Source organism: Anolis carolinensis, chromosome 3 (assembly GCF_035594765.1).
Source record: "Anolis carolinensis isolate JA03-04 chromosome 3, rAnoCar3.1.pri, whole genome shotgun sequence".
In the NCBI taxonomy this organism is placed as follows: domain Eukaryota; kingdom Metazoa; phylum Chordata; class Lepidosauria; order Squamata; family Dactyloidae; genus Anolis; species Anolis carolinensis.
Window position 1 is genome coordinate 86,414,702 of NC_085843.1, and position 72,089 is coordinate 86,486,790.

The window sequence follows — 72,089 nt, forward strand, 5'->3', positions numbered from 1 at the left end:
AATTCCAGACATGAAACAATCAGGGCCAGCTAACACCTCCCAACAAAGGATCCCCCCAGGCAGGAAGCAGCCAGGCTTTGAAGATGCAAGGCAATTCAAAGCTAATCAAGGTGGCCAATTGCAACATCCACACTTGCCTTAAGCAGACAAGAGTACTTTCTCCCACCCTGGACCTTATTCCACGGATATACAAACCCCCCTTGCCTAGTTTTCCAGGAAGGCAGACCCAACATGAGCCAGGAGGCCGGGCCCAGAGCGAGCCAAGAGGCCGGGCCCAGTGAGGGCCGGGAGTGTGGGCCCAGAGCGGGCTGGGAGGCCGGGCCCAGCGCGGGCAGGAGGTAGGGGTCCAGCGCCGGCCGGAGGTCGCTCACTCCCTCGCATGGTGACGTAAGGCACACTGTGTGCCTTACATCATCGTGCGAGTGAGCGACCCCCTGCGCATGCGCGGAAGGGTCCCATTGGCTGTTTTGGGCTATGGGACCCTTCCGCTCATGCACACAGTGCCGATCGCCCATTTCGCCGGAGGCTGCTCAACGCAGGCGCAGATCGGCCGGCAATCTGCGCCTGTATTGAGCTCAGGCTGCTCAACGCAGGCGCAGATCGGCCGGCGATCTGCGCCTGCGTTGAGCAGCCTCCGGCGAAATGGGCGATCTGCGCTGTGCAGTTTGGGGCGGAGCTTCGATCGCTCGCGGCACGGCAGCATCGGTGGTGCTACGGGGGCGCTGTTGACGCCTCAACAGCGCCCCTATCGGGCGTGTGCCCGAAGCGGCCCCTTCAGCAGCCTCTACGTTCAACCGGCCCTGGTCATGGGCCACATGCATCTCCAATGCCTGCTTTTGAAATGGGCTCAGGGAAAAATATTTAGTTCTTGTGTCTCTCTGGAGGCCAGGCAGCTTAAATCTTTACCCAAACTTGTTGCTGTTCTTAAGTGACTCCAGTAATACAAAATTCAGAAATGCACATTCTCAGTGTTGCACTTTTCCATTTTGAGTTTTTGAAAAGTGCATTGTCTTACAGTTTGTAGTATACATTTACAAAAAATATGCTGTGGCTTTCTTTTATTCATTGTGAAACAGGCCTCTCTTGTTGAAACAGATCTCACCAACTGCTATTTCCTTATCTATCAGTTCATAAAGTAAGGTGAGCCCCCGGTGGCGCAGTGGCTTAAACCCTTATGCTGACAGGGCTGCTGACTTGAAGCTTGAGTTGCTGACTTGAAGGTTGCCGGTTTGAATCTGGGGAGAGCGCGGATGAGTTCCCTCTGTCAACTTCAGCTCCATGCAGGAACATGAGAGATGCCTCCCACAGGATGGTAAAAACATCAAACATCTGGGCGTCCCCTAGGCAATGTCCTTGTAAATGGCCAATTCTCTCACAGCAGAAGCGACTTACAGTTTCTCAACAAAAAAAAAAAGTTACGGTGTCCTCTCTTTTCCCATGATGTTCCATGAGATTCTGGGGATGGGCTTTGCCAAAAACGTTCATAAAATCACATATACAATTTCTGTACACATTTAAAGAAGTCCAAAACACTGGTGAATCAGGACTGAAAAACAATGCTGGTGCCTTCTCAGGAAGATTTGTTTCCTCTGTTGAAATCTTTCAACTTCAAGAAGGCTTTTTATCCATTGAGCTGGGACAGAAATTTGATCAATGGATCTGTAATTTCCTGGAGCTACTCCAAACTAAAGAGACAAATAGTTTTTTTTCCTAATGTTTTTAAAAGCTTTCTCATGGTTATGATTTCTTTGAAGACAGTATGTAGAAATTGGACCCACAGAGAAAGAAAATATTTCCTTTTGAAGCACGGGACAAAATTCTAAGAAATCTGAAATAAAAGTCAAAAAACCTATATTGATTTATCCGAAAAGCCCTCCCACTCTCCTATTGAGCAGCAATAGTCATCTTTTCCTCTTGTCTATATTCTGTAGACATGTCCTGTAATCTGCAGTGTGTAAGCAGAACTGACAGACAGATGTGAATCTTCTTCAAGATACTCAGTTTTTTATTGATGTTGCACCCTCAAAACTGAAGCCTTTTGTTCATTTCACTCTTATCTTCCCTGTTTCTCAGCTGACATATCCCTCCCAATCCTGTTGTGAATTATGCATGCCCATTGGTGTTATATTTCAGAAGGACACGGCAAAGCCACTTTTGAGAATTCCTTGCTAAAGAAAACCCATGAACTTCATGGGGTCACCATAAATAAACAGGCACATATGGACACACATTTACATTATCCCCCTTTATGTCTATACATGCATGTTTGAAAGCGAATATCAGTATCTCCTTTTCCTTCTATTCCTGAAGAATTTCCAAGGTCTTCACAAGACACACTGGTGGCGTAGGAGGCGGGGCCAGACTTAGCTCCATGCTGTGCGCCCTGGCCCCGCCGCCCTGACCCCGCCTCTTGCGCTGCGTGGGACGCAGGGCCAGAGCGAGGCAGGAAAGTCCTTCCAGGCCACGGTGAAGGCCTGGAAAGATTCCCACCACAGCCTGACTGGGCCAGGCCGGCCGTGTCACGGCGCACGGTGTGGGAGGCAGGGCCAGACCTGGCCCCACCTCCTGCGCGGCGCTCCCTGGCCCCGCCTCCCACGTCGCGCGGCCACACCCCCGCATCACGCGGCTCACGCCTCTCGTGAGTAGATCAATAGGTACCGCTCCGGCGGGAAGGTAACGGCGCTCCATGCAGTCATGCCGGCCACATGACCTTGGAGGTGTCTACGGACAATGTCAGGGGAAACTTTTAACTAACCTATGTTTGAAACGTATTTATGTGATTGTATTTTATTGGGTATTGCTGGGCTTAGTTCCCATGTGAGCCATCCCGAGTCCTTTCAGAGAGATGGGGTGGAATAAAAGATGATGATGATGATGATGATGATGATGATGATGATGATTATTATTATTATTATTATTATTATTATTATTATTCCATTCAGATATACAGCAAGCACACATTGGAATCTTCCTCACCCACTAGTAACCTTTCACAAATTTCTCTTGGAATGTTTCAAAATGTTTCTCCACCACACCCTAGGATTCCAGGAATAATTATCATAATCTCCTCACAATACCCTGGAAAACCCCAGGACACAAATGGTTTTCTTATGAAGAGACACAGAGGCTCCCCACCCTCATATGATTTAATCTAAGTTTCCTTGTCCACAGGATCCATCCAGACCCCCTCTGTGAAATCTCTATTTTAGCTAACCGAGCTTTGAACACCTTTTGTTTATCAGTCAACACTTCTTTGTCTGAGCTGTCCCTGGAACATCAAGACCCATCAAACACCCATAAAACTGCATTTTTCCTAGACAGACCCAAATGCACCCTGATCCTGGGAAGGACTCACAGACAGATGCAAGACTTCAAATCTACGATGGAGTTCATTATATTCCCTGCCTCACCTCTGATTGACTCAGAGGGAGAAGCAGACTTCTCCCATTGCCTCTTCCATTGAGACTGCAGACCCTAGCCTCCAAGACCTATGAACAACCAGTGTGGCAATTTCCAGTTCTTCTTTATTGTTCTGCCTTTCTGTCAGATGTACTGTAAATAAACTCATGTGTTCATGGTTGTGCCATGTCAGTCCTTTGGAGTGGGTCTTCACTGACATTCTCTCTGGTAATTGAGAATAAAGTCTCTGATTTTGCCCTCACTTTGTCTGTGTTTTATCTGGTCCTCTGAAAGCTTGGCACTCCGGGCCCTGAACCCACAGTTTTAGCAGAGCTAAAATCACATAACACCAGCCTGGGTCAGGCAGGCTGCTGCGGAGGCCTTCCAGGCCGCAACAAAGCCTTTGCTGCGGCCTGGAGAGACTCCCGCCGCAGCCTGGCTGGCCCAGGCCAGCTGGGCCAGGGTGCGTGGTGCGGGAGGCGGGGCCAGACTTGGCCCCACCTCCCGTGCCGCGCACCCTGGCCCCGCCTCCTGCTCCACCTGTGCCGCGAGAGGCGTGGCCGTGCGACGCGGGGTCGTGGCCACGCGACGCGGGAGGCGGTGCCAGGCCTAGCCACGCCTCCTGCGTTGCGTGGCCACACCTCCCGCGTCGCGGGGGGGGGGGGCGGCGGAATTTTTTTTCCTGCATATCTTTTAAAATTACCTCGGGCCGGTTCTGAATATATTCAAAGTTCTTATAATTCTTTGGTATTTAGAATATTGTTTCTCGAACAAATCTATAAATTTTCACTGAATCATAGTAACATAAAATCATAGAGTTGAAAGAGGCTTCCTGGGCTAACCAACCCTCTATGTCAGTGGTTCTCAACCTGGGGTCCCCAGATGTTTTTGGCCTTCAACTCCCAAAAATCCAAACAGCTGGTAAACTGGCTAGGAGTTGTAAGCCTAAAACATCTGAGGACCCCAGGTTGAGAACCACCGCTTTACGTCCATCATGGGCAAACTTAGGCCCTCCAGGTGTTTTGGACTTCAACCAGTAGGCTGTTAGGAATTGTGGGAGTTGAAGTCCAAACACCCAGAGAGCCCAAGTTTGCCCATGCCTGCTCTACATGATACAAAATTCCAGTTAAAACAGCAGGTAGCTATCCAGCATATTTTTGAAGAAATTCTGAGAAGACATCACCACCTCTCTAAGCAATTGACTCCATTGCAGAACTCCTCTTCCTATCAAGAAGTTCTTCTAACGTTCAGTTGAAATCTATTCTTCTGTAACATTAAACCATTAGACCTGGTCTTATGTTCTGGGACAACAGAAAACAGGCCTGATCTCCTCTCCATGGCCACCCTTGAGATATTTAAAGTGTGCAATCAGGTCTGTTAGGGAAATCTCCAACATAAGAGTATTTTAAAATACAAAACAGGATACTTAACTGGGCAGTTAGCTCACAGCAAGCAGAAAGTGGCTGTAAAGGAATTCTTGAGATATGGAGGCAAAGATGCAGAGTTCAATCCTTAAAGTTTTGATGGTTTCTTTTAAAAATATAAGAACTACATTTCTTGATATAAAAGATTGGGTTTAAGCTTCTCTCTAATTACATTACTTCTAAGGATCAAACAAAAGGAAAAAACTTCTAAATACAGTAGAGTCTCACTTATCCAACATAAACGGGCCGGCAGAACGTTGGATAAGTGAACATGTTGGATAATAAGGAGGGATTAAGGAAAAGCCTATTAAACATCAAATTAGGTTATGATTTTACAATTTAAGTCACAAAACATCATGTTACACAACAAATTTACAGAAAAAGTAGTAATGCTATGTAGTAATTACTTTATTTACGAATTTAGCACCAAAATATCACTATGTATTGAAAACATTGACTACAAAAATGTGTTGGATAATCCAGAACGTTGGATAAGCGAGTGTTGAATAAGTGAGACTCTACTGTAGTACATTTTCCCAATCATACAGAGTAGAGAGAATTCTGAATGAAAGGGTGGAAGAAAAAGCGTGACTATGAGGTCTTACATCATCAATGAGGATGGGAGGAGAAAGAGAAAAAAAAAAACAGATACATCAACAGACATTCAGGAGCCAGTGTGTGTGTGTGTGTGTGTGTGTGTGTGTGTGTGTGTGTGTGTGTGTGGAGAGGGATTCCCTCAACCTAGTCTAATGCTATCTAGTTGCTTCTCATTGAGGACTGCAGATTTGAGCAGTGGGTGGTTGAATTCCAACAAGGTCAACCCCCAGTCTTCCCTTCACCAAGCTTAGCTTCTTCAACCTCATATGTTTTTACTATAATCTACATAAAGTATTTCATGGCGCAAGTGTTTAGCAGCCGCAGTGGTGCAATGGGTTGAACCAGTGCCAGCTGGACTGCTGACTTGAAGGTTGAGTTGCTGATGTGAAGGTTGCCGGTTTGAATCTGTGAGATGAGGTGAGCTCTCATTTATCAGCTTTAGCTTGTGGGCGCATGAGAGAAGCCACCCAGCAGGATGGTAAAACATCCGGGCGTCCCCTGAGCAATGACTCTTTAGACAGCCAATTCTCTCACACCAGAAACGACTTGCAGTATGTTCTCAAGTTGCTTCTGACATGATTAAAAAAAATTCAAGTGTCTAAAGTAGTCCCACTAAGAAATTTTTTGAAACCACTGGCCTGAAAAATACTGTTCTCTTTAAAAATATATTTTATTCACACACAAAAAACCCCCACAAAATCTACACACAGCAATATAACGGAAGAATATAAACCATCACACAAAATACAAAGACAAAAAAGTAGAAATACATTTCCTAATATAAAAATTCATGATTACTACCACAGTCAATAAACACTGATGACATACAGATCTAAATTACCTAATCCCAAGAGTTTTACATCCTCTGCCTGGTGGTTTTATTTTCTCATTTTTCCACCCCCATTACAAGAAGAAAAGAGGAGCCCCCGGTGGTGCAAGGGGTTAAACCCTTGTGCAGACAGGACTGCTGACCAGAAGGTTGGGTTTCTGTCCTGAAGGTTGCCGGTTCGAATGCGGGGACATGAGAGAAGTCTCCCACAGGATGGTAAAACATCAAACATCTGGGCATCCCCTGGGCCACATCCTTGCAGACGGCCAATTCTCTCATACCAGAAGTGACCTGAAGTTTCTCAAGACGCTCCTGACATGTAAAAAAAGAAAGAAAAACCATTAATATATCCTTTTCCCATAAGATGATACTCTTCTAATTCAAAATGCCCATAATGAAGGTTTGACCCGTCTTTGCTTAAGAAACATAGTAAGTCTTTCTTCAAATTGTTTAGAGATTTCTCCTTGATTAAAAATACTGTGTTCTCTGATAAGCCACTAGGATGGATCACTTTGCTGGTTTTCCATTGGATACCCTTGCCTCCTGAAATGTATTGTCAACAGAAATAAAATACATAGTGGAAATATGACCAAGTGCCTTTTAAACAAAAAAGTTACAGAGCAACCCTAACTTAGATGCCATTGGTTATCAATGGCCAGCCACAATGAACAAATGTCTAGATTCTAACTGGCAGCTAAACCTGAAAGTAAATAAAGGCATAAATCCAATTATTAGTCCCAAATAGTGCAATTTCATTGAAAGAATCAGAATGACATGAATGTTAATGTACCATTCAGTGGTTGAGTCAATGGATCTGCTCTAGTTGGGATTTGCAATTGGATTTAGGCCAAAGAATTTGTTAGTGTTTGTAAGGTGTGTCTCCATGTGAAATATCATTGCAATTGAAAAGTTGACTAAGCAGATAAGGGCACAAAGACAAATGGAAGAATGCGGTTCTTTCAGACTTGGTAATGTTTTACTAGCTTTATTTATTTATTTAATGTATATCCCATCTTCTCCCAACAATGTGATTCAAGACAGCTATGAACAAATTCAGCATTATGAGCTGGAAAGCTGTGGACAACCAATTTCAGAGACTTACAAACAACCTTGAATGATTTTTTACAGATGAACATTGAATAATCTTCTGTGCATTGGAACCTTGTATGATCATTTATTTCTTATTGTGTTTGATCTCCTTTGAGTTGATTTGTTATTCTTATACATATATCAATATTTGTTAAGTAAATGAACGGTTAGAAATCACATTGATGTCAGAAACACACCTCTTTCAAAATAATGATAGGGGAAGAGAAATGTAGAAACCAAATGTTTTGTTTACATTTAGTTAAAACAGTGTTCAGAATGTGTTAAAATACACAAGGTGTGTATAGCTTCCAACAGCAACACAACTGAATTGTAACAACACAAACTGAAACCATTTTGTAGAGTAATTTGAGTTTTCTCATCTAAAGGGATTGATGTTTGTTAAAGGAGTCACCTAAAGATTGCTGTAGAGAAGAATGGTTTGCTGAAGTTATCTGAAACTAAATGTTATATGAAGGATTACCACAGGTATTTCCTATACAGAGAATTTGTAACATTCTCTCAGCTAAACACTGAATTTTCATAAATATGAAAATGGTTTGCTAAGGTTATCTAAAACTAAAAGAAAGTTAAAGTAAAGATTATTACAACTGATACTTCATTTACATGGGTCTTAATATACCCAAAGGCACAAGATACTGTTTGATCTGGGAAATGAATCAGAGTCAGCCCTGGTTAGTACTTTAATGAATACCAAGTGCCGTAGGCTACATTTCAGAGGACTGAAATGACAAAACTACTTGTGAGTAACCCTTACTTAAGAAAGCTCTATGAAATTCATGGGGTTGCCATAAATTGATAGGTGACTTGAAGGCACATTGACATTTTATGTTTACGTAATTGCTATCAAGTCAACATTGACCTATGCCGATCCCATGAATGATAGAGTCATCCTATCCTCAACAGCCCTAGGGATAATAGGGAAACTCCTAAGAAGGCCAGACCTGTCAAGGCCAGTACTGGAAAGAAAAGCAGAGAGGGATAGGATTTATCTCGTCCTTCTCTTTCTTATCCTGTTCCACCCATCCAATCTAGATTAAATCAGACCCCTCCCCCCCAAATTATGAATTATATAAACTGTATAAATATATGAAGACATGGCTCCATTGGAACCTACAGTGAGCACAAGCATCTTGTCTTGCAATAACCTTTCCTAAATTGCTTTGGAATATTGCCCAACACACCGAGGACCCCAGGAAATATTCCCTCCAATTTCCATAATACCCTTACAATGAATTGAGAGATGGGATGGTAGCACACAGTGAACTCATGTCAGAGTTCCTTGGAAGTGGATCATAGCTGAACAGTTTCTGCACCAATCGGGAGCTTGCACAGGAATCTGGAATAGCTCTCAAATGAAGTAAAAATGCTCAGTATTCACAATTGTAGTGTGTCAGTTTTTGGAGTGCTTTCTCCACTGACATTCTCTCTGGCCATTGAGAATAAACCTGACTTTGCCTTCAACCCATCTGTGTCTTATTCGGCCTTCTGGGAAGCTGGACACACCAGGCCCTATTGCGGAAGCTGAAATCATATAACATAGAGACCAGCATACCATCACCCTGTCCCCTCCCCTTCTCCCCTCCCACCTGAATAAGGGAGGATTGCTAACTTCAGCCATCCTGTCAGTCTGATTTCCTCCCATTGACCAAAGATTTGACAGCTATCTAACTCTGACTTCACCTGTGTTATGAAAGTCCCTATCAAAAATATTGTAGAGCTCTAGACCATTTCCCTAACCAATGCAAATGCATTTAACAAAACTAAATAAAATATAAATACTTGAAAAAGTATAGAAAGTATCCCCCAATGAGCAGAGAATCTCACATCTTCAGATATTTAAATGTGCAGTTTTCCACATACATACACAAAATGTAAATGGGTTTAGAAACATGCCCTGATCTTTACATCTTTAATAGAACAGGGCTTACATTTACATTGAATTTAATATAATGTAACACACACACAATCAGCAGAGAATTCCAGGTCTTTGTTATTTGAATATGCAAATATATGCATACTGAATGTGACAAAAAGATGACACTACACTTTTTGGAGGGTGTCAAAGTAACTACCTTCCAACCAACCACCTCAAATCCAATTCAGGATACATTGGAAAAAAAGAGAAAGAAAGAAAGAATTATCTTAGAAATTGTGGAGTAAAACGGGCTTTAAAATAATCAAATTATAGCCTGTAAGCATCTAAAAGTAATGCTTTCACTTCAAAACCACAAGAATCACATATATTGGAGCAGTACTTGGACTGAGGTAAGAAATTGTGTTCTGGAGGAGACATACTATCCTTAGCTAGAGCTGTTTTGGAAGGCATGACGAATTGCATTTGGGTGTCATCAGCATACTGATAATGCTCTGCCCCATGCCTCCAGATGAATGTCAGGGGGGATGACAGTTGACAACCCTGCTGATCAAAAACATGGCACTTCACTTCTATGTGCCCTGGTTTCACTGCATATTTATTTTTCTACCCTTCCCTGAGTCAAAACAGAAATCTGACTCCTTTATGGAGGAAGTCATTTGGCTTGCTCCCTTTATAATCTGCAACAGAACTTGATAAAGTCCATATTGTGGTACTACCTTCATGTCAGAGTGCTTCTGCCAGAATCAGTCTATAGTTTTTCTTCAAACTGCAGACACATCAGGCCTTCCGCTTGTCAGGGAAAAGAAAATCGATAAAATCACAGCAATAAAATTTGATTCTCCATTTGAGAACACTAAACACCACTTTGGAATTTCAAACATGTCCCTGAATATCTATCCAAAGTGTAACTCATAAACTCCTCCATTCGAAGAGAGCAGTGAGTTCACCAGGCAGCCTTTGGAACCTGTTTTACTGACAATGCTTCTACCACGCATTTGGAAAGCTTGATAAAGTTCATTGTTAACATTAGAGGTTTCATCCAGCACCATGTTGGTGGTAAGATTCTGAGACATGTAGTCCAAAAAGTGACTTTCCCAAGCCGTGTATAAACCTCTCATATATACTCATGTCTAAGCTGACCTCATGTATAAATCAAGTGTAAGTTTTGGGGTCAAAATTATGGATTTTTATATGACCCATGTATAAGTCAAGGGTCATTTTGTGGAGTAGAAAAAGCACCAATGTTGTCTCAGGGGGATTAGCAACCCTTGGCTGCTGCTGCCACCACCATTTCATGTTTAGACATCGAAAAAGGCAGGCAACGGCATCACAGTGGACAGAGTAATGGGTGTCAGTACTTCTTTTAGGTTCTCCCAGAAAGGACTACGCTCTCACCTTTTTAAGTACAGGCAGTCCCCAAGTTAAGAACAAGATAGATTCTGTAGGTTTTTCTTAAGTTGAATGTACTTGTAAGTCAGGAGAGGTACATTTTTAAAGTGTAACTCCAGCCCTATATATATGATGCCCCAGTTCAGAAGATTTCACCTTACTTTTTGTCCCTGTGATAATCGGATTTTGAAAAAAATGGCTTGTTGTAAAAACAAGGATTAGTGATAAAGCATCAGTGGAGATACATTTTCTCCATGATAACTCTTTCAGGAGTGAATTTCCCTTTCTAGAGGTAAGCTTCTCTCACTTCCTGTTGTCCCACCCCCGTTCTTAACTATGAGTCATTTGTAAGTCGGATGTTTGTTTTTTAATTAAATTTTCTTCATTTATATAGGAGTATATACCTGGTATGGGCAAACTTTCTAACTTGGAGGTTAGAATGGGGTGGATGGGCTAGGAGGGAGGAGGCTCTCCCCAAGCCCTCTCCCTGCTCTTTCCATCCTCTTCTCTCAGAAAGTGAAGGAAAGACAGGAAACTTTTGGATCCCAAAAGGGTTAGCCTTGATCAGGATGAGATGGTGGATAGGAGAGAAAAAGTGACCCTGTATTGCCGACTCCTGATATAGAATCCTAGAATCCTAGAGCTGGAAGAAACTCCCAAGGGCCATCCAGTCCAACCTCCTGCCATGCAAGAAGGCACAATCAAAGCACTCCCGATAGGCAGCCTCTGTGGAAAAGCCTCCAGAGAAGGTGACTCCACCACACTCCCAGGCAGCCTACGCCACTCTCCAGGAAGTTCTTCCTAATCTTTTCAGTTGAATTCCCTTTTCTGTCATTTGAAACCATTGCTCCTTTGTGCCCTGGTCTCCAGAGCATCAGAAGGTCAGTTTTCCTCCTTCTTCTCAATGGGACACCCTTTAAAATATTGAAATATGGTTCTCACGTTCCCTCTCTAGCTTATCTTCTCCCAGTTAAACATCCCTCAGGAGGAAAGGAGGAAGGAAAAAGAGAAGGAAGGAAGGGAGGAAGAGCAGGATGGATGGATGGATGGATGGATGGATGGATGGATGGATGGATGGGAGGGAGGAAATGGAGGGAGGGAAGGGAGGGAAAAGAGAAGGAAGGAAGGATGGAAACGAGGAAGAGCAGGATGGATGGATGGATGGATGGGAGGAAATGGAGGGAGGGAAGGGAGGGAAAAGAGAAGGAAGGAAAGACCAAAGGGAAGGAAGGAAGGAAGGAAGGAAGGAAGGAAGGAAGGAAGGAAGGAAGGAAGGAAGGAAGGAAGGAGGAAGAAGAAAGAGCGCGAAGGAGGGAGGAAAGAAGAAAGGAAGGAAGAACGAAAGGGTGGAGGGGAGGCAGGGAGAAAGAAGGAGATGAGGGAGGGAGGAAAGGAAAGAGGAAGGAAAGAGGGCCTGAGAAAAGAGCCCAAGGGGCCACATCCGTCCCCCATCCCTGAGTTTGCCTATACCTGGTATATATAGTACCTTTCTCATTGGTGCTGGAACACAGCTAAAAAGCGGATTAAGGGCCACGTTGAAATGTTACGTTTGGCCAAATCTTCAAAACATCAAAGATAATACTCAACTTTGTCAGGGAAACATGCCAGTCTGTGACTTCAAAAATATATAGTATATTTTTAGCAATAGATGGTCGTACCCTTTCCACATATGTTATGAACTGGCAGGATAAAGGTAGCTGTAGTGAATTAAACCTTAAGAACGTGATTAAGATAAATCTTCCACAATTCTACCTTCTGGTCTATATAGTCCATTCTCGGGCACAGGACAGGCACATGTGAGAGGAAGCACTGTTCTACTGGGGGGGGGGGGGGTGACGACAATTACAACAGATATATGGTGAACCAACATAATGAATCCATGAGTAAGAAATTTATAATAGCTTTCTTATGTCAGCATAGTAATGCATCCTGATTTAAGCATATCAGTGTCTCATTGCCTCATTATACAAATTAACCTCCTGCCAGACTGGCAGGCCTACTAATTAGATTTCATTCTTCACCACCATCTTCTCCATGAAGACCTCGTAAAACATTATCATTATCGATCTCCTACAGAGTGAGACACATTGCATAGCCTTCACCCCACTCTGAGAAACAAACCCCTGTCTCCTGGTGAGAAGCATGACATGAAATGCTTCATCTTATAGATTCAAAGCAATGAATAAACCACTCATTAATGTACGAATCCCATGGTTGGCTCATGCCATACGAGTGCATAAGGTGCAGAACAGGACACAGGATATACAGAGCCAGCTCTCATCTCTTATTGCGATCAGCAGTATCATCCAAAAGTGATATCCTGGCACCCTTACAATCCATTATTAAAGAGGCAAAACTCTTTGTCACACTAATGAACAACAAACCTACAATGTGACTTCTAAATAAACACAATCCTTCCCTACGAGGTATCAATTTATTCATGTTTCAAAAGCACTGCTTAGGAGTGTCACACGCTAAAAGGGCATAGTATGAGAGAAAGAACTATAATATTTTAGATGCCATTTATATTTTTATGTAGCAATGATCACTATAGTCAATAAAAATTAGCTAGGAGCTAATTAAAATCAAAGTCAACAACTGCTAAGCAAGATACAATGCAGACTCTACGTCAGACTTGTAGTCTCTCAGGTATTGTTGAACTGTAGCTCCCAGCATTCCTCACAATTGAGGAATGCTGAATAGGAGTTGAAGTCTGAATAACAATGTAAGCTATGCAGGGATTGAGAAGAAAAGATTTTTAGTTGTCATTTCAAGCTGCAGGGCGGTGGATACCAGTGATTTGGAGTGGGATTTTTGGAAAATGGCATTTATAACCTTTTGGAAAACACCTTTTGGAGAAGAGCCAAAAAACCCTTTAGAGTAGAATCTTCTCTTGTGGTATACATACAACCAGATATAAATATGCTAGGCAATAGTTTCAGTTGTTACACTGAATAACCTGTTATCTCTGATCTGTTAGGAAAACAGTGCATAAAAATAGCAGAGCTTTACAAGTGCTTTTCAGTGCCCAATATATATATACTCCCATAAAACAGCTTGTTTTATATCATGCACTCATGAGACAAAAATGAAGTTGGCTTGGATAAAAATAACATATTTGGTGTACTCACAACCTTCATGTGTTTTGTATATACAGGTACAAAACTTATCAGTCCAGTTTCAGATATGTTTGAGATAATTATCTGTGCTATCTGGCCAGGACATCTCTTGCAGTAAAACATCAAGCACATGTGTGACCTGAGGTCTGAAGTAGTCTGTGGTCTGTCTGTTGGCTGTAGTAGTCTATAGTGATAATGTGGTAGGCAGCCCTTTTATAACTTCTCACGAACCATAGAGTAAAGGAAGCTGCATACCAGAAGCAGGATCATAGATAAACATTACTAGAGAAAGCTTGAAGAAGGTTGTCATTTCCAGCAGAGGGGATGGGAGTTCAGACTGGGAGTGAATTATGGGACTGTCATAGTTCACTATCACCATGAGTTCAATGTGCATTAAATGACATTTATCTACCACATGTAGCTCAGAAAAATTACAGCAGAGTCTCACTTATCCAACATAAACGAGCCAGCAGAACATTGGATAAGTGAAAATGTTGGATAATAAGGAAAGATTAAGGAAAAGCCTATTAAACGTCAAATTACGTAGGTGGATGTGAATTTTGTAAATTGTATGTTGCTCATCCTGCTTATGACGAGAACTGCTGGTTGAATTCCTTATTGTGATATATTTTGTTTTTAATTGTTTGTAAATTGTGTAGTTCTTTGGTTTCATTAAAAGGTGATCATTTACAATATGCAATATGAAAAGGACAGAATGCACTGGCATTATATGAATAAAAGTGATTTGGTCATGTTCACATTAATCTCCTGGAGGGTGGCATTTCCCTATTCCCCTTTGGGGGCTCTGGAACTGCAAGGAGTCAGATATGGAGTGATGTGGTATAATAAAGCAGCATTAACTCCCAGTTTTTCTTGAGGTTCAGTCCCACTTTGTAAGCATAGTTTTAATCTCATCTGCTTTCCCATTGCCCTGGGGTATTTGAGTGCTTAGGATATGAATATTCTGATAATGGATAATAGGCTAGATGCTGTGTAGGCCGGATGCTGTGCCTGACGGGAAAAGTCTGTGCCAGCCATGTCTCGCCCCTTCCGGCGGGGGCCCAACATGTGGAGAGGTGCACTGACTGCATTGGATAATACATAATGTTGGATGAACGAAGGCTGGCTAAGCGAGACTCTACTGTACTTCGGCAACTACACTTCCCAGGATCCCCAAGACAGAAAGACGATTATGTATGCTGGCTGATACATTCTGGGAGATGCAGTCCAAAAAGATATTTCCCAGGCTCTGGTTTCAAATTTGTCTGCTCCATTGCCCCAGGACTGCAAAATCAAAGGGGTTGCAAAACCCTTCTTGCTCATGGATGATTTCAGGTAAAGAAATTGATTCGAGAGTTCTGCATACACTAGGGTTACCAAGTGAACTAAAAGACAGGGCTCCTGTATCTTTAACAGTTGTATAGAAGAGGGAACTTCAGCAGGAGTTGCTGAGAAGAAGGGGAAAGCTGAGAAGCAAAATCTGTTGGAATGCTCTCCCCTACGCAACTGTTACAAGCACAAGAGCCCTGTTCTTTATTCCACCTACCAATCCAATACATACTTACGGTACTTGGAAGTCAGTCGTGCTGAATTCAAAGGAGCTTATCGACCTCTGGTAAAGGATCCCTTTGGGGGAGTCTCCTTTGGGGGTATAAATAAATACAACAACAATAATAATATTAATAATAATATTAATATGAAATCCAGTATGTCTATCTTGTTTGCTGTGTCATACAATAAAATAATAATAATAGATCATGCTTTGAAATGGTACTACTGAGAAAATACTGTTCCCAAACTGCATCCATACAAGGAAAACTAAGTAGCCCATATAGGGCCCAGATAGTTGTTCTGACATGGTTACACTTAATTTTATCTGCATTATTGTGACAAATGTGCTTTTCATCTTTACATGGTCTTTCAAAACCAATGTTGTTGCTTCTTCGTGTCATTTCCTGGTTAAAATAGCAAAAATGGGCCAGTCCCAAATCTCTGCAAACTCCTGAGATGATGAAAAAACAAACAGATGTCTGGATTATTTCACTGTCACCTTGACCTATCTGTTTGGGAATTTTCCCCAAAACAGCAGAGTATTTAAAAGTGCAAAAAGAATACCCAGTAGAACATTTAGCTCACAGGAAGCAAAAGCAATATAGTGTGACTGTAAATAATTATTGTGATTAAAAGTTTCAAAAGGTTTATTCAAACGTAAGAATTACATTTCTTGATAGAAATTGATTGGGTCTAAGCTCTCTGTCTAACTCTATGTCTAAGTTCAAACAAAAGAAAAATATCTAAAGACTACATTTTCTCATTTACACACAACTAGAAAGAGACAGACTGAAAAGATCAGAATGAAAGCGAGGGGAATGAATGAATGACCATGAGGTCTTAAAACAAAAGAATATGCATCCTGGAGAAGTTCCATGGATAGAGAATGAGAGAAAACAGACACTGCTGGCATTCAGGATTTTTTTTTTCCATATCAGGAGCGGCTTGAGAAACTGCAAGTCACTTCTGGTGTGAGAGAATTGGCCATCTGCAAGAACGTTGCCCAGGGGATGCCCAGATTTTTGATGTTTTACCATCCTTGTGGGAGGCTTCTCTCATGTCCCTGCATGGAGAGCTGGGGTTGACAAAGGGAGCTCACCCACTCTTCCCGGATTCGAACCACTGACCTGTCGGTCGGCAGTCCTTCCAGCACAAGGGTTTAACCCATTGTGTCACGAGGGGAGGGGGATTCCCTCAGCCTAGCTTAATTCTATCCATATACTTTTCATTGAGGACTACAGACTTGAGCCATGTGGGGTTAGATTCCAACACTACCCTCCCCTCTTTTTGCTACAAGAAGCGGGCTACATACCCTTGATTGAAACCTCAAGATGTTGGGGGACAAGGAATTTGTTAGTTTATAATCTTCTATGGCTAAATCCTCATCCTTACTCTTATTTTCAACCATGACTGTATGCACAAGAGCAAGTGGAAGAAACAGCTGGATCAAATTTAATGCTAAGTAATAAGTAATATTTATTTAGCCTAATTTATCACAGATCAGCTTCTGGATATTGAAGACCTAAGTTTTTCTCTTCTATGAAAAGCTAAAGGAACTGAGAAAAAAGAGGAGAAAAAAAGACAAAAAAGCAGCACAAATTAGGTTCAAAAGGACAGAAAAAGAGTGTAAATGATGAGTTAGGTATCATTGTAGCCACTTTCACTAAGTATTTTACAGTTTTCTACTAGTTTTGGGTGCCACTCCATGACCAGTACACAATCAAGGTCAGAATCTTAATTTCAGTTCCCATCTGTACTTCAGCTGAGTGTACCACCAGCAAGCAAGAGTCCAAAAGTGGCAGGCTAAAACCCGGAACCTCAAGCCATGGCTGATACCGAATGAGAAACTCCCTCCTGGGTACACAGAAGACTGGACGACTTGAAAGGTGCTGAACATACTCTGGCATAAATGAGTCCATGACATGAGTGTGTGGAGAAGAGCAAACTACAGACCACCTATTACAATGCAGTCTGAGCCCTGTCACATGCACAACGGAAGACCTTCTTGCACCAGAGGCATTCCAGATGGCCAAAGGACATTTAGTAGAATGCCAAGTTTTTATCTTAATTTGTGTTTTTAAATACATTACAACTATACCCTCAGTTGGCTTCTAATACAATAAATAAATAAACCATCAGGCAAATCCAAACAGAGCTAAAACGACAATGTTTATGCCAGATGTTCCTCAGTTTATATTTGTAAATCGCAGAATGCAAGCAAACATCTGTTTCCACTACTGTGATATCCAGCCATTAGCAGCACCTTTTTGTTAGCACTTTAAAGGTGGTTTTTGTTGCTGTCAATCCAATTGTAGCCCTTTCCTTGGAAGTATGCTTCAGCTTTGCTTCTTTTGTTCACCTCCCTTATTGGTAATGTTCTCCCTCATTCCTCAAGTCCCACCTCTCCTCATTCTTTTGGCCATGTTGTCAACCAGACCAGGCCATATTTTTTGCTGACATTTGGTACCTGGAGCTCTGTATCATAGAGCAACCACAGTGAAGCTGCTGTTTGGAAACAGCAGCTTCACTTGCCCTCTCCCCTCAATCTGCTAGAAGGGATGTTTTCTGACAGCAGAAAGGAAGTAGTTCCATTAAGACAATGGGGCTTATGACTGAGTAGATATGTATTGGATTTCACTGCATAAAACTTCAAAAGGCAAGGAGAAATTGAAAAAAAATTCTCCATCTTTGCCCCCTCTTTACGAGTGAGGAAGGACACTACTAGCCTCTCACATCAACCAACCCTGTTTACCAAGTCTGGAATGAGGAAGGTTGCTGCATGGTGGGTTTGCAGAGGGAACCATGTCAGCAGGTGTGGTTTCTGGAGAGTAGGAGAAGGAAGCACCTCTGGCCACTTTCACCCCCAGGCCTGACCCAAGTATACCTCCCATAACGTCACACACTTTATAAGTGAAGAAAAGAGTTAGTTCCTTTGAAGTAAGTGGAGCTTACTTCTGAGAAGACACACAGTGGATTGTACTGTATAAAATCTGAAAAGGCTAGGTGTAATTGAAAAATAAGCATTTCTCCTCCTCCTACGGATGTTTTTCCCCTTTCTGCTAAACTGTCCTTTTAGATTGCCCTCACTCCCCGGTATGGTTCAGGTTATTTAAAGAACTGTGCTCTCCCATATGAGATCTTCTGGGAAAGGCCTGATTCTCTGTGTTGTCGACCGCGTTTTAGGGGATCGGGGCCCTTGAGGAGAGACCCGATCCGGTCCTGAGAGAACGGACCTTGGCGGAGCCAATAGGAAAATATGAGCCGCAATACAACCTGAAGCCGAAATGAAGACGGTCCGCCAAAGTTGAAGGAAAATCCGCCAAGGAGTCTTTATTGAGCAATTCAGCTGAAGAGGACTCTAGTAGCGATCATTCGGTCTACTAGGGTACCATACAATCAAAATAAAGCCATATTTATACAAAATTTCAGTCTGACAGCCCTTTGAATTTCCCGCCCCGCTCCCCCGCCCATCTGATCGTTGATAGGCTAGAAGGTTGAACGAGGCGGGCTTTCATTTCCCGCCTTGCTCCGTTGGCCCAATAGGAAGCTGCCTTTTGTCTCTACGCGGGCCAATCAGGAAAGAGAAGGCGGGAGTTATTGAAACAATGAGGTGACAGGGCAGGAACTATCAGATTAAGTCCTGCTAGACCGATTTTTAAAAGGTGCTTAATTTATTAATGGCAGCAATCAAGGGTGTCCGGGTTTCTGTCACGTATACAGATTTTTAGATATGCCTTGGGGTGTCAGAGGTGGAAGCAAAGATGGGTGGTGATGAGCCATATTGACAGGCTCTGCAGGGCGCCTTCCTGAGGTGTCCTGGTTTTTCCTTTGGATGAGATATGACAATGTTTGCCTTGGGGCGAATCACCTTTAGGTCAACACTCCGAATTCGGCAACTCAAGCCCTTTATTGTCCATGCAATTTGAATTTGATTGGGTTTAGCGGGGGCAGATTATCCTTTTGTTTTTGGGAAGGGAAGCCTGGGTCATAGGAAATGGGATAAGTTCTGGGGTTCAGGTTGAGTTCAAAATATTTCCTATTTGATTTCATGACCTGACAATTATATGAAATAAAATGAAAAATAAAATAAAGTTGGAATATAAACCATGCTGGGAAAAATACATAATTTCCGGGGATCCCAAAGAGTACAAATACATATAGGCAGATAGATAGATTTCATGGAAATAAGGGAGAATCCATAAAAGTGAGTTACATTGCATAAAGGGGAATCATGAATGATATAAACAATTGAAAATATTTGATAAGAACGAAGTTAATAACATCTGGAGAACCCAGCATGGAAATTCATAAAAGTGGAGTTTTAGCAGCATGATTTTACAATTCATGAAGTCAGCCCAACAATTAGAAATTCATATAACAGTGATTCATGAGGGTGTCCAGGTACATAGAATATGAAAATTCACGGATACATTGGGAAAAGAGTTCATCTGTGGTGGAAGGAATTCATAGAAATAGCATGGGGAAGAGGTACATGTGAGTTGCAGTCTTTGGAAGTATAGGATTTCATAAGTTCAGGGGTAGGTTTGGGGAAGAGTGTTCTTCTCATTCATAAAACTATGAAGGTGTGAATGAAACGTGGAGGGCGCCCGTCCAGGCACCCTCCTGGCAGCTGTAGAGAGGGTGAAGGTCCTTGGAGAACTATGTCTCCCCAGCGGGAGAGCGATCCCCCATCCACAGTTCACAGAAAAGGACCAGTGATCTCTTAAAACCATCCCGCGGGTCGCGGGGAGAGGAAAGTCCGGGATAAGGCTGGAAAAGAGCAGTCTGGCTTGAAAAGAGCAGTCGGTTCCGTTTGACAGTCAGCTGATGAGGTGCCGAGAACTGGACCGATTTTGGTTCCGCTGGTGGTCCTTGGGTCAGGAGCCTTAGGAAGGGTTAGATCTAAAAGAAGAGCGTGCTAGGGGTAATTTTGATAAAGATATGAGCCAATTTGTATCGTCCGCCGTATTAACCTATGGCGGGGGAGCCTCAGCCAGAGTTTAAAGGTCGGACGGGTTAGAGAGAGAGAGGGGGGGGGGGATTGCGTGCAAAAGAAGGAGTCAGGGAAAGACACAAAATAACCAGATAGAGAGTGTTATTGTTAAAAATGAATGCTACTTTTATTGGGGGGATTTGTTACATAGTTCAGGGAAGGGGAAAGTGAAGAAAAAAAGATCTTTTAATAATAGTCTGCTGCGGTCCCGCTCTGTTCCTTTGGTGATGGATCTGCGGAACTCTCCGCTGCGGGTTCAAATCAATTTGAAAGCTGGCGCTACGGACATCATATCCCCACTCGGGAGGGCGGGGCGAAATGGGAGGGGCCCATTTCTCCCCTGCCCTACCGCATAAGCATTGTAACCTCTCAGTGGCAGCATGGCCATCTGTTGAGAGGGGTTCGAATTGTTCTTTTTGCGACAAATTTGGAACAGAGCGGGTAAATGCGACCAGCAGCAGCTTATTATTAGAAGAAAGAGGATTACAGTTAGAAAGATGAGAAATCCTTTCCTCAACCAGTCTAAAGAAGGGAGCCAGTCGGTCAGAAAACTAAGATCGAAGCCAACCGTCTCTCTAATTCCCGATGCTAAATCATTCAAGCCCTCAATGGTTTTATGAATTATAGGAGTCTGGTCTGTCAAATTAAAGCAGCACATGTGCTTTACGCTCTCGCAGCCATAGTGGTTCTTCAATAAAAGGAAATCAATAGCTGCCCTGTTATCCAACACAGCTTCACACAGCTCATGCATTTCTTTGGCCACTGAAGCCAAGGCTTGAGAGGTATAGTTGATGTTTTTGACCAGAGCGCAGGCCAGATGTTTTATGGCCCTATAATTCATGGCTGAGGCCACTCCAGGAGTGAACAATGCAGCTTCCAAAAATTGAGGAATGCCCTTAAGTACCACCGAGGGGTCGCAATTTGGATCCAAGTTTTGAATGGATCTGGCCTTCCGACTCAAAGTGTGTGCCAGTTCCAAGTCGTTTTTTGAAGGCATAAAAAGAGACAGCCTACCCAATGCACAATTCCCCATGGAGGTATTGGCTGGTAGATAACCATAGGCTGTCTGTCCACACAGAAAAAACCATCCTGGAGGCAGGACCAAATGGGCATTCAAATGAGACAGTTTTTCTATATGGGTGCAATTTAGAGAGTTGTCAATGGGAAATTGGTGGCACTCACCGGTGCAGGTGGGTATTTGAAAACAATTTTTTGCTTGTGGAACATGAGCAAGGCGAATTGCAGCCATGCTGGGTAACTTGTCCTTGGAAACTCTTCCCCAGTTTGGGAGATCTCTGTAGGACATATCCTTAGGGATGTCTTGGAACATGGTATAATTTCTAAAAATTTTCAGGGGTTCTGGAATGCCAATTAAACAAGTGGAAAACAGGTCTGTGGCGGAAACCCCGCTGGACAGGCAAAAGTCTGAGACATTTAAGGCTTTAGAAGCTAACTGTTGCCAGAAGTTTACTTTTGAAGAGAGCCATTCATACAAAACCGGGCTAGAATTGACAGGGGAGGTTAGAGAAAAAATGAGAATTAGGGTTAGCATTTTTAGGGTTAGCACGCTGGACAGCTCCCTGCGGTGAAAGATAGGGAAGAAATAGAGAGGAAAATATAGAGGGAAAATTAGAACTCACAGCTCCTGACGTGGTACTAAGGACAGCTCCCAGCGGTACCGCAGAGCCGGCTTTCCGTGTGGGTGTTGAAATGAGAGATCTGATCAGCTGGCAGGTGAACTTGACAGCTGTCAAGACGAGCTGTCAAATGTTTGTAAGTCCAAAAGGGGTGTTCCTGTGGTGCTAGAGGGATGGGATTTGGAGGGGTCCTTGGAGGAGGTCTTGTGCTTTCGTCTCTGGCGTTTGGTCTTTCTCCGAGCCTCAGGAGGGTGTGGGTCAGGACAGTTTGCGGGCGGCAGGTCCTGAGGAGGTGTTTTCCGGAACAACACCCTCAGGTCGTCTCCCAGCTCAGCAGTCCACAGGTCTTTGTCTTCCTCACCGCTGGTGGGGGCTGGTTCTGGTTCAGGAGCACTCTTGAGCCTGGTGTGATGGATCCTGGCACGGATTCCAGGAACCTTGCAAGCGGTGTAGGAGGTCAGGAGGACTTCGAGGAGGTCGGGATGCCATCTTCACCAGGCGCCTCCTAGTGACCACAACCAGGTCCAGCACTTCCACCTGGGAGGAAGTCCAAGGGGTAGAGAATGCCTCAAGACAGCAAAGAAAAGAGATCACGTGTCCCATCCCCACTCCCCTCCCCCCAAGACCCTATGTGTGGAGGGTTAATTTTGTAAAGAAGAAAAAAAGGGGAAAAAATGGAAATAGATCATTCATACCTTTTGGGACGTTTTCAATACTGAAGGTTCCTTTGGCACCCTCGCAGCCATGTTAGGGCTCCTCACTCGCGCCTGACCCAGTGACCAACAGCGAGGGTCCTGTTTGTGGCTCCATGGGGACGCACCTTTAGCATTTGCCGCCTCTTCTCAGGTGAGGGGGGGGGTCGCCCTTACCTGCCAGCCTTCTCCTGGTCTCGTGGGGGCGCCCTTTCCTCCCTGCAGTTGAAGGGGGATGTTCTTCTGCTCAGGGTCAGCCTTACGACCCCTGCCAGGGATCGGAGCCAGCTTGTGGGTGGGGGCCTCATCACCGTGATGGCACCCCACTGGTTGCTCTTGCCTCATCTGAGCTGGGTTTCTCAGAGTCCCTTTACAGCCACAGGAGCGGATGATGGTCCTGTTAGTCCAGGTCGGAGTGGGGTGCTTTCCATGTGGGGTGCCAGGGTTCCCATTCTACATTTTCCAACGGTCCCTTTTATGCTGAGAGAGTGTTAGTAAAACCCCTAACCCATTGTATACACAGTCATTCAAGAAGAGAGCAAACAAGAGAGAGAGAGACAGGAACAGAAAGGATAGATCAAGGAAGAAAACCATGAAAAAGAGGAACCAAACTTGGTTCCCAACATTTAAAAGACAGACAAAACTCCAAAATCAGGGCAACAAACAAAGAATACTACTCAGAGAACAGGGGAGCCCCAGGCAGGACTCAGCCAGTTCCTGAAGATGGAAGGTTTTCCAAAGATACACAATAACCCCCAGAGAGGGAGAGGCTGAGAGAGAGAGTGGAAGGTTGGGGAGTGGAGGGGTTGGGAGGAGGAGAGAGAAGGGATGGTTGGGGGGGGGGGGGGCTGAGAGAGAATAGAAGGCTGGAGAGTGGAGCGGGGATGAGGCTGAGAGAGAGTAGAAGGTTGGGGAGTGGAGGGGTTGGGAGGAGGAGAGAGAAGGGATGGTTGGGGGGGGCTGAGAGAGAATAGAAGGCTGGAGAGTGGAGGGGGGATGAGGCTGAGAGAGAGTAGAAGGTTGGGGAGTGGAGGGGTTGGGAGGAGGAGAGAGAAGGGATGGTTGGGGGGGCTGAGAGAGAATAGAAGACTGGAGAGTGGAGGGGGGATGAGGCTGAGAGAGAGTAGAAGGTTGGGGAGTGGAGGGGTTGGGAGGAGGAGAGAGAAGGGATGGTTGGGGGGGCTGAGAGAGAATAGAAGGCTGGAGAGTGGAGGGGGGATGAGGCTGAGAGAGAGTAGAAGGTTGGGGAGTGGAGGGGTTGGGAGGAGGAGAGAGAAGGGATGGTTGGGGGGGCTGAGAGAGAATAGAAGGCTGGAGAGTGGAGGGGGGATGAGGCTGAGAGAGAGTAGAAGGTTGGGGAGTGGAGGGGGGATGAGGCAGAGAGAGAGAAATTCAAAAAGGGAAGGGGTTTTGCAGGGTTGCCCAAAGGGATTGGGTGAAAAAAAAAGAGAAAAAGGGAAAGGAGTCTTTGGGGACACAGGATCCTTTAGTTTGAGCTAATTTCAAGATGTGACCTGACGATTTTGAAAGAATACCAGATCAAAGGTCCCACTTGCAAATTGTAACCAACAAAAATGCAAATTGACAGTCCAAAAATTTATGTTCCTCTGGGGTCTTTGGGGAGTTTCTGGAGCTATAGGTAATGTTTTGAAAACAAACAGAAAAGAAGAGGGAAAAAGGGGATTGAACTGTGACTCAAAAATTCAGAAGCAGATTGCTTTTAAAAGGAGGGAGAGAGGGGAAAATAATTCTTTGGAAAACTATTGACCCAATATTCAGGCTTCAGATAAAACAGAGGATGGCAATGGATGTTTTATGGTCTCTGAACAGTCAGTTCCCCCTTTTCCACCATTCCCCCCTCCTTCCCCTGATGGTCCTCATCTCCCCACGGCCCCTCCTTTCCCCCTGTTCCTCTTGACAAAAGGACGAGCAAGAGGAAGAGAGAGAGATTAAGGGAGGGGGGCCAAAAGGGGGGAGGAGTTTTGGGGTGGAATGGGAGAAGGCTTAGAGGGATTTGGTTGGGGGGGGGAAGGATTTCGAGAAGAATGGCTGAGAGAGTGTGACTTGAGAAGAGGAACAGTGTTTTAGATCAGGTGTGTTTCGGGGTGAGAGGGGAGGGGGCTGGGAGCCCTCCTCCACGTTAGACTGGGCTGAACTCTCTGGAGGGAGGGGAATTTCTTGGGGGGGGGGGGATCCCTGAAGTAAGGGTTCCCTTGGAAGGCCAATTTGGGAGTCCTGGATCAGTGTAGGACTCAGGGTGAGGAGAAAAAGTAGGGATAGGGATGGGGCAGAGGGCCTGGGCTGATGGGGTGGGGGAGAAGGCAAGCAAATGTGTCCAGAAAATCCTCTGGAGGAGGGGGTAAGGGGAAAGGGTCTAGAGAGGAATCTTTGGGGGGGTTGTTTTTGGAGCCCAAATCTCTGCATGGGAAGACGTGGACCCCCTCCCCCCTCCAATTCTCTCCCTGGCTTAGGGCCATGAACATCGCGGCATAAGCAAGCTGGGACCACCTGCCCTCCCCATGGCAATGGCTCTGGAGTCTCAAGATGAGACTCTCATCCACACTGCCATGTGGGGGGGGGGGGGGCAAGCTGTTCCCCCTTCAAGGGCCACAAGGGGCCACTTATGCACGCTGAGTTGGCCCAACCTGGCCTGCACCATGTTTTTCGATGCAAACCCACCCCAATTGGCCAGGATCTTACCCAATGGAGAATCCCTGGGGATGTCTGCTGGGGTGGGACACCCTAGACATGTTGAACAAACACCCATCCTTAGCTCAGCCCCTGCCTACACCGACAGTTAATGGAGTAACGACTCACCCAACCGGTAGGATGCAGCTCGTCCTTTCAATAGTCCCCTCCACAAAGGCTGGATGGCTAGCGTCCGTAGAATCCGTAGGTGACCCGGGAGCACAACCGTTCCCCTACCCTACGATCCTTGAACCTGCAATCTGCAAGCTAGACTGCTTCCACACGCTTTTAGGTGCCAGATGTTCCCACGTTTCACCAGGATTTGTTACCGAGCCCTGATCCGAAGTGCAATACCTCCAGAGCTCCTCCCACCTGGGTCTTAACAACGGAACCGGTTCCTTTTCAGGGCGTCCCCTGTTTCACGTTGGCGCCTTTCCTTCGAGGAGCTAAAAATCTGCTTCCTCCTATCTGGCTCCTTTGTTCAGTACCCTGAATCAGATCTAGAGAGAGAAAGGGACTGCCAGAGAAATTTGGATGTGAAATGAGGTCAAATTGTTGGTCGGAGGGCCCTCCTTGCAGCCGTTTCTCTACCCAACCTGTTCCAGAATATCTGGACCAAGGTCGCCGCTTGGAATTTTAGCCTAAAAATTGATTTTTTGGAACTTCCAAGCAAGTCCCTTCGTGGTTGCCAAATTATGTTGTCGACCGCGTTTTAGGGGATCGGGGCCCTTGAGGAGAGACCCAATCCGGTCCTGAGAGAACGGACCTTGGCGGAGCCAATAGGAAAATATGAGCCGCAATACAACCTGAAGCTGAAATGAAGAAGGTCCGCCAAAGTTGAAGGAAAATCCGCCAAGGAGTCTTTATTGAGCAATTCAGCTGAAGAGGACTCTAGTAGCGATCATTCGGTCTACTAGGGTACCATACAATCAAAATAAAGCCATATTTATACAAAATTTCAGTCTGACAGCCCTTTGAATTTCCCGCCCCGCTCCCCCGCCCATCTGATCGTTGATAGGCTAGAAGGTTGAACGAGGCGGGCTTTCGTTTCCCGCCTTGCTCCGTTGGCCCAATAGGAAGCTGCCTTTTGTCTCTACTCGGGCCAATCAGGAAAGAGAAGGCGGGAGTTATTGAAACAATGAGGTGACAGGGCAGGAACTATCAGATTAAGTCCTGCTAGACCGATTTTTAAAAGGTGCTTAATTTATTAATGGCAGCAATCAAGGGTGTCCGGGTTTCTGTCACGTATACAGATTTTTAGATATGCCTTGGGGTGTCAGAGGTGGAAGCAAAGATGGGTGGTGATGAGCCATATTGACAGGCTCTGCAGGGCGCCTTCCTGAGGTGTCCTGGTTTTTCCTTTGGGTGAGATATGACAATGTTTGCCTTGGGGTGAATCACCTTTAGGTCAACACTCCGAATTCGGCGACTCAAGCCCTTTATTGTCCATGCAATTTGAATTTGATTGGGTTTAGCGGGGGCAGATTATCCTTTTGTTTTTGGGAAGGGAAGCCTGGGTCATAGGAAATGGGATAAGTTCTGGGGTTCAGGTTGAGTTCAAAATATTTCCTATTTGATTTCATGACTTGACAATTATATGAAATAAAATGAAAAATAAAATAAAGTTGGAATATAAACCATGCTGGGAAAAATACATATTTTCCGGGGATCCCAAAGAGTACAAATACATATAGGCAGATAGATAGATTTCATGGAAATAAGGGAGAAACCATAAAAGTGAGTTGCATTGCATAAAGGGGAATCATGAATGATATAAACAATTGAAAATATTTGATAAGAACAAAGTTCATAACATCTGGAGAACCCAGCATGGAAATTCATAAAAGTGGAGTTTTAGCAGCATGATTTTACAATTCATGAAGTCAGCCCAACGATTAGAAATTCATATAACAGTGATTCATGAGGGTGTCCAGGTACATAGAATATGAAAATTCACGGATACATTGGGAAAAGAGTTCATCTGTGGTGGAAGGAATTCATAGAAATAGCATGGGGAAGAGGTACATGTGAGTTGCAGTCTTTGGAAGTATAGGATTTCATAAGTTCAGGGGTAGGTTTGGGGAAGAGTGTTCTTCTCATTCATAAAATTATGAAGGTGTGAATGAAACGTGGAGGGCGCCCGTCCAGGCACCCTCCTGGCAGCTGTAGAGAGGGTGAAGGTCCTTGGAGAACTATGTCTCCCCAGTGGGAGAGCGATCCCCCATCCACAGTTCACAGAAAAGGACCAGTGATCTCTTAAAACCATCCCGCGGGTCGCGGGGAGAGGAAAGTCCGGGATAAGGCTGGAAAAGAGCAGTCTGGCTTGAAAAGAGCAGTCGGTTCCGTTTGACAGTCAGCTGATGAGGTGCCGAGAACTGGACCGATTTTGGTTCCGCTGGTGGTCCTTGGGTCAGGAGCCTTAGGAAGGGTTAGAACTAAAAGAAGAGCGTGCTAGGGGTAATTTTGATAAAGATATGAGCCAATTTGTATCGTCCGCCGTATTAACCTATGGCGGGGGAGCCTCAGCCAGAGTTTAAAGGTCGGATGGGTTAGAGAGAGAGAGGGGGGGGGGATTGCGTGCAAAAGAAGGAGTCAGGGAAAGACACAAAATAACCAGATAGAGAGTGTTACTGTTAAAAATGAATGCTACTTTTATTGGGGGGATTTGTTACATAGTTCAGGGAAGGGGAAAGTGAAGAAAAAAAGATCTTTTAATAATAGTCTGCTGCGGTCCCGCTCTGTTCCTTTGGTGATGGATCTGCGGAACTCTCCGCTGCGGGTTCAAATCAATTTGAAAGCTGGCGCTACGGACATCATCTGTCCCAACACCTCACAGTCACATTTGGTGAGAGAGGGCCTTCTTAGTTATTGTCCTCCCAGCTCTGGAACTAGTTTTTATTTCAGCTGCCCTTGAACTGGTTTTTCAGAAGAAACGTGCCTTGTATAATCTGACGGACTTTATTTGTGGTTGTCATTTTAATACGTTTTAACCAATTTTATTTTATGACGGTTTAGTTTCTGTTTAACTTTTGTATACTTTCCATTTTAACTATGTTTGATTTAACAGTTGCAAAACACCTTCCATCATAAACTAGGCAAAAGGTGGAATAAAAAGGTAGGATATAAATAGTAATAAAACCAACAACAATCAATTCTCAACAACTCCCACTTTAATAAAACCAGAAAAATAGAATGAGGAAAGGGAATTTTCCCCAAAAGTAATATGAATGGCTACCTTGGCTTAATATGAAACAAAAGTGACCTCCATCCACCCTCCCTCACTCAGCTTGGCAAAAGTTGCTGAAGAATTTGCAATTAAGGGGCATATAGAGGTCTTTTTGGATTCACCCAGCAATCTCCTATGTTACTTCTGCTTAAATACAGAGGACAGAACTATTTCTGTACTTTAACTCCCAGAATCCCTCTGCCATCACAACCATGTTCATACTGGTGTGATGGGGTCTAGAAATCACTATACCAAATAGCGAAATAACAAGTTGTCAACTGTTATACACAATAGGGACTTACATTTAAAATACTATATGTAAGAGTGAAGACAAAACTCTGATTATATTAGAATCTCTGCAAAGAAAAAATACTGCATTGTTGGGTATTGTACCATTGTATATCTTTGTTCAACTATTCATTTTTAGATTAAATTGACTCATATGTTTCAGTACTGTATAACACTATTGTGCATAACAGTTGTCAACTTGTTGCTTCGTTATTTGGTATTTGTTATAGATATCTGTGTCTCTTGGATGTCTGGAAATCACTGTCCAAAAATAAAATGGCTCCATATTCTTCAAGTTTAAAAAAAAATCTGAAAATGCAATAGGAAAATTGCAAAACCTGGCAGGCTAATAGCACAGATTTGAATTTAATGTTAACTACGTCTGCCAAACCAGTTTGTCAAATGAGTCACAGCCCTCCTCCCCCGCCCTCCATTATTGGTTCCTATTTATTCTCTAGATGGCGTGAACTGAGCTTATTTTCTATCCATATCAATCCATCCAATCACGTGACACTTCCATTTATTGAGACTTATCTTTGCCATCCATCTATTGGTTTCCTAGCTGTATTCATCTAAGTAATCTCCCCATGCCTGTCTCCTGGACAATATCTTGTCTTTCTGGATTTCTTGAAGCCTTCTTTTTAAAGCACTTGATTTGTATTTAAAACTGACAGCTCCAAATATAGATATGTTTTCATTTCCCTGTACACAGAGGCAGCTTGCTGAGCTGCAAAATTGGGAAGTAAGTAAACACATTCAGGCTGGAATCTTTACTGTATGCAAACCTGCCTGGAAGTAAGCGCCACTTGAAACAATGAAACTTTCTTCAGAGTAGATTCACTTGAGATTGTGCTATTAAAAAGTGAGTTGTCATGGTTTACCTACAAGTTTTCAAACAAAATCTATTGATGCTCTGTAAATAGCACATGAAAGTATCTTTTCAAATGCTACAGTTTATATAGACAACACAGCCGGACTAGATCCCTTCCAGTATGGCTTCCGTGCGGGGCATGGGACTGAGACTGTGTTGGTCTCCATCACAGATCATCTTCGACGCCAGCTTGACCAGGGCGGGTTGGTGCTGCTCGTGTTATTGGATCTCACAGCAGCATTTGACACAGTCCATTACAATCTTTTGACCCACTGCCTTGACATTGTTGGAGTCAGGGGGACAGCTTTAAATTGGCTGGCCTCCTTCCTTCACAACCGTGGACAGCGAGTGGAGAGGGAGGCCTGGTCTCTGAGAGGTCCCCTCTACTTTGTGGGGTTCCTCAGGGGGACATTCTCTCCCCTCTGTTGTTTAACATTTATATGCGACCACTTGCTCAGCTGGTCCGAGATTTCAGGCTTGAGTGCCACCAGTACGCTGATGACACTCAGCTTGTGCTGAAGATGGAAGGCTGACTGGACTCTGTACCCGATAACTTTTATCAATGCCTCGAGGCTGTTACTGGATGGCTACGTGCCAGCAGGTTGAGGGTGAATCCAGCAAAGACGGAGATCCTATGACTGGGTTGACCGGGCAGTGGGGATATCCAGTTGCCTACCCTGGATGGCGAGGCACTACGCCAGTCATCACAGGTAAAGAGTCTGGGAGTCCTTTTGGACCCTCTGTTTACGATGGAGGCCCAGGTCTCCTCCGTTAGCAGAACCGCCTTTTTCCATCTGCGGCAGGCTAGACAGCTGGCCCCCTATCTGTCTAGAGACGACCTAGCCACAGTGATCCAAGCCACAGTCATCTCAAGGCTGGAGTACTGTAACGCCCTCTACATTGGCCTTCCTCTGTCGGTGATCCGGAAGCTCAAGTTAGTACAAAATACAGCGGCTCGGCTTCTTGTGGGAGTCTCGTTGAGATGCCATATAACACCAATCTTACTACAGCTTCACTGGTTACCAATTGAGCACCGGATCGCCTTCAAAGTGATGGTACTCACCTTTAAGGCCTTACATGGTCTGGGGCCAATGTACCTGAGGGACCGCCTCACCCCCTACCAACCCCAGAGATCCCTCCGTTCTGTGGACCAAGATCTATTGGAAGTTCCTAGTTTTAAAATCTTGCGTCTAACAGCAACTAGACGCAGAGCCTTTACAGCAGTGGCACCATCACTTTGGAACACCCTGCCACCTGAAGTTCATGCCTTGCGGGACTTATCAGCCTTCCTCAGGGCATGTAAGATACACCTGTTTCGGCAGGCTTTTGATTTCTGTTATTGCTGTTTTTAAATTGTTTTAAATTTTAGTCTGTTTTTGGAAGCTGCTCCGAGCTCTAGGGGAGTGGTGGCATATACGTTCGAATAATAAATAAATGAATGAATGAATAAATAAATAAATAAATAAAATATAGGTCTGAACTTTAGATCCTTGCTTAGAGCAAAAAAAGCTGGGTGTGACATTGTTCATCATCCAAAGTTTTGCAGAGGCAATCAAGGACACATGTGACCAGACAACATAAGAGTATGGCCAGAATGGACACACAAACACAAGGAGAAGATGCAACAGTTTTTTTCTCCCTTAGCTTACTGGGAAATAGAAGATTCTTTCCTCTCCCCCCACCCCCAATTGAGTGAAAACTAATTTTGCATTTGGAACTCAGTTGCAGCAATAGAAGCTCAAGAAAAGAGGATAAAGAAAGAGAACAGAGAAACTGGGACATTTTAAAAGCAGCAGCAGCAGATACCACAGCAACAGTCACCACCACTACCCAGGAGGACATGTGCTTAACTGTGACTATCCCTGCCAAATCATGGCAGTTGGAATATGGCAGAATGGTAGAGAAAACCTTCTGCCACAAGAATGACTCTCTCTGCCTAATGTAGTAAATTCTGGAGTCTACTCTGTAGGCCTAATCATTTTAACTAAAATCTAGGCTAGTTTCACAACCCCTCTGATATGAGTAAGTGATCCATATGAAAAAAACAGTGTGTCGAAGTCCATTATGTCCTATTTTCATTTGGATCTCACAAAAGCAGTACTTTAAAATGTGTAAGAAATCAACTTTTCAAATAAAAAAAGGATCTTCACTGGAGTTATAGAATTTTTTTGTTGGAGGACAGTATTAGATGAGTATACTGCAAATGGCACCATCTCATTCTCCCTTGGTCTGTCTTCAAAGTCATGATACATCTTCTGTCTTATCACTCCTGGGAAGATACACATTGTGATTGTGACAGGAGTCCTGTGTGCTTTGGCAACTAGTTTCATTTACCATTTTAAAAAATAGAAGAAATTAAGCATCAGATTATCTTGTCAGGAATAAAACAGGAGTATGATTTCTGAAACAGCCTCCAGTCTTAACCATTTACAATCATGTTTGTACATTTGGATATTCTCTGAGTTCCTCTTTAGTTCATGGGTTACATTTGACTGCTTGGTAGATGATCCCCCCCCCCCCCCGCCCTTCATTTTAAAGATACATAAATTTTTATTCTAGTTGGTTATATCTGAAACACCTTATCGTTTTAGCACATACTGTGTGTTTACATTGCAAATGTTATGTTGTTGTATTGTTGTTGCACTGCAAAGCAGATCAGCTACTACTTAACTACCAGAAAACCAAAATCATGGCATTTGCCAAAAGACCCAAGAATTACTCCTGGAGCATAGACGGACATAAAATTGAAAAGATCCCATGTTTCAAATACTTGGGAGTAGTTCTTTGCTCTAGCAGTAACAGAAAAGCCCATGGAGACCACGTAGCTGAGACTGCACAAAGGAGCTCAATTGCTATCCTAAAATACCTCAAGTCAAGAAGAGGCCATTTCATACCTGCAGTTATCTAACTATTTGAAGCCAAACCAGTAGCACAACTCCTGTATGGAGCCTACCTAAGCCCCTTCTCCAATTTTACTCCTCTAGAGCCTGTACAATCAAAATTTCTAAGATTGGCCCTGCAAGTACCAAAATGTGTCTCTAATGCCATCCTCCAATTAGAGACAGGCTTCATGAAAGTGGAGGCCAGGATGTGGGCAGTTATACTCAGGCCCGGTTGAACATAGAGGCGACTGAAGCTGCTGCTTCGGGTGCACGGCGATAGGGGCGCTGTCGAGGCCTCGACAGCACCCCATAGTGCTGCCGGTGCCGCCGCGCTGCTGTTGGCGTAGGGCTCCGATTGCATGCGCCAGCGAGCGATAGAAGCCCCGCGCCAACCTGCACAGCACAATCGTCCCAAATGAGCGATGGCGCTATGTGCATGTGTACAGCACCATCAGTGGTGGTGCTGTACTTCCGTATTTGCCAAGGGTAGAGGCAGCGGCGGGGACCATCACCTCCCTCCTCGGCAAAAGTTGAGGCCTTTGCCAAGGAGGGAGGCGATGGTCCCCGCCGCCGCCGCCTCCCTCCTCAGCGAACATGGAAGTACAGCACCATTGGTCCAAAAAGAAGCCCCACGCCAACCTGCACAGCACAATCGCCCAAAATAGCCGATGGTTCTGTGCGCATGCACACAGCGTTGTGATCGGCACTGTGCGCATGCGCACAGCACTATCAGCCATTGGGCCCGATGGCACTGTGCACATGCGTACAGCACCATCGTACTTCCGCGTTCGCGAGGGGGGAGGCGGCGGCGGGGACCATCGCCTCCTTCCTCAGCGAACGTTGAAGCCTTTGCAAAGAAGGGAGGCGATGGTCCCTGCCGCTGCCGCCTCCCTCCTCGGCGAACGTGGAAGTACATTTTGGACGATGGTGCTGTGCATATGCGTACAGCACCATCAGCGATGGTGCTGTACTTCCACGTTCACCGAGGAGGGAGGCAGCAGCGGCGGTGGGGACTATCGCCTCCCCCCTCAGCGAACGCAGAAGGCCTCATTTGAGGCCTAGCTCTTCTCGCGAGAAGAGTTCTCTGAGGGGGGAGGCACTGCCGGGGACCATCGCCTCCCTCCATGGCAAACGTGGAAGGCCTTGCGAGAAGAGCCTTCGCCTCAAAGGGAGGTGATGGTCCTCCCCGCCGCCGCCGACAACGACGACGAAGGAGGTATGTGCGGTGCCTTGGGGGTGGGGGGGCGCAATTTTGGGAGGGGCGCGGCCACTAGGTTCGCTTACAAGGCTCAACTACTGGCCCAGAATCCCTTTCTCTCTTTGATCTTGCCCCACTAATTATGAAGGAGGGCTTCCAGTTCACATGGAAACAGGCAGTAACAACTACAAGCACATCCCTGGGCTTTTCTCCAGGGTTGCTACTCAGTATGGAATACGATCAAGCCAAAGCACAATATATATCAAACACATAGCATCAATTGGATCTAGCCAGTGCCTCAATCTTCATAGTCAACAAAGCCAGGAGATATTCGCCTCCCCTATGGCATACTTAACAAATCTAGAGATACGCAATCAGCCTTTATCCTGGCACGATGTCATGCTCTTCCATCAGTTGTACTCGAGGGTCAATATCGGAAGATCCCCTACCCAGAAAGACTCTGCCCCTGTCCCTATGGATCTTACTTATGAGTAAGTGCAAGTCATCTCTCTCTCTCTTTTTAAATATAAAAGAAGTGTTTTGTATCTTTTTTTTAAAAAAATGCAACCTACACTGAGAAGGGGGAGACTAGAAATTGGAAATAACCACATATGACCTCTTCACACGGGGGAAATAGCCCCTTTTGCCACTTTTATTTGCGGCTTGGTTGGGGCCTGCTGAGCACCATCAGATGATGCATGGCAGGCCCTGCTGACAGGCACTTCCTCCTCCACTATGGGGAGGAAAGTGTTTTTTGGGTAGCTCCAACAGAGCTACCTACACTTTCTTCCCCCTTTCCCTCATATGATGGGGGAAAGGGTGGCAGGGCAATGCGCATTGCTGCCTTTTCTCCCATCTGATGGGGACAGCATGCAAACACACCATGTCCCATCCCCACCATGTGATGGGAGAAAGAAAGAGGGCACGTGGGGTGTCACAAGGCGCCCCACATACCTTTCCTTTCACCAGCAACTGCCAGTGCAATGGCATGGCCTGCATGGGCCGTGTGAAGAGGTCCTAAAATCAATGAATAAAAAGATACTATTTCTTTTTCCACACTTCTTAGTTATGTACTATCTTCCCTATCTAACTCTGAAATCTTGATATTCTTTGAATAATCTCACATTCTTGTCACATTTTCCTTTAATTTCTCTCATATTTTCTTCCTGCGTGATCTGAAATCTCCAACTGCTCTTCCATCCTGTTTTGCAAGCACTAAAGCAAATAATGAATTGCACTTTTAACGATAGCCAAGTCTTAAATCAATTGATTATCCTTGCCATTTCAGGGAAGCCTTACTAGCTTCCTTCCTGACCTCTAAATCCATGCATATTTGAAGCATCTCCAGTCTTAATAACCTTATGTGCCATATATATTCAATTTTTTTATCTTTTTTCCTTATTATTCTTAGTCTCCTTTAGCTGCATTGCACAATCTTTTCTGGCTTTTTCCGAAGCCTGACATTTTATACTTTTCATATGCCTCTTTTTTATCCTTGTTCACATTCCGTAGTTCCACACTCATCTTCTTTGCCTTCCTTTTAAAAAAGAAACTTGCGTATTTATTGCTCCATAGTGCATATAACTCTCACTGAGATAGAGGATTTGCATGTCAGCCCTTCTCTCTCCTTATCTGACTTCCTTGATGACCTTTCATTCTTTTTCTTTATGCACTTCCACATTATGGTCTACTATGCAGTGTCAAATACAAAAACTGCAGATATAAAGATTGATTTCATGATCATCTCATTTATGAAAAGTCACAAAGCACTTTTCTCACTGGGTCATCTGTTTATTCCTCTATCCCCACCACAGCTTCCACTCACCCCTTCCTTGTCTCTTGCAGACATGCAGAGTGGTTCTGATTTTTGTTTCCTGGAATCCAGGACCTGGCCCCACTTCCCTGGACCTTTGGGTGAGGGAAGGAATCTTGGTATGTAAGCGCTGCCCAAATAAAAATACAGTATGACACCTATATCTGCATGACTGGTATCTACTGTTTTACTTATCCATGTCCAACAAAATATGCTGCCTCCAACACAACTCTAGTCCCTTCAACACAACTCTGTGGTATTCTTGGGTCATAGGTCCTTCATGGCGACTATTCATGGTTTCACATATTCATGTTAAATCAGGGAGCCTATCTCTTGCACATACAGGAGTCATACAATATAATTTTAAATAGATGGGTGTTGGTTCATTAATTCAGGCTGCTTCAGAGTATGCTGTAGATGAGAAGCACCACCTGCTGAAATTCCAGATGCTGTAAGCTATAGTTCAGAGGAAGGAACTGGCAAAACCACTCTGAGTATTCCTTGCCTAAGAAAGTCATAAGAAATTCACAGGGTGACTGATTCTGAATAAGAATCAGCAGCATTAATTACTATTATGTACACTGGAACTCAATTGACAGACCCAGTCTTTTAAAATTGAACACGCCTATCTGTATTTTATAATACGTTTTATGAATGTTTTATGTAAGTTAATTTTTAACTGATTTATAGTGTATTGTACAGGTTCTATATGTGTGTTTTATTGTAAGCCGCCCTGAGTCCCCTGTTGGGTGAGAAGGGCGGGCAGAGCCGGTCCAACAATGAGGCAAATTAAGCGGTCGCTTGGGGCGCAAAACATATGGGGCCGCAGTCGAGACTGCTTTTTCTGTTGATTTATTGTAAAACATAATGTTTTGGTGCTTAATTTGTAAAATCTTAATGTAATTTGATGTTTAATAGGCTTTTCCTTAATCCCTCTTTATTATCCAACATTTTCACTTATCCAACACTTTTATTTTTCAGTGATTGGTTTGGGGGGGGGGCGCCAAAATTCTGTTCGCCTACACTTGAAAAATACCTAGGGCCGGCTCTGAGGGCGGGATATAAATATTATAATAAATAAATAAATAAATAAATAAATAAATAAATTCTTTCCCATGGCAACCCTAACTATAGATTCTCCCATCTTTCCCTTGCCCTGTTAATTTTTTTCTGTCTAAATGATATTGCGGTGAATGATGTCATCAAGCTTCATTTTTGTGTATGACCTCATAACATGAGGAAATTTTAGCATCTTAAGACACTTCTGCCCCAGTTGAGCCACAGAGCCACGTGCTGCCTATCACACGACATAGCCTCACTTCTAGTGGGGCTCCAAGGTTCAACTGGGGCAGCAACATCCTATGATACTGTACCACCAACACGGGAGTATCCCTGTGTTCCTTTAGGAACAATGAAGCTGCCGCAGGGGAAAGCTATACAGCAACACTTCCCCATGTGTGATGGCAAAGCATCGGTTGCTGGTAAAGCAGAGTGCAGGGCAGCAGGGCACCGCTGCCCCCTGATTCACCATGGAGGCTGGCAAATCAATCTGAAGAACCTCATCATTGTGATGAGGTCCTTAGACACTCTCCTAAGGTTTCAGGTGTGGGCTGTGAAATCTCAGGGTTTGGGTCCTCTTTAACTGACACCCTAACCAACATCCATTTACCCACTTGATGGCACACACACACACTCACTTTTGCACATTCTCACACAATCAGACTCTCTTCTGTGTGCTTCATCGTACAACCTTTGCTTCTGCTCTATTTGCTATTTTTCTATTCCAATTGCCTATGATTAACAAGATGTCCAGCTTTGGGATGTGGTGAAGTTCCTCATGGATTCATTCAGAATCATTCAGTTTCTTCTTCTTCTGCCTCTATAGTTGGAGCATAAATATAAATTTTGTTTGTATTGATGGGTTTTCTCTGATATCTTATTGATTTTATTCTGTCGGGCTTTGCATTATATCCTTTAGCTGTTTTTGCTACAACTCTCGTCACTATTAAACCTACCACATTTCTTCTCAGTCTCATTTCATATGCAATTATTTGAGTCAGAATGTTCCTATCCACTATCACTCACTCGCTCATACATTACTTTCTTGTTTTACTAGGCCTGGTTTCCCCTGATTCATTCTTCTCATGTTGCATATTGCTATAATGTGTTGTTCAGCTTTACACTTTCCTTTAACTTCTGAGCATATCAGCAGCTAAACGTCTTTTCAGCTTTTTAGCTTGCTGAGTGCCTCCCAACCTGGAAATTTAATCTTCTGCCACTACCTCTTGTTTTATTTGGGTCACGTTGAAACTCATTCAAAATGGCTTTGCCATGCTCTTAAATTAAATGCATTGCTTTGTAATCCTCAAAGGAGTGTTGCATATCTGTCACATGCTCCTTTCAGCAATTTCCCTCCTCTGAGGTCTGTGGAACTGCATAGGTTTAAAACTGGTATTTTGCAGCAGACAATCAAAACCATTGCCTGATTGTCACACTGCTCCCACTGATATTAAGCAAAGCTCCAAAGGAGAGTCCTGTGTAGAATATAAAAGCAAGAATCTACCACAAGCATCTGAAGGCCGGAGCCTGCCTTTTAATTTAAATAATCAGAATTCGAGCCCATGTGTAATTCTTGTGAAGTCTCTTATCTCAATTACTTCTAAACGTTCCATTGCCTCCTGCACAAAACGGCAATTACTCTTCTTCCTCCTGTCTGATCTCTTCTAAAGAGTCTCTGTCCCTTGGCATTTACCAAATTGGTTTGTGTCCCTTCTGACTTTGCTCAGTGTTATTGTGCTTTTAATATTGGATGAATTACAAAAAAATATTGCAAGAAAGATCATGATGCAAGTGTATTTTCTTTTCGTCAGCTTCCTTGTGGTGGGGTGGAGAGCTTCCCTTGCCTCATTCGGACACATTCATGTCTTTTTTTAATATATAATAGTTTTTATTGTGCTTTTATCTATAATTACAGTGAAAGCAAGGAAAACAATTGTGTGTAGACAGTGGGGTGAAAGTAGAGACCAGAGACCAAAAAGCAAAAGAAGATAAAACCAGGAGAGGAAAGATAAATAAATAATAAACTTTAAAAAAATAGGAAAAAAATTGGATGACTTCCCATTGACCTCTTGAGGGTTTCAAAATCTTGTAGTCTGTTTTCATCTCTGGTGTTAACAGTCTTGTAGTTTTGGTGTATATCACATATCAAATAAGTCTATTGTTAAATTATATCCTTCTTTCTGAATGAAGTCTCTGAAGCCCAGCCAGTCTGTTTTTTCTTTGACTTCTCTTAGTCTTTGAGTTAACGTATCCATTTGTATTATATCAAACAATTTTAAAATCCAATCGTTGATGGATGGTACCTCCTTTTGCTTCCATATTCTAGCTACAACTAGTCTTGCTGCGGTTCCAATAAAAAATAGTAATTTGTCTTGATTCTTGTTTGTTTATACATTTGATATTCCTAATAGATAAGTCTCTGGTGATAGAGGGAACTTGAGTCCTAGTATTGATTGTGACGCCTTGTGGACATTTTTCCAGTATTCTTTGATTTTCTTACATTTCCACCATTGATGTAAGAAGGTTCCTACTTCTTTGTTACATTATTCGTATTGTGTTTGTTAAAATTTGCTAGTCTGACAGGGGTGAGGTACCATCTAAAAAACATCTTATACCAGTTTTCTCGAATTTCTGTGGCTATGGTGTATTTTATTTTTTTATTCCAGATTTCTTCCCACTGGTTTATGTTTATGCTGTGGCCTATATCTTGGGCCCACTTTACCTGACAGTGTTTAATTTGTTCTTCCTCAGTTGACCATTCTAATAAAATCTGGTATAATATCCTAATATTTTTTTTCCTTTTTGCATTATAGTTTCCCAAGGGCCTTGATTTTGTGAAAATCCCTTTTCTGTATCCTCTTTATAGCACTGTTTTATTTGATAGTATTGAAACCATGTTATTTTTGAAATTGTTTTTTAAGTTCATCATGGGACACATTCATGTCTTCAATAATATAAAATACTAGCCACCCATCTACCCTACACATTGGTTTGTATGTTTTCCTCATTTGTTTTTAATAGTATATTTATTATTAAATATATACATATTGTATATACAATAGCATATAACCAAAATAGGGGGGAAACAAAACAAAAGCAAAAGAGAGTATGTGTGTGTGTGTGTGTGTGTATACTAGCTGTACACAACCACCTATTGCTGTGACCTAGTTCAATTCAATGGGAAAGAAAAGATAGAGAAAGAGCAGGTTTCAGATATATGTGATTTCACAATACTTGTGGGTAGCCAATATTTGTGATTATTCCTTTGTCTGTGTAGATATGGAGACTGTGTGGTTTGGCGACTCTGGAACACGGAACATATTACTGTCCATGTGATAAGCAATCCATGTCCTGATGTAAACCACAGAATTCTAAAGATTGCCACTGAGTGTAAACATAGATAGATAAATGGATGGATGGATATAGATCTCTTTCTTTCTCTGCTCTCCCATTGGGGTGAATGACAAGGGGCATGACTTGCTTGTTGGCCATGCCCCCATGTTATTTTCCTGCTGGGAGAGGGCAAAGGCCCCTCCCGGAGAGCAACTTTACTGCCTCCTCCCCCTTATTACTGAAAATCTGGCTACCAGTATTCAAAAACTCTAAAATTAGGACAGTAAATAAAAACACCACTCAGAAAACAGAGGAATCCCAGACATGAAACAATCAGGGCCAGCAAACACCTCCAAACAAAGGATTCACACAAGCAGGAAGAAGCCAGGCTTTGAAGCTGCAAGGCTATTCAATGGTAATCAAAGTGGTCAATTGCAACATTCAAACGCCTCATGCAGAAAAGAGTTCTTTCTCCCACCCTGGACCTTCCACAGATATATAAAGAAAAGCCTCCCACAGGATGGTAAAACATCCGGGTGTACCCTGAACAACATCCTTGCAGACAGCCAATTCTCTCGTACCACAAGCGAGTTGTACTTTCTCAAGTCACTCCTGACATGAAAAAACACACAAAAAATATAACTATAATATAATAATGTAATGTGCTGCAGAATGTCCCGCAACAACATTCATTGCAGCTTAATAAACCTTTTTCAATGTTTTTATGATAGAACACCAGGAAATAATGACTTGATAAACCTAGGAGCAAAAATCATAGTATTACATAGTGTAATATATTATAATAATATTTAATAATAATGTAATACAGTTATAATAATATAATTATATTGTAATACAGTTATAATATGAGATTATAATATAATAATATAAGTATAATAATAACATATTATAATAATGTAATACAATTATAATAATATAATAAGTAGTGGTATCTCTCGGTCACCTTGCTGGGGCCCACAAAAAGGATTTTCACTCTCAATATCCCTCCTTTCCGTGGCTAGGCCACAGAGCCTCAGGTTCTCATAACTCGCCAAGCCAAACTGAGTGGCGAGGAAGCAGGCCTAGCCATCCCTTGTGGCCCTGCCCATGCCGGTTGCTAAAAGGGGCAGACTGCTTGGCCATTACTAGTGTTGTTGCTAAGGAGAGGTGCCGTCTGCTATGGCAGTTGAGAGGATGAGGATGAGACTGCCGCAGCTAAGGGGAGGAGCCGTCTGCTATGGCAGAAGCTACAGAAGGAGACTGTTTGGCCATTGCTAAGGAGCATGGTTATACCTGTCTCACATGTGACAGGTTTGTGATAGTAGGTATGTGAATACCTTAAAACACTCTTCAAATTGAATGCTACATTGTGTCCAAATTTTGTAGCAATCGGTTTAGTAGTTTGGGAGATATGAGGTCCCCACAAATGGAGATATATATATAATTTATTTTCTAAGGGAATATTAGTGGAAATTCTCAGCATTAGGACTGAAGAATAGTAGGAATAAATTATATGTAGAAGTTCATGTAAGATACATAGAAGACATGGGATAATTAAATAACTAACACTAGGCAAAAATCATTTATCTCTCTCCCTTTTTGTTTCTTATATGTTGTTTTATATTACATAATGTTCAATAAGGATATTTTAAAAACAAATAATATTACGACCAGACCATTATTGGTATAAATGAGAAAATAATTTGTGCTGCATTTTTACAAAGATGGGAATGCTAAAACACGAGCCATTTATTTAGTTGCCACTTGTTGTGTGCATTCAAGTTGTTTACAACTTATGGAGACCCAAAGGTGCCCTATTTGCATGGGAAGATTTGTTCAAGTGATGTCAAGTGGGTTGCTATTGGATTCCTCTTGCTGAAAGAGTATTTACCATAAAAATATGAATACATTTTGAATTACTCATTTACTTCTTTATTTATAGCATTTCTTCTTCACTTTGTAGTCTGAAAGAATTGAAAACCATTCTCATGTCATTAATTTTTTTAAAAAAGAAAAATATGAAGAAAGGCTGTGCTTATAGGCTTACAATCTAATGATTTAACAAAAAAGGAAAAAGAGAAGGTGGGGAGAAAGCTAATCCAGGTACCTGTTCTTAATGTTCAACACTTGTTTTATAAACAGTTCAGGAAAAAGGAGAAGCTTGACTGGAGAGGTTGAACTCACTTGGGGTGATCTTTCAGCAGGAGTGATGTGCTTGGGTTGCTGTGAGTTTTCTGGGCTGTATGGCCATGTTCCAGAAGCATTAGTTCCTGATGTTTTGCCCACATCTATGGTAGGCATCCTCAGAGGTTGTGAGGTCTGTTGGAAACTAGGCACGTGAGGTTTGTATATCTGTGGAAGGTCCAGGGTGGGAGAAAAAACTCTTGTCTGTTGGAGGCCAGCGTGAGTGTTGTAATGAATCACCTTGATTAGCATTAATGGCCTTGCAAGCTGCATTCCTGCCTTGGAGATGCCTGCCATAGATGTGGGCAAAGCGTCAGGAGAGAATGCTTCTGGAACATGGCCATACAGCCCAGAAAATGCACAAAAACCCAGTGATTCCGGCTATGAAAATCTTCAACAAAAAATCCTTGGAGTTGTTTCACAAAGGCCCTTTTCATGCATCTGACTAAAATCCCACATTACCTGCTTTGAACTGGGATATATGCCAGTGTGGACTCAGATAATCCAGTTCAAACCAGGTATTGTGAGTTATCCTGCCTTGATATCCTGCATTATAGAGCTGTGTGGAACGGCCCAAATTCTTTATCCTTCTCTCCCAAAGGATGCTGGAATGTGTCCAGAGAAGGGCCACATCTATGGCAGGCATCCTCAGAGGTTGTGAGGTCTGTTGGAAACTAGGCAAGTGGGGTTTGTATATCTATGGAATGTCAAGGTTGGGAGAAAGAACTCTTGTCTGTTGGAGGACAGTGTCAATGTTGCAGTTGATCACCTTGATTAGCATTGAATGGCCTTGCAGCTTCACAGCTTGTCTGCTTCCTGCCTGGGGGAATCCTTTGTTGAGAGGTGTTAGCTGGTCCTGACTGATTCATGTGTGGAATTATGAATGCTGTTCTTTATTTACTTTCCTTGATAAACCAACCTGGACACAGCATATTATTTGAGAACACAGAAATGCTGGACCGCTGTAACAACCACCATGTCAGACTACATAAAGAAGCCACTGAAATCCACAAGCACGTGGACAACTTCAACAGAAAGGAGGAAACCATGAAAATGAACAAAATCTGGATACCAGTATTAAAAAACTCAAAAATCAGAACAGTAAATAAGAAGCAACACTCTTAAAACAGAGGAGTTCCAGACATGGGAACCAGGGGCAGCTAACGACTCTGAACAAAGGATGCCCCCAGGCAGGAAGAAGCCAGGAGATGAAGCTATTCAATGCTAATTAAGGTGATTAACTACAACATTCACACTGGCCTCCAACTGACAAAGAGTTCTTCTCTCACCCTGGACTTTCCACAGATATATATATAAACCTTCCTTGCTTAGTTTCTCCATACCTCACAACCTCTGAGGATGGCTGCCATAGATGTGGGTGAAACGTCAGGAGAGAATACTTCTAGAACATGGCCATACAGCCCAGAAAACATACAACAACCCCAATATCAGTTTTCTTTACACAAACAGTAAGTATCTAACTATTAGGGTTTTAAACGGTCAGCATTACATTTCTCTGCTCTTCATGACTACCATAAGTTGAGGAAATATATAAAATAAATAATTGCTATTTAAAGAGAAGTAACATTTTGAATTCCCATCCCTTCAGTGTCCAAAGGAATTGGATAAATGGAAAGATTGTACACTTGACCAGGTCTTGAAATATGCTGACCTTCAATTTCTTTTACTGGGTAGTTGTTTATGCCTGAAATATAATATATCCTCCAAAAGAATACTTCTTCCTATTAATTTGATTTTCTTGTCTGTATCTAACCCATCATCAGCAGAGATTGTATTAATTGGCAAAGAGAAAAGAGTGAGGGGGGGGGGGGGAGAAACAAATAAAATATTGTTCAAAAGATGCTTAATTATATCCAGCTTTCCTCTTACTGTTCCAGAAACCAGATAACATCTCTTTCTGCATTTAAAGGAGCACATACTTTTAAAAAAAATAGTTTCTTTCCAGGGCCTGTTGTTCTACTCCTGGAAAAACTAATTTCAACTTACCTTAAGTTATTAATGGGAAAAATGGGTTCTACTATATGTGAATGGTAACATTTTCCAAAACATCACATTAGAACAGTGGTTCTCAACTTTCTTAATGCTGCAACCCCTTAATACAGTTCCTGTAATTTTGCTACTGTTATGAATTGTAAATATCTGATATGCAGGACGCATTTTCATTCACTGGACTACATTTAGCAGAAATACCCGACACACCCAAATTTTAATACTCGTGGGGTTGGGGAGGGGAATGATTTTGTTATTTGGGAGTTGTAGATGCTTGGATTTATAGTTAACCTAAAATCGAAGAGAATTCTGAACTCCACCAACAATGGAATTGAACCAAATTTGACACACAGACATCCCATGATCAACAGAACACACTGGAAGGGTTTGGTGGACACTGACCTAAGTTTTGGAGTTGTAGTTCGGAGAGCACTGTGGATTCCAAACAGTGATGGATCTGGACCAAACTTGTCAGAAATACTCCGTATGCCCAAATGTGAACATTGGTGGAGTTTGTGGAAAATAGATCTTGACATTTTGGAGTTGTAGTTGCTGGGATTTATAGTTCACCTACAAAGAGCCCCTTGAACCCCACCAACGATTGAATTGGGCCAAACCCGCACGGAACCCCCATGACTAACAGAAAATACTGGAGGGTTTTTTGTTCCTAAGACCATCAGAAATATGTAGTTTCTGATGGTCTTTGCCAATCCCTCGTGACCCCCCCCCCCCCCGCAGCGGTCCCATCCCCCAGGTTGAGAAATACTGCATTAGAAGATCACTGTATACTACCATATCATTTTGAAAGTAGATAACATTGAATCTTTATTTCCATTGATATTATACAAGTACATACAGCAGAGTCTCGCTTATCCAACCTTCACTTATCCAACGTTCTGTATTATCCAATGCAGTTGCCTTTCAGTAGTCAATATTTTTGCAGTCAATGTTTTCAATATATTGTGATGTTTTGGTGCTAAATTCATAAATACAGTAAATACTACATAACATTACTGTATTGAACTGCTTTTTCTGTCAATTTGTTGTAAAACGTGAGGTTTTGGTGCTTAATTTTCACTTATCCAATGTTCTGCCAGCCTGTTTATGTTGGATAAGCGAGACTCAGAGCCGGTCCAACAATGAGGCGAATTAAGCGGTCGCTTTGGGCGGAAAACATATGGGGGCGCAGTCGAGATTGCTTTTTCTGTTGATTTGTTGTAAAACATGATGTTTTGGTGCTTAATTTGTAAAATCTTAATGTAATTTGATGTTTAATAGGCTTTTCCTTAATCATAGAATCATAGAATCATAGAATAGTAGAGTTGGAAGAGACCACATGGGCCATCTAGTCCAACCCCCTGCTAAGAAGCAGGAAATCGCATTCAAAGCACCCCCGACAGATGGCCATCCAGCCTCTGCTTAAAAGCCTCCAAGGAAGGAGCCTCTACCACGGCCCCGGGGAGAGAGTTCCACTGTCGAACAGCTCTCACAGTGAGGAAGTTCTTCCTGATGTTCAGGTGGAATCTCCTTTCCTGTAGTTTGAAGCCATTGTTCCGTGTCCTAGTCTGCAGGGCAGCAGAAAACAAGCTTGCTCCCTCCTCCCTATGACTTCCCTTCACATATTTGTACATGGCTATCATGTCTCCTCTCAGCCTTCTCTTCTGTAGGCTAAACATGCCCAGCTCTTTAAGCCGCTCCTCATAGGGCTTGTTCTCCAGACCCTTAATCATTTTAGTCGCCCTCCTCTGGACGCTTTCCAGCTTGTCAACATCTCCCTTCAACTGTGGTGCCCAAAATTGGACACAGTATTCCAGGTGTGGTCTGACCAAGGCAGAATAGAGGGGGAGCATAACTTCCCTGGATCTAGACGCTATTCCCCTATTGATGCAGGCCAGAATCCCATTGGCTTTTTTAGCAGCCGCATCACATTGTTGGCTCATGTCTAACTTGTTGTCCACGAGGACTCCAAGGTCTTTTTCGCACACACTGCTGTCAAGCCAGGCGTCCCCCATTCTGTATCTTTGATTTCCATTTTTTCTGCCGAAGTGAAGTATCTTGCATTTGTCCCTGTTGAACTTCATTTTGTTAGTTTCGGCCCATCTCTCTAGTCTGTCAAGATCGTTTTGAATTCTGCTCCTGTCTCCTGGAGTGTTAGCTATCCCTCCCAGTTTTGTGTCGTCTGCAAACTTGATGATCGTGCCTTCTAACCCTTCGTCTAAGTCGTTAATAAAGATGTTGAACAGAACCGGGCCCAGGACGGAGCCCTGCGGCACTCCACTTGTCACTTCTTTCCATGATGAAGACGACGCATTGGTGAGCACCCTTTGGGTTCGTTCGCTTAGCCAATTACAGATCCACCTAACCGTAGTTTTGTCTAGCCCACATTTTACTAGTTTGTTTGCCAGAAGGTCGTGGGGGACTTTGTCGAAGGCCTTACTGAAATCCAGGTACGCTACATCCACAGCATTCCCTGTATCGACCCAACTCGTAACTCTATCGAAAAAAGAGATCAGATTAGTCAGGCATGACTTGTTTTTGGTAAATCCGTGTTGACTATTAGCAATGACCGCATTTGTTTCTAAGTGTTTGCAGACCACTTCCTTAATGATCTTTTCCAGAATTTTGCCTGGTATTGATGTGAGGCTGACCGGACGGTAATTGTTTGGGTCGTTCTTTTTTCCCTTCTTGAAGATAGGGACCACATTCGCCCTTCTCCAATCTTCTGGGACTTCTCCCGTTCTCCAAGAACTCTCGAAGATAATTGCTAGTGGTTCTGAAATAACTTCCGCTAGTTCCTTCAGTACTCTTGGGTGTAGCTGATCTGGCCCTGGGGACTTGAATTCGTTTAGAGAGGCCAAGTGTTCCTGGACAACTTGTTTCCCTATTTGGGGTTGGATTTCCCCCAATCCTTCGTCCATTCCGTGTTGCTGAGGTTGAAGATGGCTTTCTTTTTCTGAGAAGACCGAGGCAAAGAAGGCATTAAGTAGTTCTGCCTTTTCCCTGTCCCCTGTCGCCATCACCCCATCTTCTCCTTGCAATGGCCCTATCGCCTCCTTTTTTTTCCTTTTTCTACCAACGTAAGCAAAAAAGCCTTTTTTGTTGTTTTTTATGTCCCTGGCAAGCCTGAGCTCATTTTGCGCTTTAGCCTTGCGAACCTTTTCCCTACAGGTGTTGGCTATACGTTTGAATTCTTCTTTGGTGATTTCTCCCCTTTTCCACTTCTTGTGCATGTCACTTTTGAGCTTTAGCTCAGTTAGAAGTTCTTTGGACATCCATTCTGGCTTCTTTGCACTTGTCTTATTTTTCTTCGTTGTTGGCACTGTTTGCATTTGCGCCTTGAGTATTTCACTTTTGAAAAACTCCCATCCATCCTTAACTCCCTTGTTTTTTAATATCGGCGTCCATGGAATGCCGCTCAGTAATTCCTTCATTTTTTGGAAGTCAGCTCTCTTAAAGTCCAGAATGCGTGTTTGACTTGTCTTAGTTTCAGCATTCCTTTGTATTGCAAACTGCAGGAGCACATGGTCACTTGCCCCTAAGGATCCGACGACTTCAACTGTATTGATCAGGTCTTCCACATTTGTTAAGATTAGATCAAGAGTTGCTGATCCCCTTGTTGCCTCTTCTACCTTCTGGACCATAAAATTATCTGCAAGGCAAGTGAGGAATTTGTTGGACTTTGTACTCTTGGCTGAGTTTGTTTTCCAGCAGATATCGGGATAATTGAAATCGCCCATGACTACTATATCTCTTCTTTGTGCCTGTTTGGTCAGCTGTTGACAGAAGGCTTCATCCAGTCCTTCATCCTGACTCGGAGGTCTGTAGTAGACACCCACGACAAGATCTTTTTGAATCCCGGTTCCTTTGATTCTTATCCAGATGCTTTCAAGCTGGTTTCCCGGATTACAGTCTTGCATTTCTTCTGCAACGTAACTGTTTTTGACATATAAAGCTACTCCCCCTCCTCTCCCCTTTGTTCTATTTCTGTGAAAGAGGTTATAGCCCTCAATGGTTAAATTCCAGTGATGGGAGTCATCCCATCAGGTTTCAGTGATGCCTATGACATCGTATGTGTGGTGCTGTGCTAGGAGTTGGAGTTCATCTTGCTTATTTCCCATGCTCTGAGCATTAGTGTAAAGACATGTAAGCCCCTGTGACCTCCCCTCGAACTGTTTATTTGGGATTATTGTGCTCTCTGTACTTGGTCCTTGCTGTGTTTGTGCAGCCCTCCATTTAGCCTTTCGGCGGTTCCCTGTGGTCGTGGGTAATATAGTGTTCGCCAGGCTGTTGTTCCCCTCCCCCAGTGGATCTAGTTTAAAGTGCGCCTGATGAGGTTTGTGAGTCTGTGTGCAAAAAGTTTTTTTCCTACTTGTGTGAGATGCACCCCATCGCTTGCCAGTAGTCCATCCTCTTGGAAGAGTAGACCATGGTCAAGGAAGCCAAAATGCTCCTCTTGACACCATTTTCTGAGCCAGTTATTGACCTGTACTATTTTTCCGGCCCTTGTAGAGCCGTGTCCTACAACAGGGAGGAGGGATGAAAAGATCACATGTACATTATACAGTTTTAGCTTTGTTCCCAGAGCTTGAAAATCATTTGTGATCTTTTGAAAAGTATGCCTAGCGGTGTCATTGGTACCTACATGAATCAACATAAGGTGGGGAGGGTGATGGGGCTTTAGGAGCCTGCTGAGCCTCTGAGTGATATGGTGTATTTTTGCCCCCGGGAGGCAGCATGTTTCTCGAGCCATCCCATCCGGTCTGGAAATGATGGCTTCCGTTCCTCTAAGGAGGGAGTCACCTACTACCAAGACCTGTTTCCTTTGAGGATTGACAGGGTCCCTTTTGTGCAAGACAGTGTGTATGTCCCCTGAAGAGTGTTCCTGTTGAAGTGAATCATGTAGGTGTAAGGTGTTGTCCTCCTCCTCAACATCCCCAGTGCATTCATCAATGACAATCCATTGAGATACATCCGAGAGCCCATTACTCTCCCAAGGATGTTCCTGTTGCTCCTGGTCTATGATAGGGGATGGAGCATTTGCATGATTACATAAGTGTGACTGTGGTGATGCACTGTCCCCGTCAGGGCTATCCCCTGCGCATTGATCCAGGGTGGTCCACTGAGTGGTATCTAAGAAACTGTGGTCCTCCACAAGATGTGTTTCCTGATTGTATGTTAATGATGTAAGAATTTCAAATCTGTTGTGTAAATGCAGCTGGGCAGAGGAGTTCTGCGGAGGCTGCCTGGTCCTGCGTCTCCTTCTATGGGTGACCTCCTTCCAAGCCTGAGGGTTGTCTACCTTTGAGTTGATCTCCCCATAAGGTTCCTGATCATGGTCTTGGTGGTGTTGGTGTGATGCAGGCTGCTGATCTACAGCAGTGTGTTGTGCAGTGTCCAAGAAGAGCTCGAGTGCCTGAATGTCCTTAAGGGTCTTAATACGGTGCTCGAGCTGTTGGATCCTCTGCTCCATCAAAGTCATCTGTTTGCATTTGGAGCAGATGTAGTTGTCTAGTTTTTGTGTGAAAAAGCGGAACATGCCACAGCTGGTGCATGTGATGGGAATGTTTTGCTTTTGTTGCATCTCTTGGTGAGCGTGGTGGCCAAGTGGGATCTTTGTACAGTTAAGTAATATGCACGCACGTTATGTGCAAACTGCAACAAACCACCTCTTTGTGTATTTGTTTATGTTGCTTTGTTTCCTGTATGTACTGCAAAGGATAGTTAGTAAAGGTGCAAATAAAGCTTTCCCAGAAACTCAATCAACAGGGGACAATGCCTGCTGTCAATCAACTTAAGTACCTGGCTCTCTTTCAACACAACAGTCACACAACAGTTAGACTTTGACCACAGGAGCCAAGCCCACACTCAGTTTAAAATCTTAGCCAAATCCTACCTGAAGCCAGGGAGCAAAAATGTCCTCCTGCTGCCTCTGCTTCTGCGAGAACCAACTGCCCTTCTGGGATCAGGCTCTGGCAGAAACTCACACTGGCAAATAAAGCTTTCCCAGAAACTCAATTAACAGGGGACAATGCCTGCTGTCAATCAACTTAAGTACCTGGCTCTCTTTCAACACAACAGTCACACAACAGTTAGACTTTGACCACAGGAGCCAAGCCCACACTCAGTTTAAAATCTTAGCCAAATCCTACCTGAAGCCAGGGAGCAAAAATGTCCTCCTGCTGCCTCTGCTTCTGCGAGAACCAACTGCCCTTCTGGGATCAGGCTCTGGCAGAAACTCACACTGGCAAATAAAGCTTTCCCAGAAACTCAATTAACAGGGGACAATGCCTGCTGTCAATCAACTTAAGTACCTGGCTCTCTTTCAACACAACAGTCACACAACAGTTAGACTTTGACCACAGGAGCCAAGCCCACACTCAGTTTAAAATCTTAGCCAAATCCTACCTGAAGCCAGGGAGCAAAAATGTCCTCCTGCTGCCTCTGCTTCTGCGAGAACCAACTGCCCTTCTGGGATCAGGCTCCTTATTATCCAACATTTTCGTTATCCAACGCTTTTATTTTTCAGTGATTGGTTTGGGGGGGGGGAGCGCCAAAATTCTGTTCGCCTACACTTGAAAAATACCTAGAGCCGGCTCTGGCGAGACTCTACTGTATTACTATATTTGCTCTGTTGTTTGAGGACTAAAAAATATTTTATCACTTTCTATCTTTTGTTTTGGATAATAAATAATGAGGTGATTATAGTTTTGTGGTGGTGATAGTGACAATTCCTCAAATATTAAATTCTAATTGAGGCCCTTCTTTTCAATGCAAGTAACTTTGCATTGACAAGGTTATGCTAAAGCTCTTTCCGATGTAGTGATTTTTTCGTCCTTTAGAAGTTTCATCTGATGAACGTAAAGGGTGTATGCCATGGTTTGCTGAGCCAGAAATGATCTTTGTGGCATTAAACAATCCCCATGCATCATGTATATCTATGAGGTGCTGGATTTCTTGATCCTTTTTGTGCACCAGATGTTTTTGAGTTCTCTGATCCTACTTTGGACCTCAGCTTTCACACTAGGGTAGATCTTTTTCTTAGCAGCACAGTTGATGTCTCTTAGCTATATTTGGAAGACTTTTCTTTTCTTATCAATTAACTGTTGGATCTCATTATCATTTTCATCAAACTAGTCTTGATGCTTTTTAGTTTGGTATCTAATGGTTTCTTCACAGGCTGTAATGATAGAGATATTCAGTTTAGTCCAATGTTTCTCAACTTTTTCAGAGTGTTTTTGACTGGGGGTGCTTCCATGATGACTTAAACTTGTTTTTTTTTCTGGTGGAAGAGCATGCTGGTGATGACAAGGTTGCATTCTGCACATTTGGTGAAATGTTAGATGCCATTTGAGTTGCTGTCTCCAACCACATATTTCCCTATAGTTCCTGGCCACAGGTCAAAATCTCATCTAACTCTTGCATTAAAATCGCCCATGAGGATGATTTTGTTTTCCTTAGGTTACCTGACAGTAAAAAAAATTCCTTGATGTCTTTATCATCTAGTGTTGGTGCATATGCACTTATGAGAGTTGCCTGTTAATTTTTGGCAAGATTAATTTGGAGGGTTGAAAGTCATTTGTTAATGGCATTTGTTAATGCCAATGGGTGCTTTGGACAGATGCTTCACCAGATTGTTTCTGATAGCAAAGCCAACTCTGTGTATTCTTCATTTTTCTTTATGCAGTCTTTTCCAGAATAAGGTGTAGTTTCCCTTTTCTTCCTTCAGCTGTCCCTCTCTTGCTCTTCGGGTCCCTTGGAGCACTGCTATATTGATGTTAAGGTGCCTCAGATCTCTTGCAATAATAGCAGTCCTACGTTTGGGCATTCATTGTCTGTGTTATCCAACAATGTCTGTATGTTCCACTTTCCAAAATTAATTTGTCTTTTTTGACCGCAAGTTGGTGACCCCTCTGGATGCAGCAGTCCAGTAGGGATAAGAGAGGTAGACTATGTTTAGGGCACCTTTTTTAGCCCCCTCCTTGTATGGGGTGAGCAGAGTGGATCCTAAATAGGGCTGCTTAGTTATGGATACAGCTGCCAAACTGCTCAACTGCCTCAAACCATGAGGCAGAATGACTGAATCCATATCCCCTGCCCATATGCCAGTCTATGGCTAGGGGGTTCTACATTTCACAGTTCTGCTCTCGTTGCCACTCATTGATCACCGTGGGACTTTAGTTGGTTTTCTTTTCTTTTTATTGGCAGATGCCTGTGCATGAATTTGTTTTATGTGTGGAGATCACTGTATACATGAGCACCCTCACCACAACAAGGTGACAATCCATCAAGAGGGTGTATTGTAATAGTCTGCTTTTCTATCCAGTAAACTCGGGGAAAAGCAAATGGCAGCAACCTGTCCTTGTTTGTGTGTTCTTCCTCAATAATAACTCTTCTTGCCTACATGCAGAAGTTGCTGTAGCCCATGTGTTCCAGTTTTCACCTGTGAAATGTTGTAGGGTATGGGTTTCTTCAACTTAGTGTCTTCAAGCTGTTTCAGGTTACAATTCCCACCACTTCCATGGTGACAGAGAATGTGTGGGCCTGTAGTCTGACATACCCCAAGGTAGGGAAAGACTAATGTATTATAAATACCGCTGCAATTGTGAGAAAAAATATTGATAGGATAATGTATTCTAAGTATTGCTTTTTTTCAGAATCTCAAGTACTAGTGATAGAAAATACAAATTTTACCACAGAGTGAGAAATATCTACGCCTACATGCACACAGTGCTTAATCAAGTATATGTGAAAAGGGTGGTGATTGGTTTGGAAGCATTCATCCTGTTCCTTGAAGTGAAGCTATATTCAGTTCTCATCAAATGCTGAGTGTCAAAGTGTATTGCTCAGCGAAAATGTGCCATTCTATTTGTTTGGAAAGAAATTATTAAGAACCGTAGGGCATGGAGATTTGGTAATGGAAGATGAAATTTCTCATCTCTGGGTCAACAATTCAAGTGTGACCCAGATTATTAGGCCCTGAAAGTCATTATCCTAGGGTGGCTATTCAACATTTTTAGTAAAAGAACATACAGACTCTCCGATTGTCTTTGCATCTTCCTGCCTCTTTTCTTTCAGCATACAGTTTCTGACTGTTGAAAATGATACATTACAAATTTCACAAAAGCAGAAACCCTGTCAAAACTTCCTTATATAACATATGAGTTTTTCATTGCCATCTTTCTTTCCTTAAACATACCAGGATATTTCTTTTTTAGTTAGCCTGCCTGCCAATCATTGCTTCCTCCCAACCTACCTTCTGTGGTTTCCTCCCAGCACCCTGCATGGCATAAATAGAGGGATTTCAGGTGAATAGAGACCAGTGTTTCTTTCAAACTGTACCTTTCTTTCAAACTGTACCATTCTCACACAAGCTGATTTATTCTAGTATTCTTCCCAGAGATCAATGTGTGTGTTTTTATTGTTTTATTGCTTTTAACTATGGCAACCTCATGAATGAGAAACTTTCAAGCCACTTTGTCAGCAGCAGCTTTGTTCTGGTCTTGTAGACTGAATCATTAAGTCTATCCACCTGGAATGCATTCTTCTACTTTTCTTGCTGTCTTCTACCTTGACAAACATGCACAATGGAGGACCTTCTTACAGCAACGCCAGAGGCACTCCAAGTGGTCAGCTACTAGTCAAAGGACATTTAGTATAATGCCAAGTTTTTTAACTTTGTATTTTTTAAATACATTACAACTGTACCCTTGGTTCGCTTCTGACATGATAAATAAATAAATAAATACCCTGACAAACATTATTGTCGTTTTTAGAGGGTCATGCTTTCTCATTATATGTCCAAAGTTCAACAGCCTCAGTTTAGGCATCTTGGCTTCTATAGTGAGATTTTAGGCCTGATTTGATCTAGGACTCATTTATTTGTCTTTTTAACAGTCCACAGTAGAATTTTCTTCTGGCACAACAGTTCAAATTAGTTGATGTGATGTTCTTCCTACCAGCTTTCTTCACAGTGTCCAGCTATAAATGAGAGTGACCAGTTTTATTTTCGCTGCTATCTTTGGAATGTAAGCTGGGCTGAGAGAGACTGACTTGCCCATAATCAAACTGTGAATTCAATGAGATGAAGAATTTGAATCCAGGCATCTTCAAACCAAGTACTTTTTTGTCCACTCTATGACTCTATTTCTCAGAATGAGCATTTCTTTCACATAAAGCATCTCTTTCTTGATTTTAAACTGTTTTATCTATATATGTGAACTTACTTTAAAACTTGTTTTTTGATGCCAAGACTGCAAGGAGCCAAAGGTTTTGCTTAGGCATTGTAATAATCTTATTTGGGTAAATAAAGTTACATTCTTCACTTCAGATATTAACAGCAAATGTGGGAAGGTCACAGGAAGAAAGCACAATATGCACCATTGTTTCTCTTCATGGATACAACTAGTGAATGCCTGAATGGGTTTTTCTTGGAAAGATCTGTTCAGAAGAGTTTGCCTTTGATTTCTTCTGAAGTTGAAGGAGTGTGACTTGCTCAACGTCCTCCAGTGAGTTTTCATGGGTGAGCAAGGATTTGAACCCTGATGTCTAGTCATAGTCCAACACTAGCTGTCCAGGACCTATGGTAGATGTCTTAATAGAATCGCCAAGTTAGGACTATATCAGACCCTGAAATTCCAGGGTCAAAACACAAAGATCTAGGGATAACCTATGGTGATGCCACAGGTGGGAAAGCCCTGGTGATGATAGCTTAGGGATCAATTCAAATAAAAACTACAAAATCTTAGAAATAAGGGGAAAATATTGGCACATGCCTTTTAAGGCTGTTGTCTCACTCGGACATTACAGATTCAAATTTCAATTCAGGAATCATTTACTCATTGGTCCTGGGCTCGTCAATATGTCATCTATTGCACTGCCCTGAATTTGTTGAGAGGGGTGGAACAGGTCAAAATGTGATTAAATAAGTTGCCCCCCTCCTCTCACACAGGATCTCTGGATACATGTCAAACACATCCAGCTAAAGAAACATAGCTGGATGACAGGCATGTAGCCGGGGGGGAGGGGGGCTTGAGGGGCTTCAGCCCCCCCCCCCAAATTCTCAGGATTTGGTCCGTGAAAAGGCCTTACATTTATTATTTAAACTGTTATGTTTATTCATATCATGATCTGATCACCATGCTCAATATATCCCATATGCATGGGGGTATTGGGATAACGATACAAAAGGTTTGCTAGGGTAGATCCTCTCTCACCCAGACTCATCCCCTCACCCCCACCAAACCAAAACCAAAATCCCAGCCCCTCCCGAAACAAAATCCTAGCTACGGGCCTGCTGGATGAGTTCCCACTGATCCTCCTGGTGTTCAGCAACACAGAAATTGTCATGTTTGTGTAGGGTGGGGGTTTTCTGCTTTGCAAGGTAGGGTCTGGGGAGAGATGTAACTTATACACACCCTGGACTCTACACAGATATATATTCTTTCCTTTCCTTACTTAGTTTATCCATACCTCACAACCTCTGAGGATGCCTGCCATAGATGTGGGCGAAATGTCAGGAGAGAATACTTCTGGAACATGGCCACACAGCCCGAAAGACATACAACAACCATGTTTTAATTGTTTGGTTTTAATTGTAATTGTTTATTGATTATATGGCATCAAATTGCTGCCTGCTGTAAGGCTGCCTTGAGTCCCCTCCAGGGTGAGAAAAGTGGAATATAAATATGGTAAACAAATAAATAAATAAATAAATAGAGCTGTTCATATGTCTTCAAAATATAACATGAAGAGGGGCAATAAATTAGTGAAAGACTGCATATTTCATATTTGCATACAGAAGATTCAGGATTCCTTAAGAACATAAGTAACACAAGTAACACAAGAACATAGTGTCTGGGGTTCATTGGTTAAAATCACAAGAGAATATGCCCTAGGTTTTTTCTTCTTCTTAAGAATACAAGAAAAAGGGTTTCTGCTCACCAGATGGGGTACTTTTCAGTGGCATACACTGGTTCGTCTTTACTTTTGTGACAGACCCCGCCAGCTCCCATCCCATGATGTAGAGCTACTTCTGACAGGGGCTCCATCACAAAAGTAAAGACAAACTGGTGCATGCCATGGTGGCAGCAACATAAGAGGCTTCTCGTGTTGTATTGGATCAATGGGGGGAAGGCAGACAGCCAACGCTTTCCCTCATGGGATGGGGCAACAGGTAAGTCGGACAATGTGAGGCATGGGGCAATGAGTTCCCCATTCCTAATGCCCCCGAAGGATGCCACCAGATTTGCCACAATGCGTAATGATTTTGGTGGTCCATATAATGAAGTCGATCCATCTAGTGTAACTGTGGCTGGCAATGGCTCTCCAAGATTTTCTCCCCTACTCTGGAGACCCTCAATGTTTCCTGGTGTTCTCTGTTGTATCTTGACCTTGCTTAACTTTCCAAATCATACACAATTGGTTAAGTTAAAGATGCTACAGTAATATTCATGACACCCCAAGTTAACAAAATCAAATGGCTCATGAAAGAAGGGATCTTTTGGTGCCTGAGAGACAGAGTAAAAAATAATGGGACAGATGAATTATGCGATTTGACATAAGATAGCTTTCTGTATTTCTTGTGTTTAAACTCACTTCAAGACCCTGATGCAGCTAGATTTTTTTAAAAAATGATATGATTACTTCCTTTACAATCAGAAAAATAGATCAGAGCTTGGAAAAATTATTTTTGGGAGGACTACAGTTCCCAGTATTGTATCTCTTAGCAACTGTGATTATTGTAATCCAAAAAGTAAGTTTTCCAAGTTCTGAAGTAGACAGCTGTGGCTCATAGAACATACTATGCTTTGACTGTCCATGCCACACAAGGTGACATGCTGATTTCCAAATAGTGTCACTCTGTGTCCTGCATTAGCCTTGAAATGATACAGTAGAATTGTATCTCAAAGTATTTCAGCACACAGCATCTTGCGAAACATTTTTGAAATCCAAGGACAAGTCAACCGACAGAGAGTGAAATTGTGACTATGATTTACCAAGTGGTATCTCTGTGTACATGAACTGCTGAATGAATCAGAGCACTCTGTATAATAAAAAATGTTAGCTTCCACAAGGTAAAAAGCGATTTGCACATCGCTATTGTCATCATCAACTGTCATAGATCACCAATTATCATGGTGCATTAATTGGTTTTACTCACCAGTTTCCTGATTATCAGGGATGGTTACATCGTTCTTTGATGTGAAGGTGTAGGGGCTGGAATACGTTCTTGTGACATCGTGATTATCGTACATGCCTTTCTGCCTCTTTCTAAAGCATCCATTAAAGTAGTTTATCAGTAATAAGATTTCCTCTATGCGTGATGCCGTTTCCTCTAGCCAATTAAAACAATGCCATTGTGAAAGCCAGGCATTTTAATAAACAATCAACAATGAAGAATAGGACATTAATGTGACAGGATCTCAGGGATGACACAAGAACCATTGATCATGGCACACGAGAGGAGGGAAGCTGTGGAACTCTCTATTGCTGGAGTGAACAAATGAATGGTCTCAGTGATGATTTTAGAGGTGAGAACAAAGCAAGCAACAGACCTAAGTTGGATTCATGGAAATCAAAGCACCACTTCCCTTTGTGAATTATTCAAAAGGGTTTATCTTAATGTGGTACAGTATATTCCTATACACTACACACAAGGAGGAGGGTCATGTGCAAAGACATTATGTATAGATATCCAAGAGTTCCCCTTTTCTTTCTTTACTCTGATGGGAAATATCCCTTCTCTCCATCATAAATAAAACAATTAGAAAACACAACAATGTATTCTCTTGTATTCTCTATTTTCTATGCCAGATAATACAATTGGTGAGTTTTCACTCTTTGACAGCCACTGCACTGACACACTAAGGACCTTATCACATGGGCAGGAGTAAAGCAGGGGACAGTGGGGGAGATCATGGGGCAATTATGGGGGCAATTGTGGGGCACTCTGTTACCTCCTGTCCCATGTTTCTCTGCCTGTCCCCACTTCCTCTTTAGCTCCTCTGCTTTTTGGTTATGAGGAGTCGGATGTACAGCCGACCCCTCTGGGCTCCGTTTCTCTGTGTGCCGGCATGCTGCTGGCACAGAGTCCAACGGAGCCCCACCAGAAGTAGCCCTGCATAATATGTACTGCATGGAGAAGCAGAGAGAAGACGCTTTTCATCCTCAATGTGATGAGGTCCTAAGAAAACTATGAGATGTCATAACTATACATTCAATAATGCTGTCACATGGTTGTTCTCACAGATCAACCTTTAATATCGACTTACAGGTGACTGGCAAGCTCCTCCAATGACTCATGTCTGTGTCCCTATTTTGTCTTCAGTATTTTGTTCCTTGATTCTTTGCTCATTTATTACTACTTCCACACCATATACAAACTGATAACTAACTTTTAGAATTGATAATGAGTGAAGCAGCATCTAAGCAAATATCACAACAGCCAACTGCTGTAGGAACAAATATGGAAGCAGTTAATTCTTAAAACTTGACACTTACACACTTACACAGCCTGGAAAATTCACAGCAACCCAGTGATTCTGGCCATGAAAGCGTTTGACAACACATTCAAAGTTTATCTTTTTTTTTAAAAAAACAAAAAAAACAACAACAACACTATTTCAGCTTAGAGAACTATCTACAGGGAAGTGTACTTATCTTAAGGTTGTGTCAAACAGTGGAAGGGAACAAGATTGTAGAGTGCCTCGAGTGTTCTATTCTAAAAAGGTAACTTTTCAAAATTTTCTGCAAATAGAAGATCACCAATTAATATTTTTAAAATATTTTACAAACTAAATCAGCTCAACTAAAATTGGCCATGACTGATGGAAGTTATAATCAGACAATATCTGGAAAGCCACAGGTAACCCAACCCTGCTCTAGATTATGAAAAAGTGTTCTACATAAGGCCAAAATTGGTCTTTCAGGGTATGTAAACTGATATGGAATTGATAAAGGTGGGGTACAGATCAAAATGAGTCCAGGACACACAAATATCCAAAACCACAAACAAATTCCAGCTCTGCAGTTCAGAACTCATTGTGTATTTATAATGTTAAAAGGGAGTTAACTTTTGATGGAATAGGAAAGTGAGAGTTCTCTTTGAAGAATTCTCAGTCTGCCACCAGACACGGTAAAGGCAGAAGAGATTCAGTGTGTCATATACAAAGGTGAAGCCAACGGGTTTGCAAAGAGGCAACAAAAATCTAACTGAAGATTTATAATGCACCATACAGAGCTAGTTCAATTATCTGCTTCTAGCGGTAAAAAATAATGAGGATTTTTTAAACTGGCCACTACTTCACCATTAGTGAGATCTGCAAACTGCTAGAGTCTAGATTTTAAGCTACTGCCTATGGCAAGTAAATCATGTGAGTGTTTAGATAAATACCAAAAACGCAGGCTGAAATTCAAGCATTGAAGAGGTAAATATGCATCTAAAGGAGTTAAATCTGAAATATAATTACAGAGGGAGAAGCAGAAGAATATGTTCAATTATCTGGAAGACCTGGCTTCCTTTTTCCCCTTGTCCAATTCCATTTTGAAATAATTGAATGGTAATCAGATTAATATCTGGTTTGAATGTACTAAGATTTACTGAGTGATAAATTCCCTAATCTGCAACATTACGCAAGCCATCTAGTAAGAAGTAAAGGGAATGTTTTGCATCACAGGTAATACATAATGACAGTGAGAAAAAAATGAAGATGAAATTGGGGCAGTGAGAAACTGAAAACATAAACATTACTTGAATGTGGAATATTTCCATAGGAAATCCTCCCTTCCTCCTTTTTTTCCTTTCTAGAAATGGGTGTTTTTGCTACAATTCAACTGTTCACTAGTGTTGTGCATTCATGTGGAATTGTTGCTCATTTTATGTAGTTTCATTCGTGTCATCTCATTTTCGTATTCTTAAGGAATCCTGAATCTTCTGTATGCTAATGATAATGGGGCGCCTATACAACACAAATTTTCGTCTGGCTAACAAAAAATACGAAAATGTTCATGCCATTGACTGCAATGGGAGGGCTTCTGAGGCTCCCCCCCCCACCCCCGCTCAGTTTTTGGGCTAGAGGGGTGAAAATCACCACACACTGAAGGCATTTTGACCTCTTTTAGCCCACCAACCTTTAAAACGTTTAGGTCTTCCCCCAGAGTACTATTGTGATTCACAGTCTTTCCATTCAAGTGAGGAAAAGTATCCTTTTCCAATCCATACTTCATTCCTCCCACCTCCCAAATCTCCTCCCCCCCCCCTTGGTGTGTGAGACTAGGCTGCTGTAGAAGCAAAGGGTGGGAAAGGGGGAAAAGGAAAACCAGGGCTTTCCTTAACACCCATTTGGCACACATCAGATATATAAACACCCATTTGGCAGGCACACATCAAATGTAATGTAGAGGCATTCCTCTCTCAAATTCAGCTTAGAGTCCCAGAGTAACTATCATTATTAATATGAATATTATAACACCCATTGGTTCACATCAGCTGTAATGGGAATGCAGCCCTCTGTCAGTACAAAAGGAAAACGAAAGCAAGCACGATGACTGCAGCTTTCATTATCGTGTTGTCCTATCGGTTCGTATGAAAATGTCCTCATTCGTTTTGTGTAATGAACGATCAAAACAAAAGGATACAATAGCACAAATGAAATAAAGGAAAAATATTTGTGTACATCTCTATTGTTCACATCTACATGATTTAAGTATCTCTGAATTCAGCAGGACTTCTGAGGATGCAAAATGTTGACGAGTGAATGTGTGAACATAAAACATCTAACCCACAATTATAAGATCCTATTTTGGAAAATATAAAGAAAGCAGAAATAATTAAATATTCCAGTTTAAAAGTATAAACATTATATTGATTCTATAATTTAAAGTATTTGCTTGGTTGTTATGTTATCTGAATCCACATGCTCAACCACAAGCTAACATGCTATATTTGGGGTCATTTTTGATGGGCGTTCAGAAGCTTCAGCTGGTCCAAAGAGTTACAGGCAAATTTTTAACTGGTGGAGCACAAAATCCCCTTGTTGACATCATTCTGCTAGCTGCCAGTTTGTTTCTGGGCACAATTCAAAGTGCTGATTATGGCCTATGAAGCCCTATATGGTTCAGGTCGAGGCTATTTGGGAGACTATATCTATATTTTTGCATTCCTACATACAGCTAACTTCCTTGTAAGAAATCATGTTTGTTCAATTCTGGTTGGTTCTGTGGGTGTAAATTAGTATGGTAGAAACACTGGTATACACTATCTGAGAAACCTGCTGTATATTTCAAGTTAGCCAGAGACTTGTTAGAGGATCTAGCAAATTCCTAAAGAAGATAGGGTCCGTCCCCCCCCCCCCCATGAGACTCCATGGTAATTTCTGGTAGAAGTTGTTTATTTCAATGAGGTTTGCTATTATCCACATGTTCCTATCCTATATTCTCTGCAAATGTGGGGGTCATATTGTATATTGAGGATACTGTCTTGATTGTGACTGTAGCAATTAATGTGAGGTACCATCTCATCACAAACGGCTAAAATCAGCAGCTTGCACCAGTTTCAGCTTAGATCACGCACGGAGCTGGCGCAGCATCCTTTGATGAGAGTTGGCCGGCTGACTCTCATCAAAAGATGCCGCGCCAGCTCCGTGGGTGAAGAAGTACGGAGCTGACGCATACTGCTGATAGGGCAATACAGGAGAGCTTCTGTGTTGCCATAGAATGCATTGGGGAAGCCACGCGCACCAAGCACACTCACACTTCCCCCATCTGATCGCCCTCGGCTGGAGTCAGGCGATGCGAGGTGTACGGCGCTGGATTCCTCATGCTCCTCTACAAACCAGAGCAACCTCGGCTGCCATCTGACAAACTCATAAGAAGTCACCCATTCACTTCCAGTTGTGGGTGAGAAAGGCCCGTATAGGCCTATATCAGAGGTAGGGATGCTGCAAGAGAATCTGTTGTCTCGATGATATGGTTGGACATTGGTACCAAACATAGCTTTGGGACAGAATGGTATTTCAGAAAGGTTTATAAAGCCCTCCAAGGTCTATGGGACAGATGTGGATCCCATGAACTCAAAACATACTGATCTTATAAACTTAAAGTAATTGTGGTATCCCCTTAAAAGTTGCTTCTATACATGAGGGATAACAGTGGCTCTTCCATCAACTAAACATTTACTGCAAACAGGGGCAGCTTAGGCTATAAGCCAAGTAAGCAATTGCGGGGGGCACAAAATTCTCTAGGGGAGCTGTTGAGGTGCTGGGGCACTCAGAGTGCTCAGCCTCAGCCTAAGGAGAAGAGAAGCATGTGCGCTTTTGCTCGGGAGCTCCATGTGGAGTGCGAGGCAGGCTGGACTTTGTAGTTCTCCTTGCACACACCTCCCTCCCTTTCCATACTACGCGTTGGGAAGGAAGAGAAAGAGGAGGAGGAGGTGCTATGTTTGCCCAGGACATGAGGAGCTGGGGACGCATACACTGAAGATGCCATCGCATCTTGCTTCTCCAACTGGCCTTTCTCTTCCCACTTTGTGTCACCCTTTTTTTTTGCATAGCTTTGGGAAAGGAAAGGGGCAAGTAAGGCGCCATTTGCAAGGGAAGCTTTGGCAAACTTTGCAAACAAAAGGGAGACAAACAAGGGGGTTAAAGAACATCGCGTTGTTGGCACTCCAGGCTTGGAAACAAAGAAGGGCCCTTTTTGGATGTGCCTCCATCCTAATAGGGCTTCCCTTTTTTCTCCTCTCCATTTGGGGCAGGATTCCTTTCACTTTGGGATGAACCAACCACCTTTAATTCCCCCTTCTCTTCCCTAATCAATGCCAAACACGTGTCTTTAATTCTCCTGCGTACATTTAAATTGTCTCTTTGCAAAGAAAGACTTGAGAAAGAGTTGCTTTTCTTATCTCCCTTTCTATGCACCTTTTACACACGAAGTTTGGAAAACTGGAAGGTTTCTATTTAGTATTTTTCCCCTTTTTGTTGCCCCCCTCTTTTTTGTTGTTTCCCCCCTCTTTTTGGTTGGGTTGAGGGTCCCTTTCTTGCTAATTCACCTTCCCTCCTAAACTCCCTCCTGTGGCCTTGCTTTGCATGGGCTCAGTGAGAGTTCAGGAGTGAGCCGGAGTGAGCGTGCCTTTGGAGACGTCTTGGGGGGACCCTCTTTGGGGGACTTTTTGAGTGGGAAATACTATTTCTTACAATTGGAAAAGTGGTTTGGTGGCTTCTAAGAACCACAAGGGACACTTCCCACAGCGCGGCTTGCGTGAGAAGAGTTAAAAGAGTTGGGAAAAGGGAAGGGGGGTTAGCGAAAGGAATTAGTTTGGTGATTGGTTGGGGGGGGGGGCAAAATACGGTTTACTTACACTTGAAAATTACCTAGGACCAGCCGTGACTACAAAGCTTTTGTCAGCCAATACTTGACCACTGTCTTAAAGCAAGAGTTACGGCCATTTTTCAGTTAAGGCTAAGTGAACCAAATTGTCTCAAGACTTCCAGTGTATTGGGCAATGGATCTCTAAGTGATTAGGAACATTTTAAAAAGTATATCTCTTGTGTACTGTATCAAAATACTTCAACAGAAGGCATATGATATTTATAAACATGACCATTCAGGTTGCCTTGGCTGGCCACTTACCCAGTAGCAGTACAGTCAGGTTCTTTATGTCTAAGTGTAAACATGGAGCATTGGTATTAGCACCTCTTTCAGTCAAAGCATAGGTCCCAACTGCAAAGAGTGGCATAAGGGAAATACCATACTGATAAGGCTTATCAGTTAGAGAAGAATGCTAATATGAAAATGTATTTGCATTTGTTCTGAAACAAGTGATTGCTTGTCCCATTGTTTTCTTAATTAGTTTCATCCTGGATGCTTCCTCCTCCCCCAATGATTCAGGGTGCCAATAATTTTGCAACAGATCATCAACTCAAGGCAATAGGAGATATCCTACTAGTCAAGGGGGAAGCATACAATGTTCCCAAAGCCTGCTGCCAACTGCACTTTAGGACAGCTTAGTTCTGAAGACGTAAACAGGGCAAGGCAAATACAGCCCTTGTGCCAGCTCTTATTTCCAGAGAAAATAGATCGCCACAATCAGGAAGGTGGGCTGTACTGGTAATACGGCTCCAACTGTCTGGTGAATCAGTGTAAGTCTCAGACAGCTATAGGCAAAACTTGCCACATTCAAATGAATTGCCACAACAATAAAAGATGGAGCCATAAGATAGCCCAGCCATGTTCATAAATCATTTAATTACAGTACCTACAAACACTGGGACTACTAATTGACTACAGTCTGAATTAGGTTGTTAACAATGGTAGACACCATTGTGAATAGTCATCCTTTTTTTTTTTTTGGTAGTAGCATAGACCTGCATTGAGCACATAGCACAATATAGTTTGTATAATATAATAGGAAATAGGCAGTTTATAATGAGGTTCATAGAAATTAGGCAGTTTATAATGAGGTACGCCTAAAATATGTGTCGGGGGGATTCTTTCCATGATTTGAAACAAGTTTTCCCACCTTTGAAATCCAATTCATACATTTACAATCCAATCAATCCAGCACTAATTCAGTAGTACTGTATATACTTGTGTGGAATTCGATGAGGCATGAATGGAGAGCAAAAGGCAGTAACGCATCAAGAGGAAGGCGTGTCAAGCCAACCCTTATCCAACTGCCTTCCATCTAGAAAATGATGTCCTCACTGCAAAAGAACATGAGGATAAAAAAAAAAAGATCTCTACAGTGACCTACAAGCCTGCTGCCAAGACCCTACACTTGGAAGGCAATCATACTCAGCCACAAGTGATAGCCTATAATGATAATGATCAATCAAGACAGGTTTGGGGCCAAAATTATGGATTTTGAAATGACCTGTAGATAAGTTGAGGGTTATTTTGCAGAATCAGAGGGTAAATCACCAGTGCTTGCTTAGGGGTCATTTCTCCATCCAGGCATTCAAAAAGATCTTTCATCACTTTTCTCAGCTTTATAAATAGTACTCTGTACATTACATATTATCCTTATCTTGTTTGCTGTCCATTGTTATTCTTTGCCACATGGGCTAAAAGCTATGGAATACAATTTCTGCTATTTGTCCTGAAAGGATGTACATCTACAGTGGCATCATTGGTACAGAAAGTTTTTGGTCAGAACCTTAAACTAGTCTGTAAAAAGTACCTTGAGGATCCGCTTTATTTTTTTCATTTAGAAATGGAGAGCTGAATCAGAGAAATTATTCCTTGCTCTTTGCTGCCTAAAAAGTCTATGATTGCAATAAATGTGAATATGTCCTTTAACATTTTCTTTACAGGATCATATTGAGATACAGCCAGAAAAGGTATCTCTCTGCACAGATTGCTGCAACTCTCACTAACATGGACAAAGATAGTTTAGAAAGTTTTCTCTACCTTATAATGAGATGCAAAGTTTATTTTTTTCTTTTTAGGTCTGGCATAGACAGGAATAACCTGGCATGAAATTAACAGAGGCAGATGGAAGAAGGGTCATATTCCAGATGAGCAAAGCACATTAACCGTATGATCTCTATACATCTTATCTTCTCTTTCAGGCTTCTTTGCTTTATAATTTGTTTAGGATTGCACAGATGTAGGGATAATATTGTTATAATAATGATATGTTATTATTACTCTCATTATTTGTAAATCACTAAAAATGTCATTTCTCCAGGTGACTTGTAATTGAACAAAACCACAAAAGGATAAAGAATCAAATGGGGAAATGCATATTTTATTTATTTATTTATTTATTAATAATATTTCTATCCCACCTTCCTCTACCCCGGAGGGGACTCAAGGCAGCTTTACATAGAAGGCAGCTATCCGATGCCTTGACAACAATACAACATTACAAGACATTTTTAAAAAATAATAAAATACAAGTAAAACAATTACAAACATTCAAAATCATACAGTTATAATTGATCACATAATCCACAAGCATAAACCACTCCATTCCTATAGTCATGCCATGCCAATCCATATCTGTTTGTTTATTGCACAGGTTCTCTAAAGGCTTGGTCACAGAGCCATGTTTTTACTTTCTTATGGAAGATCAAAAGGGAGGGGGCTGATCTAATGTCCCTGGGGAGGGAATTCCATAGCCGAGGGGCCACCACTGAGAAGGCCCTGTCTCTCGTCTCCACCAATCGTACCTGTGAAGAAGGTGGGACCGAGAGCAGGGCCTCCCTGGATGATCTTAAACCATAAGATGGTTCATAGAGGAAGATATGTTTAGACAAGTAAGCTGGGACAGAATCCTTTAGGGCTTTATAGGCTAAAGCCAGCACTTTGAATTATGCTCGGTAGCACACTGGTAGCCAGTGGAACTGACACAATGGGGGGGGGGTGCATGCTCCCTATACACCACTCCGGTGAGCAATCTGTCTGCTGCTTATTAGGTGTGATAAAGCTGAAGATGCTCTGGAAGAAGATGAACCTGGAGAAGGAGACAGCGAAGGAGGAGGAATAATAACATAAGCAACTGGGATCCCTTTACTGAATCACAGCTGTAAAGGAAAATTATTTTTGTTGAATAAAAAAGAAGTGTGGGATGATGTCAAGAGTGTCCAATTTGTTGTCATACTTACTTTTCTAGATAATCTGGGTATGTGAGTGGGCAGGAGGAAATGATAGCTCTCTGCTGATAGTAGAATGGAATTAAGTGGAAGCAGGATGGAGTGATCTTCCCTTTGCAATGCAACCATTCCCATACCCCAAAGTCTGCTCCAGAGAGCTGGGAATGTCTCTAGTAGCAGGTTGTTAGCCAGCTTTAAGAACTGCAGGGGATGGAAAGGAAAAGATTGTCTATAGCCTGGGCATATCACTGGCATCATGTCGGATTTAGGCCAATAAATTAGGAGATATCACCATAAATCAGATATCTCTAAAACTATTTGGTCTAAAACTATTTAGCTGCTTGTGATCCCTTTATTTTATCAGTTTTAAACTTATTTATGTATGCAGTGCTTTTGACACAAAATAAATAAATAATACCATAAATCAGAAACTGCAACAATGTTCTGCTGCTAAATAAAAATTCAAATTCACGATAACTCCAGGTTTTTTTAGTCCAGGGATGGGAGATTTTATTCTCCCAATTTTGTTTACAGTTCCCACCACTCACAGCCAGAGTTGAGGGATGATGGAAGCTCTACAGTATTCCATGGGCCACATTCCTGCAATTCCAGCTTTCCCAGTTTAGCAAGCTAACAGTCCCAACCGATCCCCTGTCACCCCACTCTTCCAGCTGCATTTAAAATATCCCAGTTTTTTTCTGTTCTTTTCACTTTTGTTATGAGAGTTTGTCTATTGCTCCAAACTGAGTTCAAAGTACAGAAGAGATTTGTACTTGCTTAACTCAGTTGGAGGGGGGGGGGGGGGGGGAGAGGAGAGGGGCGAATCTTGTCCTTCCTGGCACTCAAGTGAAAGCAAAAATGCTACAACTTCTTTCTGTTTCTGTTTCTGTTTTTCTTTCTGTTTTGCCATCTTGACCATATTTTGATGTTGCTTGGTCACATTTTCCAGTTTTCATCTTTGAAATGCCAGAAGTTATACATCCCTCATATAGCCCTTTTCATTTCATTGTTCATATATTATGTTGTAAACCACTTTTGGTCCCCTAGGGGAGGAAGGTAGTATATAAATGTTGTAAATAAAATAAATAATAAATTTATTTGGTTCATATATACATGTACATTGTTGCAAATTTTAATTATGTGCATTACAGGTACAGTACTAGGTTTCCATAGCTCACATATTTGCTTCTTGATTGATGGACCATGAGAAACCCCCACATTTCTCATGGTCTGTCTTCAAGACAGCTTGCTGTTGTTCTTATTATGTGCTTTCAGGTGGATGCTACCCTATCCCAGGGTTTTCTGGGCACAATTTATTCAGGGGATTGCTATCCTTTAGGGGTGAAAGGGTGTGATTTGCCCACTGTTACCCAGTAGGCTTCAGTTTAAACCTCGCTGTCCCAAAGCTCTAGTCAAATACTAAAACCATTGTACCATGCTGTTTTGTTGTTGTTTTTTGGCTTATAGCAACCAATACAATTACCCTAGACTGAGAAAGAAGGTGAATAACCAGAAACATTACAAAAATATTTAGAAAAACAAGAATGTTCTTAGTTAGCACTTCAAAGATAAAAATACCTTTACATACAATTGTATTCTACAGCTGGGGGCTCCCTTACTGGGAAGATATTATCCCCAGTTGCCACCCACTTAACACTCCCAATACTGTCAGAAACGGTGTTATTAAAATTATTCTAATCCCAAGCATTTATATTTCCAAATCAGCCTGCAGTTCTTTTATATCCTAGCTGCAGTTCATATTTGGTGTTACCCAACTGCTGAAATAGTCATGGGACCCTTTGTCATGTCCAAGCAAGTTTTATTCCCTGGATTTCAAAATATTAACCTGTAAATTACAATTGTTCTTAGAGTCATAAAGAACAAGTTCCATTTGTTTAAATCTTTAATCAAGTGCCATTGAGTTCAATAGGCATTACTCTCAGGAGCATAGGTCTATAACCTTCAAGCCCTGAAGAAAGATCCTACTCATTACCTGGATAATTAGAACAACTTGGCAGACAGGAATGGGTTGTTTTTTATTAGCTTTTTTGCTGTAAGCTCTTTCCAAACACTGAAACTGAGAGGATAGTCCAGCTGTGTCTTTTGGGATTATTTTATTTCTCTGAAGTTTGGACTACCTGAGTTTGCACATCTATCTCAAAATGGGATCTTGGAGATAGGACCTAAATTGAAATTTTATTTATGTTTCATATATACCTTATAAAGGTAAAGGTTTCCCCTGACATTAAGTCCAGTCTTTTCCGACTCTGGGGGTTGGTGCTCATCTCTATTCCTAAGCCGAAGAGCCGGCATTGTCCGTAGACATCTCCAAGGTCATGTGGCCGGCATGACTGCATGGAGCGCCGTTACCTTCCCACCAGAGCGGTACCTATTGACCTACTCACATTTGCATGTTTTTGAACTGCTAGGTTGGCAGAAGCTGGGGCTAACAGCGGGCACTCATTCCGCTCCCCGGATTCGAACCTGTGACCTTTTGGTCTGCAAGTTCTGCAGCTCAGCGCTTTAACACACTTCACCACCTTATAATAATAGATAATAATAAAACTTTATTTATACCCTGCCACCATCTCCCCGCAGGGACTTGGGGCGGCTTACATGGGGCAGAGGCCCAAACAACATAGGACAAAATATAGGCAACATAATACAAATCACACTATAAAAAGATAAAACAGTAATACAATATATCAATTAAAACAAAAACACAGGATAAAAATTTGCATTCAAAACACATAAATGGTATACATATACCCTAAATGTATTTTCATACAATATTTGTTAATGATTTTGAATCAAAGTGTTTGTATATTAAACCATTAGAAAACAAATGTCTCGTTGTCTGAGCCGCCCATGTAGAATTTTAAATTTTGTAGTATTTTGCATTTCAAAATTCCAAATGAGGGATGCTCCATATGTATATATATACCTGTACAGGTTGTTCCCAAGTTACAAACAAAATAGATTCTGTGGGTTTGTTTTTAAGTTGAATTTGTTTGCAAATCAGAATAAGTGTAATTATAAGTGTAACTCAATCCGTCCAACCATCCATCTATCTACATGGATGGATGGATGGATGGATGGATGGATGGAACTACACTTACAAAATGTATCTGTTCTTTGAATAACATAGGGAAGGGTTAATGCCCCTGTGGTGTTTGTGTTGTTGTCTGTCGCCTGTTTAGAAGATTTTACCTCACTTTCCGTCCTTGTGATAATTGGATTTTGAAAAATGTAGCTTGTTGTGGAAACAAGGGTTGGTGAGAAGCCTCCAGTGGGGACACCTTTTCTCCATAATAACTCTTTCGGGAGTGAATTTCCTTTTCTGGGGGGGGGGGGTAGATTTCTCTCACTTCCTGTTGTCTTAACTCTGTTCTTAACTATGAGTCACTTGTAAGTCATATGTATGTAACTCAGGGACTGCCTGTACTTGCTTATGAAAGGCCTTTACTCTCATTCCTGGCTGACAACCACTATCCCCAATCCAAATCTCAAAATATGTGTCAGGAGAAACTGATTTACTTTTTAAAATAAATCAGAGAGGTTCCCACATGTTTGTCTGAAAAAAGGGGCAATAAGCAAATCTCATGTATTTTTATAGACATCTAATCCAACCCCCTTTCATTCAGAAATACACAACTAAAGCAGTTTTGAAAGATGTCCATCCAATTCTGTTTAAGATCTGTTTAAAGACCTTGAAGAGATTACTATTGTGGCAATGCATTCCATTGTCAAACAGCTCTTAGAGGTTTTTTTTTTTTTTTAAATCTTCCTAATGTTTAGATAATTTTTTTTCTTATAGTTTGAATCTGTTGGTTTGTGTTCTAGTCTCTGGAGTAGCAGAAAACAAGCTGGCTCTATTTTCTATATCAGGAAAAGGGGCGGCATAATCTAACTTATACCAATGGAAAGCGACCAATATTGGTGTATTGGATTACACTGTTTTAAAAATATAAACGTAATCTACAAACAAATACTTATATCACTAAAAATATAAATCACATAAGTGGATCTTAGAGAATTTTTTAAAGAAAAACCTCTGGCAAATGTCCCCCATCCATCTTGTAGATTTGTAAAATCCACTACAAAGAAAGGTGTCAAAATGGTGATGTGACCATTTCCAGGGACTAACAACTCTGAGTCTGGACTTGCTGTCAGGTCCTGCGATTTTTAAACCCACTTATTTAATCCAAATTTTGATGCTGTCTGGAAGCTGTCCATAGTCCATGGGTTTGTCTGCAATAACCCTATACCTTGATTTCAACCAAAGGTTAGTCTTGAACATCCAAATTACATCCAGGGACTTCCAATGAGTAATGTAGAAATAAAAACTGGTTAACTGAGTTTAAATTTGTGTTAAGAGAAGCCAGGAAATTCTCCAGATTTTCAGCAAAACTTTGGAACAGCCGCACACTCCAGGATTAGCAAGGATAGTAGACTTGTGTGTGGATTTGTTTTAGCCATTTACCTTCAGCTTCTTTGGCTTGTTCGGCTTGTCCAGACAGCCATAACGCTGGAGACGTGAGTCCCTCTGAAATCCAGGTAGCAGAAATGACTTGAGGTTCAGCCAAAATGCACGAGCCTAATGGATAGCTGAACTAGCTCTAATTCCTGCTCTTTTGTGCATGAAAAAGCAGACATATTGAGGCCATATCATTCCTGTCACTGCAGCAGCCTGTGAAGTGCTTTGGAGAGCTCCTGGCTATCACCAAATTTCCTTTTATGACATCACTGCATGAGCAGACAAATGAAGGTTGGCAGTGGTGGCAACAGGAACAACAGCCCAGGTCTGAACACCACTTCTCCTACTGCTGTGGCTCAGAGGAAGAATGTCTGAATTGCTCTGGGTCTGCAATGCTCCAGGCTGGTCCAAGATTTCAGTGACCTTGTTCAGGTCCTGAACCGGTGTCTGGCCGCTGTGTCGGACTGAATAAGGGTGAACAAATTGAAATTGAATCCAGACAAGACAAAGGTCCTCCTAGTCAGTCGTAGGGCCGAACAGGGTATAGGGTTACAGCCTGTGTTGGACGGGGTCGCACTCCCCCTGAAGATACAGGTTCACAGTCTGGGTATTCTCCTGAACTCATCACTGAGCCTGGAACCCCAGGTCTCGGCGGTGGCCAGGGGAGCATTCGCACAACTCAGACTTGTGTGCCAGCTGCGCCCGTACCTTGGGAAGTTTGACTTGGCCACGGTGGTCCACACTCTGGTTACATCCCGTTTGGATTATTGCAACACGCTCTACATGGGGCTGCCTTTGAAGACAGCCTGGAAGCTCCAACTAGTACAATGGGTGGCAGCCAGATTCATAACTGGA

The 72,089-nt window shown here is 42.6% G+C and overlaps 1 long non-coding RNA gene across 1 annotated transcript; it reads right to left on the minus strand.

The window, feature by feature from the left end:
* Positions 1-5,513: 5,513 nt before the first annotated feature.
* On the minus strand, positions 5,514-57,627 carry LOC134297494 (uncharacterized). The gene is made up of 3 exons (XR_010004252.1): positions 57,328-57,627; positions 15,309-15,384; positions 5,514-6,561 (listed from the first exon to the last, which is right to left on the minus strand). It is a non-coding gene; the product is annotated as an uncharacterized LOC134297494 (long non-coding RNA).
* Between the last annotated feature and the right edge of the window lie 14,462 nt (positions 57,628-72,089).